The sequence below is a fragment of the Pseudophryne corroboree genome, chromosome 1, assembly GCF_028390025.1.
Source record: "Pseudophryne corroboree isolate aPseCor3 chromosome 1, aPseCor3.hap2, whole genome shotgun sequence".
In the NCBI taxonomy this organism is placed as follows: domain Eukaryota; kingdom Metazoa; phylum Chordata; class Amphibia; order Anura; family Myobatrachidae; genus Pseudophryne; species Pseudophryne corroboree.
In genome coordinates this window covers 231,282,625-231,354,713 of record NC_086444.1, presented here as the reverse complement: position 1 = coordinate 231,354,713, position 72,089 = coordinate 231,282,625, and the positions used below count along the sequence as shown (strand labels likewise).

Here is a 72,089-nt window from a genome sequence, read left to right as displayed (position 1 = left end):
CATGCATCATAAAGATCGTATTCACCTAGTACCTGACGTAGGCCAGCTCTCCCATCCTGAGTATTCCGATTCCCGGATAGGGTACTCCTAGTAGTGTGAGATCTATCTAGTAGAGGGTCCACAACTAAATTGAAATCCCCCAAGATCAGAACTGTCCCCTTAGTGTGCTTTTGTATCAAGGAACACAGCTTCTTACAGAACGTAAGCTGACCAGAATTCGGGGCATAGCAGGAGACTAAAGTCACCATAACGTTTTCCAATAACCCTATTAATATGAGATATCGACACTCGGGATCTACTATTTGGGACTCTAGTGTGCTACCCCAGCCTTCTTTGTAGGACCATTAGCCATATAGCAAGTAGGGAAACAATTATCATGAAGTCTAGGGGGATACAATTTTCGAAAATTGGTTTCTTGAATTTCAACCACATTCGCCTTAATTTTATAGAAGGAGGACAGAGCCAGTTTACGTTTCTGTGGGGAGTTCAATCCTTTAACATTTAACGAGACTATCCTGACCATAGCTGATTAAGCAGGGAGTGAAACAGCCGCTGAAGCCAACAGATGCAGGCAAAAGTAATACTGTATATCGGACATAGCACCACAGTAGGAACAAAACCCTGGGGGGGACAAGACACAAAAGGGGGACAGACAGGGGTAGAAATGGAAGAAGTATGAAAAAAAAGAAAGGAAACAGACCCCGTAGAGATACGGAGCCATAGTAAGACGCAAAAATGTCCAGCGCCTCACACTATGAAATAGAGAGGTTGGTGGCCATCCTCCCCGCAACCAAACAGCCGAGGATTGCGTATCTCAGCGTATATAAACTCACGCGGCATACAGCACATATAACCTATAAGTGCAGAACTACAGAAACATGCAATTCAGAACCTATCATTGAGACCTAGGGCAAATAGGTTAACGTAAAGGCAACAGCAAGAAAAAATAATCAGAATGAGGCATAAGACGAAATCCTGACTCTTAAAACTAGAACTCTGAACTACTCATATATAAGCGAACCTAAGTAAAGGAACAGCAAAAAAATAGTCTCAAAGGTAGTAATCAACATATATAATAACTGTAGCAGTCTCTGCAGTAGACATCCTGGAATCGTATCGTCATCCAAGTGAAGGTCACTCAAGGCAAATAGGCGTAATAGAGGTATAACTCTACTTCTCAACCGTCGACCATTCCTGCTGGAGTCAGCGGTCAGGAGAGCCAGACCCGCGGTCACCCCCAAGATTCCATTTACGGAGAAGCTTCATATCATCGTCCACCGAAGAGATAGCGATAGTGGAGCCGTCTCTGGAAATTAACAGACGAGTGGGGAAGCCCCATCTATAGAGGATGCCAGCCTTCCAAAGAACCGCAGTAACAGGTTGGAAAGAGCGTCTTTTGTTAAGAGTGTACTGCGACAAGTCTCCAAATAATTGAAGCTGGCCTAAGACCTCTGATGAGTCAGAAGAGGGTCTAGCCTCTTTGAGCAAGGAATCTTTAATATGGAGGAAGTGAACTCGCATCAGAACATCTCTAGACGATCCTTCTGGAGCGCCACGGGCCTTCGGAATCCGATGGATGCGGTCTATAAGCAGATCCGAGGAACTGGCGGAAGGCAGCAATTTCTTGAAGATCTCTATAGTGTAATCATGAAGACTGCTATTGGAAACCGAGTCGGGGACCCCTCTGAGTTTAAGATTGTTTCTACGCGAGCGATCCTCCAAATCCGCCACTTTATCGCGCAGAGCAGCCACTTCCCCCTCGAGGGTATCATGGGAGTTAATGAGGGAGTTATGCGAGCCCACCACTTCACCCATCTTCGTTTCCAGCTAGCCGGTCCTCTCGCCCAGGTCGTCAATGGAGCTTTAACAGGATTTCAATATGGCTCTAAACTCAGATGTCACTTTGTCTTTAAACTGATGCAGCAAAAGCTTCATACTGCCCACTGTCAAAGCTTCACCATCCTCAAGCCATGGTGAAGAGGGTGCGTCATCGGAAGGTGAAACAGACGCCAGATGAGAGGACAGCATGTTCTGGGGTGACGAACCAGCCACAGGAGCTCCAGTCTCTGGAGGCTTATTACGGAAAGGAGAAGGCTTAAAAAAGGCGACTTGAGTGACCGGTTTGGAGGCTTTATGCTTCTTCAGAGGCATGACTCCGGACTTCTCAGAGAAGTACTTAATACAGTAGAAAGGGGGTACAGCTGGCTTCAATCCAACAGGATAACGATGGTGCCATGTGTAGGAATGTATCGGCTAGAGTGATTGCAGGGAGGCACTAGGAGGACATAATGTAAGAAGGATCACATCTCAGCACAGCACTGACAGGTTGAATGCTCCAGGTTGATCAGCAATCGCCTCCATCCGAAGGGCCTCAATCACAGAAAGCAGCCCAGCCCCTTATCAAGGGATCCTGGTGCTCAGTGTGAAGCAGATCAATTGCTTAAGTCCCAGCTGCGAGTGGTATATTAGGCAGGGTCTCAGCTATAGCCTGCAGCTGAAGGGCCCCTACTCCATATAGTATTAGCACGGGGGGGGGGGGGGGGGGGGTCCGGTTAAATGACCCAGGAGGGGCGGGTTATATACTACAGTCCCAGGGGAGACTAAGAGCCAGCCCCAGGATAAGCATGCAGGGGGGGACGTGGCTTAACATCGGAGGAGAGCAGTCGCAGCTCTCTGCAGCTCCTGCTTATAATCACCTTATCTCCCTCCTCCTAACCCACCCAAACTTGCTCACTTACCCCTGCCCTCCCTTCTATATTCCCCCCAGCCCCTTCTACTGCTGCAAGTCTGAAGCTGCGGAGTCGGGGAGCATCAGAAAAACTCCCGCGGACTGCGGCCTACATTAAGCTCCAAAGCCGGGGCCTCGATTTTCCAGCCCACCTGCCGGAGCTCCAGCGGTCCTGCCTCTCATCTCCTAGCGGCCCCCGGACCTGTTACCTGCGGGGATCGTCTCCCTCTGACCCGCGACTGCAGCTCCTGCGGGAGGCTCCGGCTGGTGTTGCTGCAGCCTCCTAGTTACGGCGGCGGACCCGGCGGCTCTTTCACCCCTGCTGCTGTGGCTGAGTGGAACGGAGCAGAACACAGGGGAGAGGACACCAACACTGCATAGCCAGCAGCATTACTGGTAAGGTGTCCTCCCCTGTGCGGCTCCTAGACACCATTTCCCACTAGCCCACCACCGGCCTCTTCCACCCACACACCCCGCTGCCCCCCCTCTGATACCCGCGGGGAGAAAGGCTGCAGCCTGCGCCCTCTGCGCACTACATAAGCCGCTGGCCATAACACCTCCCCACCTTCAGGCTGCGCTGGGATACGGTGCTAGTGGGAGACGGGAGCTGCACTGCTGATATTATTCGGTGTTAGCGGTGCGGTGACGAACTCCCCCCCCCTTCAAGACAGGAACACTATATACATACCTGCCTCAGCTCGCTGCCCTCCTCCCTACATATTGTCCACCATTCACTCGGCTCTTCTCAATATGTCCTATATGGGCGGACTGTGATCATACTGTTTTACCCTTCGAGTGGGCTGGCCCCGGACCTGGATGCATGCTTTGAATCCGCGGTGATGTGACACCGTACTGGCCTGGCGCTTTGCGTGTGAAACCCGACACACCTCTGGCATTTCTTACTCTCTGCGCACCCCCGCAGCGGTTACTATTTTACGACTGCATGAAAAAATTCCTGATACCTACATCAATGACTTCTGCGGGGCTTCACTGCCTTCTTGTGACGGAACCCCTGGTGGTAACTCCTCCGACTCTGACCGCTCAACTTCACGCTCTGCGTCCCAACGTACACGTAGATCCAGACCGCCTGTTAAGCAGCCGAAAATGAAACATAACGACCTGGTGGCTGTTCTGGGCCCTCTGCTCGACGAAAAATTAGCGGGCATCAAGGAAGCCATCGAATCCATGCTAACCCAACTCAACCAACATTCCACACGCTTGGACGAAGCGGAAGAGCGAATCTCTACGCTAGAAGATGACTTGTCCTCAGCCCAGAGAACCATACAAGCAAACCAATCGGAGATTGCTGACCTTTCAGAGAAGATTGATGATCTTGAAAATCGCAGCCTGCGTAATAATCTGAGGGTCATTGGCAGTGCCAGATTAAGGTCCTTGTGGGCCTGGAGCTGAAATTTATGAAGGGCCTATTGTGCGCTGTCACAGGGGGTGTAAGCAGCATGGTGGTGGTGTGCCCAGTGCTGATGGGGTGTGGTCTGTGCCATGGTGTGTGGCTAGCACCATGGAGGGTATAGCTACCAGTGGCAAAAGTAGAAAAGTGGTTTAAGTGGGGGTATGGAAATATCAAGAGAGATTTAATTAGGCATGCCCAAGGGCTGTGTCATCCTGATATTTCCATAAACCCCACTGCTCACCGCACATCTCACCTCTCCACACTGCAGTATAGCTCCCCTCTCCTTGCTACACCACAGCTCTGCTCACCGGACTACACCACAGTTCCACTCACTGCGCAGCTCCCCTCACTGCACTGCAGCACAGCTCCCCTCTCTACACTACACCACAGCTCTGCTCACCGGACTACACCACAGTTCCACTCACTGCGCAGCTCCCCTCACTGCACTGCAGCACAGCTGCCCTCTCTACACTACACCACAGCTCTGCTCACCGACTACACCACAGTTCCACTCACTGCGCAGCTCCCCTCACTGCACTGCAGCACAGCTCCCCTCTCTACACTACACCACAGCTCTGCTCACCGGACTACACCACAGTTCCACTCACTGCGCAGCTCCCCTCACTGCACTGCAGCACAGCTCCCCTCTCTACACTACACCACACCACAGTTTCACTCACTGCGCAGCTCCCCTCACTGCACTGCAGCACAGCTCCCCTCTCTACACTACACTACAGCTCTGCTCACCGGACTACACCACAGTTCCACTTACTGCACTGCAGCACAGCTTCCTTCTCCATACTATATCACATCTCCACTCACCGCGCAGCTCTCCTCACCACACTGTAACACAGCTCCCCTCACCGCACTGCAGCACAGCTCCCCTCACCACACTGCAGCACAGCTGCCCTCACCACACTGCAGCACAGCTGCCCTCACCACACTGCAGCACAGCTCTGCTCACTGCACAGCTCCCCTCCCCACACTACACCACAGCTCTGCTCACTGCACAGCTTCCTTCACCACACTGCAGCACAGCTCCCCTCTCTACACTACACCACAGCTCTGCTCACTGCACAGCTACCCTAATCACACTACAGCACAGCTCCCCTCTATACACTACACCACAGCTCCACTCACCATACAACTCCCCTCAATGCAGCACAGCTCTCCACTCCGCACGACACCACAGCTCCTTTCACCGTACTGAAGCACAGCTCCCACACCACACCATTGGCAGCACCCTCCCCAGTGTGGCGGTCGGGCCAGCCCTGCTCCTAGTCATGAGACAAAATACAAACACGACTCGCAGACCAGCCGCTAATTAGGAGCGTCCACCAGGCTGCCAGTGCACGAGCTGTGATTGGATCACAACTTGTGCCAAATTTGAATACCGCATTCGACCGCCATTGGAAACAGTCATACTGTCACTGTCCCAGCGCTGACCGCCCAAGTGAAGCACTGGTTAATACTGGCACACTTCAAGCACTGTATATACAGTATATATATATATATATATATATATATATATATATATATATAAAAAATATTTTTTAGTCAAACTATAATATTCCTAATATATAAATATCCAAGTGTATATAAAAATATGTGTGTGTGTATGTGTGTATATATATATATATATATATATATATATATAAAAACACACATTTATAAATACTTACATATTTATATATTAAAGTTTAATAAAAAAATATATACAGGTATATCTACTGTGATTAGCAGAGGCTGCTGCCCAACATGCCACATTGCTGTATTAGAGGCTACAGCACAGCAGCCCAGGCAGCCAGCAGATGACAGGTCTGACACCTCACCTGTCAGGAGGATCAGTGGACACCCTGCTGCAGAAACCGGGTGCGCTTTCACGAAGCTCCTGCTAGTGCACACTGCACAGTCTGGATGCGGAGGCACCGGGGTGGTAGTTGTGCGACCTCGCGCACCGTCACAGCACAGGAGGCGCCGAGTCACAGTACTGTCTTTGCGGCGCAGGGAGGGCTGGGAAAGCTGTCCACTGCGCCATCATATGGAAGTCGTCAATGCTGGCGGCACCATTTTACTCACCTATGCGCCGGCGGGCGTGCGGGGGGGGGGACGACAACTGGGGGGGAGTGAGGCTTGCCCAGGATGCTGCAGTAGAAGGAGTGTTTATCCTGTCTACTGCAGCAAAAAGATCTGCCAATGCTGTGGGCCTATTTGGGAGTGTGGGCCTGGAGCTGCAGCTCCATCAGCCCCATTGTTAATCCGGCCCTGGTCATTGGCATCCCGGAATCGGTCAAGGGTCATGAGCTCATGGACCTCCTCTCATCTGGCATCCCAGAGCAACTAGCTAAGAATCTTAAAGGAGTCCCACTCATGATTGAGAGAGCTCACCGACTCGGACCGTAACGGAGGAACCCTGCTGGATGTCCCCGTCCCGTCATAATGAGAATCTTGAACTATGCCGACAAGATGAGACTTCTTGACCACTATCGTAAAACGGCCTCCTTATCCTACAACGGAGAACGCCTCCTCATCTTCCAAGATTTCTCAGCACTTGTAGCTACCAAGCGCAGAGAGTTTGCTCCTGTTTGTAAACACCTCTTCGAAACCAAGGTCAAGTTCTCTCTCCTCTACCCAGCCCGCTTCCGGGTTTCTGAAAACGGAAAACCACTGTTCTTCGATGACCCGGGAGAGGCGGATTTACACTTCTCTTTACCCGATACTTGACTTTAACTATTGCCTACTAACTTACTGCTTATCATTATTTTGATCCTTTCTCGCGGGTTTCGCCCGTGAAGTGCCATGTATGTGAAGCATGACTGCTTCTAGCTCACTCCTTGCTTGTATACAGTTCTTACTGTTTATGTTAATATCTCTATGTTTTTTGGTTTGTTTTGTTTGCCCGACTCGGGGACTCAGGCCCCTCCTAGGTTGTCCTCCCCCCGCTCGCTGGGACGGGGTGGGGCCCCATTTTACCTTTCACATATTTACCATGTTGTTCCCAACCGTACGTGTGGGTTGATATGGCTTCTGTGGCCCCCCACCCTCTCATAGTACTGGAGTTTCTCACAATACCCCATTACGCATAATTTCCTGGAATGTAGAAGGGCTTAATCACCCCGTTAAGAGTAAGAAAGTAGTCTCTCATTTGAAACGTATGGCTCCTCAGATAGCATTTCTTCAAGAAACGCACTGGCTAGATGACCCTCGGAACTCCTTACGGGCTCCTTGGATAGTAGAATGCATATCGGCTCCATATCATACTAAATCCCGGGGAGTGGCCATCATTTTCCATGCTAGCTTACAGCACTCGATCAGTAGGAAACACATTGACCCTGAGGGGAGATTAATTTTACTTGATGCATTAATCGATTGTACCATGTATACCCTCCTTAATATATATGCTCCCAATGTCTCTGCTGACTCTTTCTTTGCAGCTCTCCTGTCGACGCTCCTACAGTGGGGTGGCCAAAACTTGGTTGTGGGTGGCGATTTCAACTTGGCATTCGACCCATCCATGGACAGATCTCAGGTAAGTGCCTCGGTCTCTCTTTCCACCTCCCAACTCTTGTCTTCTTTTTGCACACAACTCGACTTACTTGACCCTTGGCGCATTTTCACCCAACCCAGAAAGACTTGTCATTTTACTCTCACCCCCACTCCTCCCACTCCCGCATTGATTACATCTTCACTTCCACATCTCTCTTCCCCAAGGTTAAACATACGTCTATTGCAGACATCATTATCTCCGATCATGCCCCTATATCCATAGATATTCGTATGACTCTGTCTCCTCGTAGCCCCCAATGTTGGCGTTTCCCAGCATATCTCCGCCACTCTACTGACTTTATTCTCCACCTCAAACAATCCTGGCTTAATTACACTCTAGACAATAGTGACCAAACGCTAGACTCCCCTGTATTTTGGGGTGCTGCTAAGGCGGTTCTACGAGGACATGTGATGTCCTATACTCACGCAAAAAAGAAAAAATTCTCTTCACAGCTGCAGACTCTGAGTACGTCACTCACTTCTTTGTATTGGAGATACAAACAACATGATACCCCAGCCTGTAAAGAGGCATATCTCTCAGCAAAACTCATATATGACACTTTCCTCACTGAACAGGCTCAACTCTCCTATGACTATCAAAGGAATAAGTTTCACAGATGGGGCAATAAATCGGGCAGGTTATTAGCCAGTTTGATCAAGGGCCCCAAATCCCGTACTTGGATTAACGCTATTGACATCTCCGGTAAATTAGTTTCAGACCCCGACTCTATTTGCACCAAATTTATGCGCTTCTACCGCTCCTTATACACTAAAGGCCCTGACGACCCCGCTGCTAACCATTCTTTTCTGGAATCCGCTGATCTCCCAATCCTCTCTCAGGAAGAAAGAGACCTACTAGACAGCCAAATTACCACTGAGGAGGTTATAGACACTATTAAAAGCTTGCCTAATAACAAAAGCCCTGGCCCCGACGGCTATAGCGCAGAATTTTACAAAATGATGCGTGATGAATTGGCCCCTACTCTCACGTCCCTTTACAATCACATTCTTTCTTCCAAACTAAACCCTATTAGGTTCAATGAGGCTAAAATCATTGTCATAGCAAAACCTGGCAAAGACACCTCCCTTCCCGGCTCCTACAGACCAATATCCCTCTTGAATCAGGATTTTAAAATCTTACCCAAACTCATGGCCACTCGTTTACAATCTTGTCTGTCCCGCATCATATCACTAGCTCAGTTGGGCCTCCTTAGAAACAGGCAATCTGTGAAAGGCGTTTGGGCAGCTCTGGCTGCTATTACTCACTCTCGCTCCCATAACTTAGCAGACAACATCCTGATTAACCTAGACGCGGAGAAGGCCTTTGACAAGATCGCCTGGCCTCACCTTGATCGGCTCCTACGCCATCAACATTTCGGGGAAAAGTTTTGTAGTCTTGTCAACTCCCTTTATACTGCCCCTACGGCGCAAGTGATTGTCAATAATATCTCTTCCACTCCTTTCACCCTCGAAAGAGGAACTAGACAGGGATGCCCACTCTCTCCCCTCCTTTTCAATTTGGCCTTAGAGCCCTTTATACGCCACATTATTAATTTAATTAGTTTCAGAGGCATCTTGATTGGTACTCAAGAATTGAAAATCATAGCGTTCGCGGATGATATCCTTCTTCTTACTTCGAATCCCAAACAATCAATCCCGGCACTAAAAGAAGCTATAACCCGCTTTTCTTCTTTTGCAGGCTTCTCTATTAACTATGACAAATCAGAGGCCCTAACTATATTTCGACAAGCCACTGTAGGCTGGGACCCTTCCTTTCCGTTCCGATGGGCCCCCACCCATCTCACTTATCTAGGAATTCAACTACCTGCAGACCCTTCCCTTCTTTACTCCTACAATATCCAACCTATTATTACTAAAATTCAATCTGAGCTAGGCCTCTGGCAAAATTTCCCTCTCAACCTCCTAGGACGATGTAAACCTTGTCAAAATGGCTAGCTTTCCCAGATTGCTCTATGTACTGCAGATGGTCCCTGTATTGCTCACAAAATCAGACCTCTCCCTCCTTAACGTACATATATCTAAGTTTATATGGGCCAATAAACGGCCTCGGATACGTTTCCTCAAGTTATCCCAATCAGTACAGAATGGAGGGCTGAATCTGCCTGATATAGAGCAATATAATAGAGCCTGCCTTCTCCGCATAGCCATGGATTGGCTCAGTGCCACAAATGTATTGACGGACTCGATGCTGGACTCTCAACTAGAGATGAGCGCCGGAAATTTTTCGGGTTTTGTGTTTTGGTTTTGGGTTCGGTTCCGCGACCGTGTTTTGGGTTCGACCGCGTTTTGGCAAAACCTAACCGAATTTTTTGTTTTGGATTCGGGTGTTTTTTTCCAAAAAAACTAAAAAACAGCTTAAATCATAGAATTTGGGGGTCATTTTGATCCCAAAGTATTTTTAACCTCAAAAACCATCATTTCCACTCATTTTCAGTCTATTCTGAATACCTCACACCTCACAATATTATTTTTAGTCCTAAAATTTGCACCGAGGTCGCTGGATGACTAAGCTAAGCGACCCTAGTGGCCGACACAAACACCTGGCCCATCTAGGAGTGGCACTGCAGTGTCACGCAGGATGTCCCTTCCAAAAAACCCTCCCCAAACAGCACATGACGCAAAGAAAAAAAGAGGCGCAATGAGGTAGCTGTGTGAGTAAGATAAGCGACCCTAGTGGCCGACACAAACACCGGGCCCATCTAGGAGTGTCACTGCAGTGTCACGCAGGATGTCCCTTCCAAAAAACCCTCCCCAAACAGCACATGACGCAAAGAAAAAAAGAGGCGCAATGAGGTAGCTGTGTGAGTAAGATAAGCGACCCTAGTGGCCGACACAAACACCGGGCCCATCTAGGAGTGTCACTGCAGTGTCACGCAGGATGTCCCTTCCAAAAAACCCTCCCCAAACAGCACATGACGCAAAGAAAAAAAGAGGCGCAATGAGGTAGCTGTGTGAGTAAGATAAGCGACCCTAGTGGCCGACACAAACACCGGGCCCATCTAGGAGTGTCACTGCAGTGTCACGCAGGATGTCCCTTCCAAAAAACCCTCCCCAAACAGCACATGACGCAAAGAAAAAAAGAGGCGCAATGAGGTAGCTGTGTGAGTAAGATAAGCGACCCTAGTGGCCGACACAAACACCGGGCCCATCTAGGAGTGTCACTGCAGTGTCACGCAGGATGTCCCTTCCAAAAAACCCTCCCCAAACAGCACATGACGCAAAGAAAAATTAAAGAAAAAAGAGGTGCAAGATGGAATTGTCCTTGGGCCCTCCCACCCACCCTTATGTTGTATAAACAGGACATGCACACTTTAACCAACCCATCATTTCAGTGACAGGGTCTGCCACACGACTGTGACTGATATGACGGGTTGGTTTGGACCCCCACCAAAAAAGAAGCAATTAATCTCTCCTTGCACAAACTGGCTCTACAGAGGCAAGATGTCCACCTCATCATCATCCTCCGATATATCACCGTGTACATCCCCCTCCTCACAGATTATCAATTCGTCCCCACTGGAATCCACCATCTCAGCTCCCTGTGTACTTTGTGGAGGCAATTGCTGCTGGTCAATGTCTCCGCGGAGGAATTGATTATAATTCATTTTAATGAACATCATCTTCTCCACATTTTCTGGATGTAACCTCGTACGCCGATTGCTGACAAGGTGAGCGGCGGCACTAAACACTCTTTCGGAGTACACACTTGTGGGAGGGCAACTTAGGTAGAATAAAGCCAGTTTGTGCAAGGGCCTCCAAATTGCCTCTTTTTCCTGCCAGTATAAGTACGGACTGTGTGACGTGCCTACTTGGATGCGGTCACTCATATAATCCTCCACCATTCTTTCAATGTTGAGAGAATCATATGCAGTGACAGTAGACGACATGTCCGTAATCGTTGTCAGGTCCTTCAGTCCGGACCAGATGTCAGCATCAGCAGTCGCTCCAGACTGCCCTGCATCACCGCCAGCGGGTGGGCTCGGAATTCTGAGCCTTTTCCTCGCACCCCCCGTTGCGGGAGAATGTGAAGGAGGAGATGTTGACAGGTCGCGTTCCGCTTGACTTGACAATTTTCTCACCAGCAGGTCTTTCAACCCCAGCAGACTTGTGTCTGCCGGAAAGAGAGATCCAAGGTAGGCTTTAAATCTAGGATCGAGCACGGTGGCCAAAATGTAGTGCTCTGATTTCAACAGATTGACCACCCGTGAATCCTTGTTAAGCGAATTAAGGGCTCCATCCACAAGTCCCACATGCCTAGCGGAATCGCTCCGTGATAGCTCCTCCTTCAATGTCTCCAGCTTCTTCTGCAAAAGCCTGATGAGGGGAATGACCTGACTCAGGCTGGCAGTGTCTGAACTGACTTCACGTGTGGCAAGTTCAAAGGGCATCAGAACCTTGCACAACTTTGAAATCATTCTCCACTGCGCTTGAGACAGGTGCATTCCACCTCCTATATCGTGCTCAATTGTATAGGCTTGAATGGCCTTTTGCTGCTCCTCCAACCTCTGAAGCATATAGAGGGTTGAATTCCACCTCGTTACCACTTCTTGCTTCAGATGATGGCAGGGCAGGTTCAGTAGTTTTTGGTGGTGCTCCAGTCTTCTGTACGTGGTGCCTGTACGCCGAAAGTGTCCCGCAATTCTTCTGGCCACCGACAGCATCTCTTGCACGCCCCTGTCGTTTTTTAAAAAATTCTGCACCACCAAATTCAATTTATGTGCAAAACATGGGACGTGCTGGAATTTGCCCATATTTAATGCACACACAATATTGCTGGCGTTGTCCGATGCCACAAATCCACAGGAGAGTCCAATTGGGGTAAGCCATTCCGCGATGATCTTCCTCAGTTGCCGTAAGAGGTTTTCAGCTGTGTGCGTATTCTGGAAACCGGTGATACAAAGCGTAGCCTGCCTAGGAAAGAGTTGGCGTTTGCGAGATGCTGCTACTGGTGCCGCCGCTGCTGTTCTTGCGGCGGGAGTCCATACATCTACCCAGTGGGCTGTCACAGTCATATAGTCCTGACCCTGCCCTGCTCCACTTGTCCACATGTCCGTGGTTAAGTGGACATTGGGTACAACTGCATTTTTTAGGACACTGGTGAGTCTTTTTCTGACGTCCGTGTACATTCTCGGTATCGCCTGCCTAGAGAAGTGGAACCTAGATGGTATTTGGTAACGGGGGCACACTGCCTCAATAAATTGTCTAGTTCCCTGTGATACCGGACGCACGTCTAACACCAACATAGTTGTCAAGGCCTCAGTTATCCGCTTTGCAGCAGGATGACTGCTGTGATATTTCATCTTCCTCGCAAAGGACTGTTGAACAGTCAATTGCTTACTGGAAGTAGTACAAGTGGGCTTACGACTTCCCCTCTGGGATGACCATCGACTCCCAGCAGCAACAACAGCAGCGCCAGCAGCAGTAGGCGTTACACGCAAGGATGCATCGGAGGAATCCCAGGCAGGAGAGGATTCGTCAGAATTGCCAGTGACATGGCCTGCAGGACTATTGGCATTCCTGGGGAAGGAGGAAATTGACACTGAGGGAGTTGGTGGGGTGGTTTGCGTGAGCTTGGTTACAAGAGGAAGGGATTTACTGGTCAGTGGACTGCTTCCGCTGTCGGCCAAAGTTTTTGAACTTGTCACTGACTTATTATGAATGCGCTGCAGGTGACGTATAAGGGAGGATGTTCCGAGGTGGTTAACGTCCTTACCCCTACTTATTACAGCTTGACAAAGGCAACACACGGCTTGACACCTGTTGTCCGCATTTCTGTTGAAATACTTCCACACCGAAGAGCTGATTTTTTTGGTATTTTCACCAGGCATGTCAGTGGCCATATTCCTCCCACGGACAACAGGTGTCTCCCCGGGTGCCTGACTTAAACAAACCACCTCACCATCAGAATCCTCCTGGTCAATTTCCTCCCCAGCGCCAGCAACACCCATATCCTCCTCATCCTGGTGTACTTCAACACTGACATCTTCAATCTGACTATCAGGAACTGGACTGCGGGTGCTCCTTCCAGCACTTGCAGGGGGCGTGCAAATGGTGGAAGGCGCATGCTCTTCACGTCCAGTGTTGGGAAGGTCAGGCATCGCAACCGACACAATTGGACTCTCCTTGTGGATTTGGGATTTCGAAGAACGCACAGTTCTTTGCGGTGCTTTTGCCAGCTTGAGTCTTTTCAGTTTTCTAGCGAGAGGCTGAGTGCTTCCATCCTCATGTGAAGCTGAACCACTAGCCATGAACATAGGCCAGGGCCTCAGCCGTTCCTTGCCACTCCGTGTGGTAAATGGCATATTGGCAAGTTTACGCTTCTCCTCCGACAATTTTATTTTAGGTTTTGGAGTCCTTTTTTTACTGATATTTGGTGTTTTGGATTTGACATGCTCTGTACTATGACATTGGGCATCGGCCTTGGCAGACGACGTTGCTGGCATTTCATCATCTCGGCCATGACTAGTGGCAGCAGCTTCAGCACGAGGTGGAAGTGGATCTTGATCTTTCCCTAATTTTGGAACCTCAACATTTTTGTTCTCCATATTTTAATAGGCACAACTAAAAGGCACCTCAGGTAAACAATGGAGATGGATGGATACTAGTATACAATTATGGATGGACTGCCGAGTGCCGACACAGAGGTAGCTACAGCCGTGGACTACCGTACTGTACTGTGTCTGCTGCTAATATAGACTGGTTGATAATGAGATGTAGTATGTATAAAGAAGAAAGAAAAAAAAAACCACGGGTAGGTGGTATACAATTATGGATGGACTGCCGAGTGCCGACACAGAGGTAGCTACAGCCGTGGACTACCGTACTGTACTGTGTCTGCTGCTAATATAGACTGGATGATAATGAGATGTAGTATGTATAAAGAAGAAAGAAAAAAAAAACCACGGGTAGGACTAGGTGGTATACAATTATGGATGGACTGCCGAGTGCCGACACAGAGGTAGCTACAGCCGTGGACTACCGTACTGTACTGTGTCTGCTGCTAATATAGACTGGTTGATAATGAGATGTAGTATGTATAAAGAAGAAAGAAAAAAAAAACCACGGGTAGGTGGTATACAATTATGGATGGACTGCCGAGTGCCGACACAGAGGTAGCTACAGCCGTGGACTACCGTACTGTACTGTGTCTGCTGCTAATATAGACTGGATGATAATGAGATGTAGTATGTATAAAGAAGAAAGAAAAAAAAACCACGGGTAGGTGGTATACAATTATGGATGGACTGCCGAGTGCCGACACAGAGGTAGCTACAGCCGTGGACTACCGTACTGTACTGTGTCTGCTGCTAATATAGACTGGATGATAATGAGATGTAGTATGTATAAAGAAGAAAGAAAAAAAAACCACGGGTAGGTGGTATACAATTATGGATGGACTGCCGAGTGCCGACACAGAGGTAGCTACAGCCGTGAACTACCGTACTGTGTCTGCTGCTAATATAGACTGGTTGATAATGAGATGTAGTATGTATAAAGAAGAAAGAAAAAAAAAACCACGGGTAGGTGGTATACAATTATGGATGGACTGCCGAGTGCCGACACAGAGGTAGCTACAGCCGTGGACTACCGTACTGTACTGTGTCTGCTGCTAATATAGACTGGATGATAATGAGATGTAGTATGTATAAAGAAGAAAGAAAAAAAAAACCACGGGTAGGTGGTATACAATTATGGATGGACTGCCGAGTGCCGACACAGAGGTAGCTACAGCCGTGGACTACCGTACTGTACTGTGTCTGCTGCTAATATAGACTGGATGATAATGAGATGTAGTATGTATAAAGAAGAAAGAAAAAAAAACCACGGGTAGGTGGTATACAATTATGGATGGACTGCCGAGTGCCGACACAGAGGTAGCTACAGCCGTGAACTACCGTACTGTGTCTGCTGCTAATATAGACTGGTTGATAATGAGATGTAGTATGTATAAAGAAGAAAGAAAAAAAAAACCACGGGTAGGTGGTATACAATTATGGATGGACTGCCGAGTGCCGACACAGAGGTAGCTACAGCCATGGACTACCATACTGTACTGTGTCTGCTGCTAATATAGACTGGTTGATAATGAGATGTAGTATGTATAAAGAAGAAAGAAAAAAAAAACCACGGGTAGGTGGTATACAATTATGGATGGACTGCCGAGTGCCGACACAGAGATAGCTACAGCCGTGGACTACCGTACTGTACTGTGTCTGCTGCTAATATAGACTGGATGATAATGAGATGTAGTATGTATAAAGAAGAAAGAAAAAAAAACCACGGGTAGGTGGTATACAATTATGGATGGACTGCCGAGTGCCGACACAGAGGTAGCTACAGCCGTGGACTACCGTACTGTACTGTGTCTGCTGCTAATATAGACTGGATGATAATGAGATGTAGTATGTATAAAGAAGAAAAAAAAACAAAACCACGGGTAGGTGGTATACAATTATGGATGGACTGCCGAGTGCCGACACAGAGGTAGCTACAGCCGTGGACTACCGTACTGTACTGTGTCTGCTGCTAATATAGACTGGATGATAATGAGATGTAGTATGTATAAAGAAGAAAGAAAAAAAAAACCACGGGTAGGTGGTATACAATTATGGATGGACTGCCGAGTGCCGACACAGAGGTAGCTACAGCCGTGAACTACCGTACTGTGTCTGCTGCTAGTATAGACTGGATGATAAATAATGATATAAAAAATATATATATATCACTACTGCAGCCGGACAGGTATATATTATATAATGACGGACCTGCTGGACACTGTCTGTCAGCAGAATGAGTTTTTTAATTTTTATAGAATAAAAAAACACCACACAAGTCACACGACGAGTGTACTTTTTCAGGCAGACATTCAATCACAATATACTATACTGGTGGTCAGTGTGGTCAGGTCACTGGTCACAGTGGTCAGTGGTCAGTCACACTGGCAGTGGCACTCTGGCAGCAAAAGTGTGCACTGTTTAATATGTACTCCTGGCTCCTGCTATAACCTATAACTGCTCCCCAGTCTCCCCCACAATTAAGCTGTGTGAGCACAGTCAGATATTATACATAGATGATGCAGCACACTGGGCTGAGCACAGATATGGTATGTGAGTGTGACTGAGTCACTGTGTATCGTTTTTTTCAGGCAGAGAACAAGAACAGAACGGATTATTAAATAATAATAAATTATAAAACTGCACTGGTGGTCAGGTCACTGGTCATCAGTCACTAGTATAACTCCTCCTAAGCTCCAGTAAGTAAATGAAGTGTCTCACTCTCACTCTCCTATCTATTTTAATTTCTAAACGGAGAGGACGCCAGCCACGTCCTCTCCCTATCAATCTCAATGCACGTGTGAAAATGGCCGCGACGCGCGGCTCCTTATATAGAATCCGAGTCTCGCGATAGAATCCGAGCCTCGCGAGAATCCGACAGCGTGATGATGACGTTCGGGCGCGCTCGGGTTAACCGAGCAAGGCGGGAAGATCCGAGTCGCTCGGACCCGTGTAAAAAAACATGAAGTTCGGGCGGGTTCGGATTCAGAGAAACCGAACCTGCTCATCTCTACTCTCAACTCTGCGCCCCCCTGTCCCTTAGTTACATCCTACATGCCAGTAATGCTACTTTGTAGGCGCCTCACCTTGACAATACCCTTTTAACCTCTACTATCTTAGCATGGAAAAGGTCTAGGAAATCACTAGACATACATTGTCTTCATTCTCCATTTCTCCTTTTTCTGGGGAACTTAGACTTCCACAACAGACGGGCCTCTTTTCCTTTCAACAGCTGTCATACGGCAGGAATTACACATATTCGAAATCTCTTCGACTCCTCACATGAACCACTCACCTTCACCGAAGCTATAGATAAATATAACATTAACCCCAACCATGAATTTTATTATTTTCAGGCCTCTCATTATATACGTTCAGTTCTGGCATGACTTGATGTTAGGGATTTCCTTAACCCCCTTGATACGCTCCTACACTCTGGTGTATACTCCATATCAACTATATACGCTCGAATACGCATGGATATTATCCCCTCTTCCGATCTTATACAACTTACAAAATGGTCTTCCCAAATTCCTTCTTTGTCCCCGGAAGCGGTGTTGGACTGCTTTAACACATCTTTGAGGCTTATTCCAGCGAGTGTCTATCAGGAAATGTCATATAAAATCTTACATAGGGCTTACATTTCTCCAAAGCGGGGTCACTTGATGGGCCTCTCGGAGTCTGCAGCATGCGTTAAATGCTCCGCACCAGTAGCCGACATTATGCACTGCTTTTGGCACTGCCCCCACATACAAACGTTTTGGGGCGAACTGCAAGCAAATAGCTCCTCCTCCTTAGATATTAATTTTTCGATGTACAGCCTCTTGGGCTCTTTTTGGTCACCTCCTCGACCAGCCAACCATTCCCTCTACCGACAAAAAATTAGTGACTCATTTATCAGCCGTGGGGAGAAAACACCCCCCCCCCCCTCCCTGCCCATGGCCACCTCCAGACTGCTCTTTCTCTTTACCATGGACTGGTTAGAGGCATCTCTTGATAAAGAGACTCTTACCCCTGCATTATTTCTCTGCTGGGGTAAATACATTCATACACTGCCCACATCCACTAACAGAGCTATCCAACAAAGCTTTCACTACACCACTTGGTACTGTCACCAACTTTTAGACCACAGACACCCTATCTCTCTGCCATAACTCAATACGATGGGAATCCTCCCTCTGCTCTTTGAGACAACTCTTTCTTCTTCCTTCTTACTCCCCCCCCGCACCTCACTCCACTCCTTTCTTCTTCCTTCTTACTCTCCCCCCACCTCACTCCACTCCTTTCTTCTTCCTTCTTACTCTCCCCCCCACCTCACTCCACTCTTTTCTTCTTCCTTCTTACTCTCCCCCCCACCTCACTCCACTCCTTTCTTCTTACTCCCCCCCATCTCACTCCACTCCTTTCTTCTTCCTTCTTACTCCCCCCCCCCACCTCACTCCACTCCTTTCTCAATCTCTCTTTGACCTCCAGTACTCATGTCCTCTTTTTCTTTTATTTCCCTGCCCTGATATTCTCTCTATGGATGGGTTGAGGGCCCCCTGGCCTTGGTGGACAATGTTTTAGTTAAGTTTACTTTTGTTATATGTTTTTATTTTTATTTTTATTTCTTTTGGATATGTGTCCTCCATGTTGAAGGACACCTGGATATAAGCACAGTTTAGTATAATATTAGACCTGTTGTGATTTTATGGAGGTGTATCTTCACTTCTACGTCTATTCGTATCACCCTATCGCACAATGTTTTGGTCACCCCTTTCTAGTCCATATGTTATATACTTGAAAATGGAAAATATGAGGTACAGATGTGTCCACGTACATCTTTGCTTTTTTACAAATTTGGCACAACATGCAAAACACGGCTAAGCTGTTTTTCACGAGAAGCGAGTGGATGAATTTTAAATTTTTTGTTTGCCATAATAGATTATGTATAAAGTAACATATTAAAGAAGCAAATTAAGAAAAATCACAAGGCATGGCTAAATCTCTGAGTCTATTGCATGCAAAACGGTGCCATACATGATGGGCTATAGCAAAGATGTATGTGGACACATCTGTATAACTGGGATTATACAGATGCCGCTCTATGTTTCCTCGTTCATGTACTCTTAGTACTGTATATTAGGCTTTGTACCCCACTACTTGTACTGCTTATTTTGGTTTATACTTATACCTCAATAAAATATATTTGGAAAAAAAAAGCATGCAGGAGGGATGGGGCTGCGTTCTGCCTGGCGTCTCAATCAGGGCCCTTGGCAGCGGCTGGCCGCAGGCAGTAAGTACAAGACTGCAGTGGGGGGGGGGGGGGGCGTTGGGGGATCACCTCCGGTAGACTGGACCAGGGGAGCAGCTCACCTCGGCAGGAGGAGGGATTACCTGGGCCGAGCGTCTTCTATGTCCCTCTCTGGCTCCCAAGGCTTAAGATGGCCGCCGCCGCCGGGACTCCGGACCTCCCGCGGCCGGCTGCGCTGGTCCCAAATCGAGGCCCCGTCTTCTAGGTAGTGGACAGGCCGCAACCCGCAGGAGCCAGTAGACCGGCTCCCCGATTCCGCAGCACTAGTCCACCACGGTGAGGGGTCCTCACAGCTGCAGGGGCTGAAGTCAGGAGGGTTATATTATAAGGCACAGGGGGAGGAAAACAAGGGTATTTTCCCCTCAGCTATAGTGGAGCTCCCTGCTCGTGCTGCCACTCAGTTCAGCCTCCAGGCCACGCCCCAATCAGGTTCTTCTTAACCACCGCTTATGGTAAATAAATGTGGACAAGTAATTTTTCTTATCTCATGTTGGTAACTATGTACTAGGAGAACTGAAATTACTGAGTTAGAAATGAGTGTGAGTATTGGTAGTGTGCCCTGTGTTTTTCCACTGTGAAAAAAAGAGTTACTTTTCTTAGGATTTAGATTCTGAGTTTTCTCAGTACGTTTCCATCCATTAGCTGAGTACTGCATTTATACACTGCAGAGGTGCAAATCCTGATACACCCTAAAATCCTACAAAAACATCAATCTTATACAAGTGTCTGTATATTAATTATAAATCCTCTAAAAGAGCCAACGCTGATTCAAATCTTGCTGCTCTGTCTGTTTAGGACATCTACTTATATTTGCTGTAATTGTAATGTTTATGTTTCTTCATGGGTAACAGTTTTGCAAAGTAGGTCATAACATTTTTTTCTGTTTGGCTAAGGGATGTTCAGCTGCTTTGTATACCTCTCTCAGAACAGATGAACTATTGCCTTTCACAGCAGTCAGCATGAAATATTTGCTTATCTTATATACATTCCCCATGTCAGCATTTCGCAGTGTATAGCTTTTACATTATCTGTCCAGTATTCTCTGCTTTCTAATTATGCAGCGTTTGATGCATCATTCCATTACCTTGTTTATGTGTACCAGTATGCAGTGGCAAACGCAGGATTTCTAGAGAGGGGTTTCCAAATGCAATCTGCAAATATCCCGCTCTGCGGAACATGGAACACAATATAGTTGATCTATAGTGTAGGCTGTATCAAACATATTTAAATAATATAAATAAGATATGTGGTCAGGAAAAGGTTAAACATACTATAATAAGTAAATGCACAAACATTATAGAGCCAGTACTGCACTTTCTAAGCACACATTCTCCCACCTCATGGTAAGGTTCCTGTCTCTTCTTTCTGGCAGCTACTCTTTGGTTCACTGCACTGAATGAGGGCTCAGAACACACACACACACACACACACACACACACACACACACACACACACACACACACACACACACACACACACACACACACACACACACACACACACACACCAAACTTGGTAGAAATAGCTGCTAGCACTGGGCATGTGCAGCAGCTCTGCATGATGCGGCGGCAGCTCTAGTATTCGTATTATATACCATTGGTATTGTTGTCATCATTTGCCACTTGCCAAGAGGAGGAAGGTTTCTGGGCAACCAGAAACCCCCCCCTGCGTTTGCCTATGGTATGGCAGGTTATCAGTTATGAGTCACTCAAAAGTTCTGAGATTCTGTGATTTGGTAAGCCCAAGGCTGCAGATTGAGGATGGGATATAGGGCCCAATCCAGACCTGATCGCTGCTGTGCGTTTTCGCACCGAAGAGATTATTGGACTACTGGGCATGCGTATGCACTGCAATACGCAGGTGTGTCGCAAAACAGCGTCAGGATGGTGCGAGCATTTCAATCGCACGGGCGTTCGCAAGGTGATTGACAGGAAGCGGACGATTGTGTGTGGTAAATGGCCGTTTCTGGGAGTGTCAGGAAATATACTGGCGTTACCAAGCGTTTTCAGGGAGGGTGTGTGACTGTGACGTCAGCTCCGGCCTCAATCAGCCTGATTCCTTTGCACTGGAGGAATCAGGTTTTAATCAAGCCAATAGAACGGTGATGGGACAAGGGGCCCGATTCAGACCTGATCGCTGTGCTGCAAATTACACTGTCCTGTGATCAGATAGTCGCCGCCCAGGGGGAGTGAAAATTCGCCCCATGCAAGTGTGCGATTGCTTGTGTACGCTGTGCGAAAATTCCCCTCAGTCAGCAGACAGTTGCAAAACTGTTCACATCACACTCACCATCGAATGTTTTTCCCATTCTGTTCAGTGTGTGCAGTCTGTGCGTAGCTCTACCCTACATAGCGACCACTAAATTTTGTGATATTGGGTTGGGTATAATGGAGTGAAAAATAAATGTTTGCCTAAAAAATAAGCGATCAAATATAACTATCTCTTTAGCAAAATAAGTTAATGGATCCAGCAAATCAGGCGCAGAGGGATATTCAATTAGCTATGGTAATTTACCACAGCTAATTGACCTGACTGGGACTATCCAATTGTCTCAGATGCAGGGAAAAAAAACTCTGATAAAATGCCCCATTTTTGTGACTGCGACCGCGAAAACATTATAGGCCCAGGAACTTATCCTGGATACTCTGTGTTTTAGCCCCAAAAACGGGTAATTTATAGGGAGACGAAAAACGGGCTATAATTGAAAAAAATTACATTGGGAAAAATTGTGGTAAAAACATTTTAGGACCACAACAGGGGTAAGCTCTAAGGTATTTGCAAACCCTTCCTTACTCATTGGCAGGTACAGAAATCCTACATATGTTTATCGACAGATAGATATATATATATATATATATATAGGTAAGTAAGAGACGGTCCGGCACTCCAAAAACTAATACACTGTGCCCTGGTGCCCTCACTTTTCCAAAGGATAAATAGATTCTCAGCAGTGTGCGGCACTCAGGTTTACAGGAATGAATCAGCAACCACGGTCTGTCAACGTTTCAATTTTAATGCAAAATTGTCATCAGGATAAATAACATACTGAAAAACTCACCTTATATCCCAGAGACCCAAGTGCAGTGAAGTGTGAAGCGCTCGCCCGGCGGGGACCCGTTCGGCTGCTGTAGCGCTGGAAGATGACGTCATCGCGTATTACGCGGTGTGCGTCAGTGAGGCCGTCACCATGGAAACCCAGTGTGCAGTCCCTGGGAGGAGAGGAGCAGCATAGAGGCATAGTTGCTATGTGATCTGAAGCAGACAAGTGTATATTGCCATAAGCGATATGTATCTAAGTAGATCGTCAGCAATAAAAGAAATGTTATTGAATCCAAATGTAGTCTGTGTGTATATAAATTGCAATGCTACAGACAGGGGGATCCCCACAGATGGGCATAAGAGATAATGCATACCTGAGCACTCCATGATATGGACTTTGTTCTAAAATGTGTTATTTGTTGATCCATAAAAAATGGAACAATTAGAGTGCTAATGTGTCTGCAGATCTATTTATGAAGGTCTATTGCTAAGTTGATGTGTTGCTAAGGCAATGTATTGAAAAAAGGTGTGTGCGGAAATGACAAACACTGAGATGGTGAAGGGGAGGCTGTGCAAGAATAAAGGCAGAACACTGCAGAAGAATTAAAGGTAGCAATAGATATTGAAAAGGTTAAAAGAAACAGGATAATGGTAAAGCTTCATTAAGTCCCTTCGGTATGATTACATCCAGTTTAAATATCCACCGTGATTCACATTGTAGTAGGGCTTTGTGCCTGTCTCCGCCTCTGATGGTAGCAGGTATGTGGTCAATCATGCGGTATCGTAAACTCGCCAAAGAATGTTTGAGGGTCATGAAGTGGCGTGCAACTGGCTGATCGCTCTTCCCTTTAGTCAGGGCCAGTCTGATGGCTGATCTGTGGACAGTCATTCTTTCTTTAAACTTCCTCATTGTTTTGCCAATGTAAGTCAGACCACAGGGGCAAATAATTTGGTAGACCACAAAGGATGTTTCACAGGTTAGATGGTATTTGATGGGTATTTTATAGCCCAAATGTGGGTGATGGAAGGTGTCTCCGGCAATGGATATTTAAACTGGATGTAATCATACCGAAGGGACTTAATGAAGCTTTACCATTATCCTGTTTCTTTTAACCTTTTCAATATCTATTGCTACCTTTAATTCTTCTGCAGTGTTCTGCCTTTATTCTTGCACAGCCTCCCCTTCACCATCTCAGTGTTTGTCATTTCCGCACACACCTTTTTTCAATACATTGCCTTAGCAACACATCAACTTAGCAATAGACCTTCATAAATAGATCTGCAGACACATTAGCACTCTAATTGTTCCATTTTTTATGGATCAACAAATAACACATTTTAGAACAAAGTCCATATCATGGAGTGCTCAGGTATGCATTATCTCTTATGCCCATCTGTGGGGATCCCCCTGTCTGTAGCATTGCAATTTATATACACACAGACTACATTTGGATTCAATAACATTTCTTTTATTGCTGACGATCTACTTAGATACATATCGCTTATGGCAATATACACTTGTCTGCTTCAGATCACATAGCAACTATGCCTCTATGCTGCTCCTCTCCTCCCAGGGACTGCACACTGGGTTTCCATGGTGACGGCCTCACTGACGCACACCGCGTAATACGCGATGACGTCATCTTCCAGCGCTACAGCAGCCGAACGGGTCCCCGCCGGGCGAGCGCTTCACACTTCACTGCACTTGGGTCTCTGGGACATAAGGTGAGTTTTTCAGTATGTTATTTATCCTGATGACAATTTTGCATTAAAATTGAAACGTTGACAGACCGTGGTTGCTGATTCATTCCTGTAAACCTGAGTGCCGCACACTGCTGAGAATCTATATATATATATATATATATATTCATACTTGTTTGCTCTGCAGATCACTGGTATACAGAGATATAAAACTCTGGAAAACTCACCCTGCTTATGTTCTTTACAGCAGTGGTTTTCAACCTCGGTCCTCCAGTACCCCCAACAGGTCATGTTTTCCAGGTCACCTAGCAGTTGAACCAGGTGATGGCGCAGGAGCACAATCATTTCCGCCATTACCTTGGTGAAAATTCTCGGGGCCGTGGAAAGCCCAAACGTCAACGTCTGAAATTGGTAATGACAATCCTGTACCGCAAATCTCAGGTATGCCTGATGAGGTGGATATATGGGAACATGAAGGTACGCATCCTTTATGTCCAGAGATACATAAAATCCCCCCCTTCCAGGCTGGCGATGACCGCCCTGAGCGATTCCATCTTGAACTTGAACCTTTTCAACTATAGGTTCAGGGATTTTAAATTTAATATGGGTCTGACCAAACCGTCCGGTTTCGGGACTACAAACAGGGTCGAATAATATCCCCTCCCTTGTTGAAGTATGGGAACCTTGACCACCACCTGTTGAAGATACAATTTGTGAATTGCATTTAACACTACCTCCCTTTCTGGGGGAGAAGTCGGCAGGGCCGATTTGAAATACCGGCAAGGAGGCAGCTCTTCGAATTCCAGCTTGTAACCCGGAGAAATAATTTCTATTGCCCAGGGATACACCTGTGAGTGAACCCAGATGTGGCTGAAAAGACGAAGACGTGCCCCCACTGGGGCGGACTCCCTCAGTGGAGTCCCAACGTCATGCGGTGGATTTTGTAGAGGCCGGGGAGGACTTCTGTTCCTGAGAACTAGCTGTGTTGTGCAGCTTCTTTCCTCTTCCCTTACCTCTGGCAAGAAAGGACGCACCTCTTACTTTCTTGTTTCTCTGTGACCGAAAGGACTGCATCTGATAATGTGGCGCTTTCTTAGGCTGTGAGGGAATATAAGGCAAAAAATTGGATTTACCAGCTGTAGCTGTGGAGACCAGGTCTGAGAGACCTTCTCCAAACAATTCCTCACCCTTGTAAGGTAAAACCTCAATATGCCTTTTTGAGTCGGCATCACCTGTCCATTGCCGGGTCCACAGGACTCGTCTAGCAGAAATAGACTTAGCGTTGATTCTAAAACCCAATAGACCAATGTCTCTTTGAGCATCTCTCATATATAAGACAGCATCCTTTATATGTCCTAGGGTCAATAAGATGGTATCCTTATCTAGGGTTTCAATTTCCGCTGATAAGGTATCCGTCCATGCCGCTACAGCGCTACACACCCAGGCCGACGCAATAGCCGGTCTGAGTAAGGTACCCGAATGCGTGTAAATGGACTTCAAGGTAACCTCCTGCTTGCGATCAGCAGGATCCCTGAGGGTAGCCGTATCGTGGGATGGCAGCGCTATCTTCTTAGATAAGCGTGTCAACGCTTTGTCCACCCTAGGGGAGGATTTCCACCATATCCTGTCCGTTGGCGGGAAAGGATACGCCATAAGAATCCTTTTGGGAATCTGCAGTTTTTTGTCTGGAGATTCCCAAGCTTTTTCACATAACTCGTTCGTTCAGCTCATGTGAGGGAGGAAAGGTTACCTCAGGTTTCTTTTCCTTATACATGTGTACCCTCGTGTCAGGGACAGTGGGTTCCTCTGTGATATGCAAAACATCTTTGATTGCAATAATCATATATCGAATACATTTAGCCAATTTTGGCTGTAACTTTGCATCATCGTAGTCGACACTGGAGTCAGAATCCGTGTCGGTATCTGTGTCTACTATTTGGGATAGTGGGCGCTTTTGAGACCCCGAAGGTCCTTGCGACATAGGGACAGACATGGGTTGATTCCCTGGCTGTTCCCTAGCTTCAGCTTTGTCTAATCTTTTGTGCAATAAATTTACATTAGCACTTAAAACATTCCACATGTCCATCCAGTCAGGTGTCGGCGTTGTCGACGGAGACACCACATTAATTTTCTCCTCCTCCCCCTGAAAGCCTTCTACCTCAGACATGTCGACACACGCGTACCGACACACCACACACTGAGGGGATCCTCTTATCTGAAGATAGTTCCCCCACAAGGCCCTTTGGAGAGACAGAGAGAGAGTATGCCAGCACACACCCAGCGCTATATGACCCAGGAAAAACACTATAAATATATGTTTACCCAGTAGCGCTGTTTGTACATATATATATTAGTGATGTGCACCGGACATTTTTCGGGTTTTGTGTTTTGGTTTTGGATTCGGTTCCGCGGCTGTGTTTTGGATTCGGACGCGTTTTGGCAAAACCTCCCTGAAATTTTTTTGTCGGATTCGGGTGTGTTTTGGATTCGGGTGTTTTTTTTACAAAAACCCCTCAAAAACAGCTTAAATCATAGAATTTTGGGGTAATTTTGATCCCATAGTATTATTAACCTCAATAACCATAATTTCCACTCATTTCCAGTCTATACTGAACACCTCACACCTCACAATATTATTTTTAGTCCTAAAATTTGCACCGAGGTCGCTGGATGACTAAGCTAAGCGACCCAAGTGGGCACCACAAACACCTGGCCCATCTAGGAGTGGCACTGCAGTGTCAGACAGGATGGCAGATTAAAAAAATTGTCCCCAAACAGCACATGATGCAAAGAAAAAAAGAGGCGCAATGAGGTAGCTGTGTGACTAAGCTAAGCGACCCAAGTGGCCGACACAAACACCTGGCCCATCTAGGAGTGGCACTGCAGTGTCAGACAGGATGGCACTTCAAAAAAATAGTCCCCAAACAGCACATGATGCAAAGAAAAAAAGAGGCGCACCAAGGTCGCTGTGTGACTAAGCTAAGCGACACAAGTGGCCGACACAAACACCTGGCCCATCTAGGAGTGGCACTGCAGTGTCAGGCAGGATGGCACTTCAAAAAAATAGTCCCCAAACAGCACATGATGCAAAGAAAAAAAAAAAGGCGCACCAAGGTCGCTGTGTGACTAAGCTAAGTGACACAAGCGGCCGACACAAACACCTGGCCCATCTAGGAGTGGCACTGCAGTGTCAGACAGGATGGCACTTCAAAAAATAGTCCCCAAACAGCACATGATGCAAAGAAAAATGAAAGAAAAAAGAGGTGCAAGATGGAATTGTCCTTGGGCCCTCCCACCCACCCTTATGTTGTATAAACAGGACATGCACACTTTAACAAACCCATCATTTCAGCCACAGGGTCTGCCACACGACTGTGACTGAAATGACTGGTTGGTTTGGGCCCCCACCAAATAAGAAGCAATCAATCTCTCCTTGCACAAACTGGTTCTACAGAGGCAAGATGTCCACCTCCTCCTCATCGTCCGATTCCTCACCCCTTTCACTGTGTACATCCCCCTCCTCACAGATTATTAATTCGTCCCCACTGGAATTCACCATCTCAGGTCCCTGTGTACTTTCTGGAGGCAATTGCTGGTGAATGTCTCCACGGAGGACTTGATTATAATTCATTTTGATGAACATCATCTTCTCCACATTTTCTGGAAGTAACCTCGTACGCCGATTGCTGACAAGGTGAGCGGCTGCACTAAACACTCTTTCGGAGTACACACTGGAGGGAGGGCAACGTATGTAAAATAAAGCCAGTTTCTGCAAGGGCCTCCAAATTGCCTCTTTTTCCTGCCAGTATACGTACGGACTGTCTGACGTGCCTACTTGGATGCGGTCACTCATATAGTCCTCCACCATTCTTTCAATGGTGACAGAATCATATGCAGTGACAGTAGATGACATGTCAGTAATCGTTGGCAGGTCCTTCAGTCCGGACCAGATGTCAGCACTCGCTCCAGACTGCCCTGCATCACCGCCAGTGGGTGGGCTCGGAATTCTTAGCCTTTTCCTCGCACCCCCAGTTGCGGGAGAATGTGAAGGAGGAGATGTTGACGGGTCACGTTCCGCTTGACTTGACAATTTTCTCACCAGCAGGTCTTTGAACCTCTGCAGACTTGTGTCTGCCGGAAAGAGAGATACAACGTAGGTTTTAAATCTAGGATTGAGCACGGTGGCCAAAATGTAGTGCTCTGATTTTAACAGATTGACCACCCATGAATCCTGGTTAAGCGAATGAAGGGCTCCATCCACAAGTCCCACATGCCTAGCGGAATCGCTCTGTTTTAGCTCCTCCTTCAATGTCTCCAGCTTCTTCTGCAAAAGCCTGATGAGGGGAATGACCTGACTCAGGCTGGCAGTGTCTGAACTGACTTCACGTGTGGCAAGTTCAAAGGGTTGCAGAACCTTGCACAACGTTGAAATCATTCTCCACTGCGTTTGAGTCAGGTGCATTCCCCCTCCTTTGCCTATATCGTAGGCAGATGTATAGGCTTGAATGGCCTTTTGCTGCTCCTTCATCCTCTGAAGCACATAGAGGGTTGAATTCCACCTCGTTGCCACCTTTTGCTTCAGATGATGGCAGGGCAGGTTCAGGAGTGTTTGCTGATGCTCCAGTCTTCGGCACGCGGTGGCTGAATGCCGAAAGTGGCCCGCAATTCTTCGGGCCACCGACAGCATCTCTTGCACGCCCCTGTCGTTTTTTAAATAATTCTGCACCACCAAATTCAATGTATGTGCAAAACATGGGACGTGCTGGAATTTGCCCAGATGTAATGCACGCACAATATTGGTGGCGTTGTCCGATGTCACAAATCCCCAGGAGAGTCCAAATTGGGTAAGCCATTCTGCGATGATGTTCCTCAGTTTCCGTAAGAGGTTGTCAGCTGTGTGCCTCTTATGGAAAGCGGTGATACAAAGCGTAGCCTGCCTAGGAACGAGCTGGCGTTTGCGAGATGCTGCTACTGGTGCCGCCGCTGCTGTTCTTGCTGCAGGAGGCAATACATCTACCCAGTGAGCTGTCACAGTCATATAGTCCTGAGTCTGCCCTGCTCCACTTGTCCACATGTCCGTGGCTAAGTGGACATTGGGTACAACTGCATTTTTTAGGACACTGGTAACTCTTTTTCTGACGTCTGTGTACATTTTCGGTATCGCCTGCCTAGAGAAATGGAACCTAGATGGTATTTGGTACCGGGGACACAGTACCTCAATCAAGTCTCTCTAGTTGCCTGTGAATTAACGGTGGATACCGGACACACGTTTCTCACCGCCCAGGCTGCCAAGGCCTGAGTTATCCGCTTTGCAGCAGGATGACTGCTGTGATATTTCATCTTCCTCGCAAAGGACTGTTGGACAGTCAATTGCTTACTGGAAGTAGTACAAGTGGTCTTTCGACTTCCCCTCTGGGATGACGATTGACTCCCAGCAGCAACAACAGCAGCGCCAGCAGCAGTAGGCGTTACACTCAAGGATGCATCGGAGGAATCCCAGGCAGGAGAGGACTCGTCAGACTTGACAGTGACATTGCCTGCAGGACTATTGGCTTTCCTGTCTAAGGAGGAAATTGACACTGAGGGAGTTGGTGGTGTGGTTTGCAGGAGCTTGGTTACAAGAGGAAGGGATTTAGTGGTCAGTGGACTGCTTCCGCTGTCATCCAAAGTTTTTGAACTTGTCACTGACTTCTGATGAATGCGGTCCAGGTTACGTATAAGGGAGGATGTTCCAAGGTGGTTAACGTCCTTACCCCTACTTATTACAGCTTGACAAAGGCAACACACGGCTTGACACCAGTTGTCCGCATTTCTGTTGAAATAATTCCACACCGAAGAGGTGATTTTTTTTGTATTTTGACCAGGCATGTCAATGGCCATATTCGTCCCACGGACAACAGGTGTCTCCCCGGGTGCCTGACTTAAACAAACCACCTCACCATCAGAATCCTCCTTCTCAATTTCCTCCCCAGCGCCAGCAACACCCATATCCTCATCCTGGTGTACTTCAACAGTGACATCTTCAATTTGACTATCAGGAACTGGACTGCGGGTGCTCCTTCCAGCATTTGCAGGGGGCGTGCAAATGGTGGAAGGCGCAACCTCTTCCCGTCCAGTGTTGGGAAGGTCAGGCATCGCAACCGACATAATTGGACTCTCCTTGGGGATTTGTGATTTAGAAGAACGCACAGTTCTTTGCTGTGCTTTTGCCATCTTAACTCTTTTAAGTTTTCTAGCAGGAGGATGAGTGCTTCCATCCTCAGGTGAAGCTGAACCACTAGCCTTGAACATAGGCCAGGGCCTCAGCCGTTCCTTGCCACTCCGTGTCGTAAATGGCACATTGGCAAGTTTACGCTTCTCCTCAGACGATTTTGATTTAGATTTTTGGGTCATTTTACTGAGCTTTATTTTTTTGGATTTTACATGCTCTCTACTATGACATTGTGCATCGGCCTTGGCAGATGACGTTGATGACATTTCATCGTCTCGGCTATGACTAGTGGCAGCAGCTTCAGCACGAGGTGAAAGTGGATATTGATCTTTCCCTATTTTACCCTCCACATTTTTGTTCTCCATTTTTTAATGTGTGGAATTATATGCCAGTATCAATAGCAATGGCCTACTACTATATATACTGCGCACAACTGAAATGCACCACAGGTATGGATGGATAGTATACTTGACGACACAGAGGTAGGTAGAGCAGTGACCTACTGTACCGTACTGCTATATATTATATACTGGTGGTCAGCAAACTGTGCAAAACTGAAATGCACCACAGGTATGGATGGATAGTATACTTGACGACACAGAGGTAGGTAGAGCAGTGGCCTATTGTACCATACTGCTATATATTATATACTGGTGGTCAGCAAACTGTGCAAAACTGAAATGCACCACAGGTATGGATGGATAGTATACTTGACGACACAGAGGTAGGTAGAGCAGTGGCCTACTGTACCGTACTGCTATATATTATATACTGGTGGTCAGAAAACTGTGCAAAACTGAAATGCACCACAGGTATGGATGGATAGTATAATTGATGACACAGAGGTAGGCGAGCAGTGGCCTTCTGTACCGTACTGCTATATATTATATACTGGTGGTCAGCAAAATTATGCACTGTACTCCTACAATATACTACAATGCAGCACAGATATGGAGCGTTTTTCAGGCAGAGAACGTATAATACTGGTGGTCACTGGTCACTGGTCAGCAAAACTCTGCACTGTACTCCTCCTATATAATACTGGTGGTCCGCAGTCCCCACAATAAAGCAGTGTGAGCACAGATATATGCAGCACACTGAACACAGATATGGAGCGTTTTTCAGGCAGTGAACGTATAATACTGGTGGTCACTGGTCAGCAAAACTCTGCACTGTACTCCTCCTATATAATACTGGTGGTCCCCAGTCCCCACAATAAAGCAGTGTGAGCACAGATATATGCAGCACACTGAGCACAGATATGGAGCGTTTTTCAGGCAGAGAACGTATAATACTGGTGGTCACTGGTCAGCAAAACTCTGCACTGTACTCCTCCTATATAATACTGGTGGTCCCCAGTCCCCACAATAAAGCAGTGTGAGCACAGACATACCTCCCAACTTTCTTCTTCGGGGAAGCGGGACACTTGCGTGGCCAAGCCGCGCGCGTTCCCGAAAAGGGGGCGTGTCCTACGAAAAGGGGCGTGGTTTCGCGGAGGACCCGCGATCGCGAGTCACGCCCCCGTTTTCGTCACTGAGGGGGCATGCCCAGCGCTCTGTGAGCCGCTGGCATGCCTCCTCTCCCTCTGTCTGCACTGAATAGACGCTGTGCGCATGCGCACAGCGTCTATTCACCGCTGCTCTGCTAAGCAGGGCAGCGGGTGACAGAGACTCCCAACTGCCCCCCCCCCCACCGCGGGACACTGCGGCCCGCGGGTGGGACAGCGGGACAGTCCCCAAAAAACGGGACTGTCCCGCGAAAATCGGGACAGTTGGGAGGTATGAGCACAGATATATGCAGCACACTGAGCACAGATATGGAGCGTTTTTCAGGCAGAGAACGTATAATACTGGTGGTCACTGGTCAGCAAAACTCTGCACTGTACTCCTCCTATATAATACTGGTGGTCCCCAGTCCCCACAATAAAGCAGTGTGAGCACAGACATATGCAGCACACTGAGCACAGATACGGAGCGTTTTCAGGCAGAGAACGTATAATACTGGTGGTCACTGGTCAGCAAAACTCTGCCCTGTACTCCTCCTATATAATACTGCTGGTCCCCAGTCCCCACAATAAAGCAGTAAGCACAGATATTTGCAGCCACCTGAATAAAACTGAGAGGACGCCAGCCACGTCCTCTCACTATCATTTCCAATGCAGGAGTGAAAAATGGCGGCGAATCGCGGCTCCTTATATAGAATCCGAATCTCGCGAGAATCCGACAGCGGGATGATGACGTTCGGGCGCGCTCGGGTTAACCGAGCAAGGCGGGAAGATTCGAATCTGCCTTGGAACCGTGTAAAATGGGTGAAGTTCTGGGGGGGTTCGGATTCCGAGGAACTGAACCCGCTCATCACTAATATATATGCGCCAAAATATGTGCCCCCCCATTCTTTAAAACCCTCTTCCACCGTGAAATAAGCAGGGGTGAGTCCGGGGAGCTTCCTCTCAACGCTGTGGCGAAAATGGCGCTGGTGAGTGCTGAGGGAGAAGCCCCGCCCCCTCAGCGGCGGGCTTCTGTCCCGCTCAAATATACTAAAAACTGGCGGGGGCTCTTTATATATACAGTGCCCAGCTGTATATATATATTTTTTTGCCAAAGAGAGGTTCATATGCTGCCCAGGGCGCCCCCCCTGCACCCTTACAGTGACTGCCGTGTGTGAGGTGTATGGGAGCAATGGCGCACAGCTTTACCGCTGTGCGTTACCTCAGTGAAGATCATGAAGTCTTCTGCCACCTCTGAAGTCTTCTTTTCTTCTCATACTCACCCGGCTTCTACCTTCCGGCTCTGCGAGGAGGACGGCGGCGCGGCTCTGGGACGGACGGCGAGGGTGAGACCTGCGTACTGATCCCTCTGGAGCTAATGGTGTCCAGTAGCCTAAGAAGCAGAGCCTTGAAACTCACAGAAGTAGGTCTGCTTCTCTCTCCTCAGTCCCTCGATGCAGGGAGTCTGTTGCCAGCAGGCTCCCTGAAAATAAAAAACCTAACAAATATACTTTCTGACAGGAAACTCAGGAGAGCTCCCTGTAATGCACCCAGTCTCCTCTGGGCACAGTAGTAAACTGAGGTCTGGAGGAGGGGCATAGAGGGAGGAGCCAGTGCACACCCATACCTAAAGTCTTTCTTAAAGTGCCCATGTCTCCTGCGGAGCCCGTCTATTCCCATGGTCCTTACGGAGTCCCCAGCATCCTCTAGGACGTAAGAGGAAAAAAAAAAAAAATATATATATATATATATATATATATATATATATATACACACAGGGATACAGGGCTGTCATCAGAAAATGTGGGGCCCGGGACTGACAAAAGAGGCAGGGCCCCCCTACCACACAATTTATATATATATAAATATATATATATATATATATATATATATATATATTGTCGAAAAATGGAGAGCGCACTCTTGATTATATGGAAAACAACAATTTTTACTTGTAGCATTTGATTACATACATTAAAGTTAAAATTCAACAGCAAGGTTTTTCCACCGTGACTTAGCCGAGAGCGTCTTCTGATCCACGGCTTATGCCACTACCGGCTCTGATTCCGGAGGATGACGTCATAGCGTCTACGTCACTCAGCCACGCTCTCCATTTTTCGACAGTCTTTACCATTACTCCAGTGGCTTGGAGGGGATTTGAAGCTGCACTCAATTTGGAATTAAAACTCTGAATAATAACAGATCCTGTTGCGCTATACTGAACATTCTGGAGGATATATATATATATATATAGTCCTCCAAATACTCCCCTGGCAGAGAGAGCAAGACACGGCACTGCAGGATTTTCAAGTGACTGAAATTTAATTCAACGTTTCGGGACCCAAAGTCCCGTCGTCAGGAAAATATTATACAAACATTAACATGTGGAGAGCTTACCTTATATCCCTGAATCGTCCATGTCTCCCCCTCGTCGTTTTCCTGATGCACGCCGGAGCCGGGGCGCCGTCAGCGGGACGGAAGGGGCGTGTCGCGTTTACGTGACGTCAGCTCCACATGTCCCTGCGGTTACTAGGCAACCCCCGTACACATCCTATGGTTGCTAGGCGCCGCTCTGATGCGTGTCCCTGTGCTCGGCGCGTGCTGAAAAAGACGATAGTGGGGAGAATAGACATAAAAATCAACACCCAGTGACAAAAAAACACAATTGAACTAAATGAAACACAATATAATAAAAAGTGATATGAGTAGCAAAGGCCCGTGGCTGTTATGACCGACAGTGATTGTAAGGGAGACTCCAGGACAGAAAAGTGATTTTGTATTCATGCATAGCAGAAAAAGCTCACTTCTATTTAAGACCCACAGGTATATCCAACAAGTCTGCATGACATGTATTCAATTTAAATTTAAATTGGGGAGCGCCCCCTGTGCTGGAACATATCCTGTGGGTAACAAACTGTGTGTGCAACCTGTGGTGATATACTGATATCAATGCATTTATGTTAAAGAGTTCCACATGATTCTTTCATTTAGGCCCTTGGGGGCTGTCGTGTTAAGACGGAAAATCCACGAGGCTTCACGACGTAAAAGTGTCTTAGTACGATCCCCTCCCCTGTTGGGTGGAGGGATTTGATCGATGATCATATATTTTAGGCTTGACAAAGGATGCTGATGATCTCTGAAGTGAGTAGCAACAGGCTGATCGTTAGGCTTGCCATTAATAGCGGCTTTAATGGCAGAACGGTGTAAAGCCATTCGCTCCTTGAATTTACGTGTAGTCATATCTACGTAGTATAGCTTACACGGACAGATAAGCACATACACTACAAACCGAGAGTCACAGGACAAATGGTGTCTGATTTTGTATTCTGTAGCATTGTGCGGATGTTTAAAGATGGAACCTGTAAGGAGAAATTTACATGTTTCACACTTTGGACATCTAAAGCAGCCCATTTTGCCGTAACTGGAATGTTTGGGAGAACTGGTTATGTCGGTATGAACCAAAAGATCCCGTAAGTTGCGACCCCTGCGATAGCAGGTCATCGGTCGGACTTCTTTGAAGGTTCTTAATGTTTGGTCCGTGGATACAATAGGCCAGAGCGCCTTGCAGGCTTTTGGAATGAGAGCACTTGCTGTGTCGAATGTGGTAATCCATGGGAAAACGTCTGTTCTTGGTTCTTTCATGGTGGTTTGTAATAAATCAGATCTATTGAGAGCCATCACTCGGTTCTTGGTTTGTTGGAGTTTGTTCAAGTTGTATCCTCTATCCCGGAACTTGTAGAGGACTTGATCTAATTGCTGTGACAGTTCCTGGGTATCGCTGCAAATTTGTGCAATTCGCAACATCTGCGAGTATGGAAGACCATTTTTTAGAGGAGGCGGATGGTGGCTGCTAGCAAGAAGAAGGGTGTTGCGGTCAGTATCTTTGCTATGAACTGTGGTAGATAACTGTTTATTAATAATCTTAACTGTCACATCCAGGAAGGAGATGGTCTGATTGTTCCATTTGTATGTAAATTTGATCGGGTTAGCCATCTCATTGATCTCTTGCATCATGGAGATGAACAATTCAGGGCCCCCATCCCACAGCATGAACAGATCATCTATGTATCGGCAAAATAGCCGAATATTGTTTGCATACTGCCCGGAGAAAAACATACGATTTTCTTGTTTAAACATGTGAATGTTGGCATATGACGGAGAGACCGCTGATCCCATGGCACAGCCGGCTTGTTGTAAATAGAAGTAACCGTCAAACATAAAATAATTCCGATTTAAAATAAGTTCCAATAGTCTCAGAAATAAATCTACATCCATTTCTAGTTCTGAAATATGTTGTGCCAGGAATTCTCTCATTGCCAATAGGCCGTCATCGTGGGGTATGGAGGTATACAAACTCTCCACATCCATCACACACATGATGGTGTCTTCCGAAATGTCTTTGAAGTTTAGAAGTAAATTGAGAAAATTCGTGGTGTCTTTCAAGTATGTAGGTTGATTGACAATGAGTGGTTGGAGTAACATATCCAAATATTGAGAGACCGGTTGGTATAGGCTGCCCCGTGCTGATATTATTGGGCGCCCAGGCGGGTCCACCAAACGTTTGTGGATCTTTGGAACTGTGTATAATATTGGGATGATGGGGTCCGCTTGTGTTAAGGCTGCCTGTAGGGGTTGATCAATCAATTTTGAATTGACAGCTTCTTGTAACACGCCTCCAAGTTCCTTTTGGAATTTAGTGGTGGGGTCAAAAGTCAACTTTTTGTATGTGTTTTGATCAGTAAGTTGCCGCTGTACTTCTTTCCGGTAATCGTCTATGTTCTGCACGACGATTCCCCCTCCCTTATCAGCAGGTCTAATAGTGATACTTTTGTCTGTTTTTAATTGATTGAGAGCCCGCCACTGTGCTTTGTTCAAATTTGAGTGTCTTTGAGGTGGAGTGGCCGTGTAACGGGTCATGGAATCGTCCAGAAGTCTGGTGAAGGTTTTTATACTTGAATTCATAGATACTGGATCAAAGTTGGAATTGGAGCGAGATTGAATGAATTTAGCCGACGGATGGGTCGCTGGTGCAGATGTCTTATCCTGGAAGAATTCTTTTAATCTTAGTTTTCTATTCAGACGGTGAACGTCCATTTGCCAGTTGAATTCATTATGGGACACTGTTGGCACAAAGGAGAGTCCGTGATTTAATAGGTCCTCCTCATTTTTCGTTAGTGGACGGTCTGAGAGGTTAAAGACAAGATTCACTTTTTTGTTTTTGGCTTTGTGGTTCCTTTCGTTTTGGCCTCCACGGCGGGTTCTGGAGTTTTTGGTGTTGCGGCCCGTCGTGTGGCAACCCCTAAAGGGGGTCTACGACTGTTGCCTGGACCGTCCGAGTCAACTCCTGTGAAATCACTATCGCTCTGGGATGATTGGGGTCCCGATAGATCACGTTGTTTCCGCGACCGCCAGTGTGGTTTGGAATGTTTGTTATATTGTCTTGCCGGTTCGGTTCCTGTTAGCCAGCGGTACACACTATTGGTGTCGTAATCTTGCTGGACCACCTGCAGTTTATTTTTCTTAAATTTCTGTAATTCTCTTTTATAAGCGTCCACTTGTGTTTGTAGCTTTTCCCACCAGTGATCGTGTTCATGATCATTCAATACTGAAGAATTAGTTATGCGAAGCTCTGCAATCTTAGTTTTTGTGGATTTAAGCTCTTTACCAGATTCTTCAATTACAAGTAACATCAGGTCTAAACTGCACTTGTTCAGTATGGCAATCCATCTTCTGCAAAAGTCTGGATTTTTTCTGCCGATGGTTGGAACGTTACGCACTCGGAATCCTCGCGGAATAAGTTTGCGGCGAAAATAGTCAGACAAAGATTGTCCGTGTAAGGTGTAGTCGACCTCTTTTTTCTTGAAACGTAATAACGTATGGTATACGTCTTCTGCTGAAGTGTCCTCCGGATCTTCCTCATCAAATAGGATGTTAGCAGCCTCTTCATCTGTAAAGCAGAGGGTTTCTCCGATGGGTGTTTGTAATGATGCAAATCCGGTACCGTCGTTTGTAGTGGAAGAGGTTGTTGCCACGGGTGATTGCTTGCTCATGGTGCTTCAAAATAGAGGATCACTCAGATACCTCACCAAAGTGGTGCAGAGAAAAAGAGAAAAAAAGAAAAAACGTGGTGTGTAGAAACTGGAATGCACCAGTTACTGCCGGATACGTAGATAATATCTCCTTAGCAAAATTGTGGAGGTGCCTTAACCCTGGGGTGTCCTTAGCTCGGACAGTCCAATTCATAGGGATGCTGCTGGATCGGCACTCTGCATGCTGATGGTAACAAGTACCTGCGTGCCCTTGTATAAATAAATAGTCCTCCAAATACTCCCCTGGCAGAGAGAGCAAGACACGGCACTGCAGGATTTTCAAGTGACTGAAATTTAATTCAACGTTTCGGGACCCAAAGTCCCGTCGTCAGGAAAATATTATACAAACATTAACATGTGGAGAGCTTACCTTATATCCCTGAATCGTCCATGTCTCCCCCTCGTCGTTTTCCTGATGCACGCCGGATATATATATATATAATGGTTGTATAGCCTGCCGCACACAGTATCGTCCATACTAGGAGTGCTGGGTACATAATATGTTGCAATAGTCCCAAAGAGATAGAAACCAGCACCTCCAAATTACTGCATAATAAAGTCTTTATCAAGATATAAAAATCTTAAAACACCAGAGGCAAGAAACATTGAATAAAGCACATGGGGTGTCAAAAAACGACATAATATCATATCACCATATCCAAAGTGGTAAATAATGCAAGCCTCCAGCGACAGACAGGTAGTAGGTCAACAGCTGTTTCGGTGCTCACAAAGGCACCTTCCTATATATATATATATATATATATATATATAATAAAAATAAATATATATTTCAAAATGTAAAAAAAAATACTAGGCACATATGGAGTCTGTAGCTATTAGCTATATCAGATGTGTTATATTTGCTTCATATTTAAAAGCACAGATTATCTGAACCCCCTGTCTGTGTCCTTTCATATGCATTAATTCAGTGGAATACGCAGCCAGGCAGCCCTCTGACCCCCTATGGACGAGCCCTGCAATGTACATTAAGGCCCTGTGTCCTAGAATTTTATTCACAGCCAGCCCTGGGCCCCCTTCTGCCTCTCTCACAAATAATTACATCACATACTTATCCTTCTTGCTGTGAAATACGTCCTCCACTTCTGTCCGTCTCTCCATAACACACACCCCTTGATGTCTGCTCCCCTGAGTCCGTACTCCGGCGCGGTGGCTCCTCTCTTCTGTTCACTGGCGCGGTGTGACATCATGCCGCACAATAAACTTTATTGTACATCATGCTGGAGTTGCTAATGCTAACGCACGCCCCGCGGGCCAGCGCCAATGGGAGAAGGGAATACGAACAGCAGCGGCTGCGGTCAATACTGTCGGTGCTGGGCCGGGAATAGGAGCAGCGGCAGCCGCAGGCAGTACCACCACGCTTGTCGAGAATAGCAACAGTGGCGGCCGCAGGCAGTATCACTTGCACCGGGAATAGAGTCGGCGTCCGCGGGCACAGAGCCGGCCTTAGCTATAGGCAGGCTAGGCATTTGCCTAGGGCATTCAAGCATGTCTAGGGGCATCCAAGCATGTCCCTGCAGCATCTCATGCTGAGAGGGACAGTCCGCAAACTAACTGTTACTTTCCAAATGTATTCAATCAGTACTTGTATACACTGCTGTTTACATTTGTCAAAAAAAAAATGCACACTGTGCCTTAAACTTCCTCTGACATGCTTGAATGCCCCTGACTTGTGAAACCTCAGACAGACAGCAGAAGCCCAGTAAATGCAATTCCTGGACCTGTGACATTTTTACTGACTATATAAGGTTATTACTGGATGGCTTCTTATGATAACACATGTGTATTTTGGAAGACTGCTTCACAGAAACCTGACATCACCTATACTGCTTGTGCACATGGGGGAGGGGGACCCTGCCATCCTGTGTGTGTCCCTTATCCCTGTGCAAACCCCAGGTGTCTGCAGGGACATAACATGGGCAATTCTCCCCACACTTTATTTCCTAGTCAGTCCATACCGTAAAATTCCCCTGCCATCTAGCACTGTAACGTGGTCAGTAAGTTGCGTTGTGCTATTTCTATATGAAACATCAGTGCAGCGTGACTTTTGGACACATCAGACTGGAGGGCAGAGCATTTAGCTTCCACAGTATAAAGTAGAGATGAGCGGGTTCGGTTTCTCTGAATCCGAACCCGCACGAACTTCATGTTTTTTTTCACGGGTCCGAGCGACTCGGATCTTCCCGCCTTGCTCGGTTAACCCGAGCGCGCCCGAACGTCATCATGACGCTGTCGGATTCTCGCGAGACTCGGATTCTATATAAGGAGCCGCGCGTCGCCGCCATTTTCACACGTGCATTGAGATTGATAGGGAGAGGACGTGGCTGGCGTCCTCTCCATTTAGATTAGGAGAGAGAGAGAGAGATTGACCTGAGGCTGATACTGTAGAAGAGAGTGCAGAGTTTAGTGACTGACCACAGTGACCACCAGCAGTGCAGTTGTTTTATTTAATATATCCGTTCTCTGCCTGAAAAAAACGGTACACACAGTGACTCAGTCACATACCATATCTGTGTGCACTGCTCAGCCCAGTGTGCTGCATGCCTGCATCATCTATGTATATATTATATATCTGACTGTGCTCAGCTCACACAGCTTATAATTGTGGGGGAGACTGGGGAGCACTGCAGTGCCAGTTATAGGTTATAGCAGGAGCCAGGAGTACAAGACAGTCACATACCATATCTGTGTGCACTGCTCAGCCCAGTGTGCTGCATCATCTATGTATATATTATATATCTGACTGTGCTCAGCTCACACAGCTTATAATTGTGGGGGAGACTGGGGAGCACTGCAGTGCCAGTTATAGGTTATAGCAGGAGCCAGGAGTACATATTATATTAAAATTAAACAGTGCACACTTTTGCTGCAGGAGTGCCACTGCCAGTGTGACTGACCAGTGACCTGACCACACTGACCACCAGTATAGTTAGTAGTATACTATATTGTGATTGCCTGAAAAAGTTAAACACTCGTCGTGTGACTTCACTTGTGTGGTGTTTTTTTTTTTATTCTATAAAAAACTCATTCTGCTGACAGACAGTGTCCAGCAGGTCCGTCATTATATAATATATATACCTGTCCGGCTGCAGTAGTGATATATATATATTTTTTATATCATTATTTATCATCCAGTCGCAGCAGACACAGTACGGTAGTTCACGGCTGTAGCTACCTCTGTGTCGGCACTCGGCAGTCCATCCATAATTGTATACCACCTACCCGTGTTTTTTTTTTCTTTCTTCTTTATACATACATACTACTACATCTCTTTATCAACCAGTCTATATTAGCAGCAGACACAGTACAGTACGGTAGTTCACGGCTGTGGCTACCTCTGTGTCGGCACTCGGCAGTCCGTCCATAATTGTATACCACCTAACCGTGTTTTTTTTTCTTTCTTCTTTATACATACATACTACGACATCTCTTTATCAACCAGTCTATATTAGCAGCAGACACAGTACAGTACGGTAGTTCACGGCTGTGGCTACCTCTGTGTCGGCACTCGGCAGTCCGTCCATAATTGTATACCACCTAACCGTGGTTTTTTTTTCTTTCTTCTTCATACATACATACTACGACATCTCTTTATCAACCAGTCTATATTAGCAGCAGACACAGTACAGTACGGTAGTTCACGGCTGTGGCTACCTCTGTGTCGGCACTCGGCAGTCCGTCCATAATTGTATACCACCTAACCGTGGTTTTTTTTTCTTTCTTCTTTATACATACATACTACGACATCTCTTTATCAACCAGTCTATATTAGCAGCAGACACAGTACAGTACGGTAGTTCACGGCTGTGGCTACCTCTGTGTCGGCACTCGGCAGTCCGTCCATAATTGTATACCACCTAACCGTGGTTTTTTTTTCTTTCTTCTTCATACATACATACTACGACATCTCTTTATCAACCAGTCTGTATTAGCAGCAGACACAGTACAGTACGGTAGTTCACGGCTGTGGCTACCTCTGTGTCGGCACTCGGCAGTCCGTCCATAATTGTATACCACCTACCCGTGGTTTTTTTTTCTTTCTTCTTTATACATACATACTACTACATCTCTTTATCAACCAGTCTATATTAGCAGCAGACACAGTACAGTACGGTAGTTCACGGCTGTGGCTACCTCTGTGTCGGCACTCGGCAGTCCGTCCATAATTGTATACCACCTACCCGTGGTTTTTTTTTCTTCTTCATACATACATACTACGACATCTCTTTATCAACCAGTCTATATTAGCAGCAGACACAGTACAGTACGGTAGTTCACGGCTGTGGCTACCTCTGTGTCGGCACTCGGCAGTCCGTCCATAATTGTATACCACCTAACCGTGGTTTTTTTTTCTTTCTTCTTCATACATACATACTACGACATCTCTTTATCAACCAGTCTATATTAGCAGCAGACACAGTACGGTAGTTCACGGCTGTAGCTACCTCTGTGTCGGCACTCGGCAGTCCGTCCATAATTGTATACTAGTATCCATCCATCTCCATTGTTTACCTGAGGTGCCTTTTAGTTGTGCCTATTAAAATATGGAGAACAAAAATGTTGAGGTTCCAAAATTAGGGAAAGATCAAGATCCACTTCCACCTCGTGCTGAAGCTGCTGCCACTAGTCATGGCCGAGACGATGAAATGCCAGCAACGTCGTCTGCCAAGGCCGATGCCCAATGTCATAGTACAGAGCATGTCAAATCCAAAACACCAAATATCAGTAAAAAAAGGACTCCAAAACCTAAAATAAAATTGTCGGAGGAGAAGCGTAAACTTGCCAATATGCCATTTACGACACGGAGTGGCAAGGAACGGCTGAGGCCCTGGCCTATGTTCATGGCTAGTGGTTCAGCTTCACATGAGGATGGAGGCACTCAGCCTCTCGCTAGAAAAATGAAAAGACTCAAGCTGGCAAAAGCAGTAGCACCGCAAAGAACTGTGCGTTCTTCGAAATCCCAAATCCACAAGGAGAGTCCAATTGTGTCGGTTGCGATGCCTGACCTTCCCAACACTGGACGTGAAGAGCATGCGCCTTCCACCATTTGCACGCCCCCTGCAAGTGCTGGAAGGAGCACCCGCAGTCCAGTTCCTGATAGTCAGATTGAAGATGTCAGTGTTGAAGTACACCAGGATGAGGAGGATATGGGTGTTGCTGGCGCTGGGGAGGAAATTGACCAGGAGGATTCTGATGGTGAGGTGGTTTGTTTAAGTCAGGCACCCGGGGAGACACCTGTTGTCCGTGGGAGGAATATGGCCGTTGACATGCCTGGTGAAAATACCAAAAAAATCAGCTCTTCGGTGTGGAACTATTTCAACAGAAATGCGGACAACAGGTGTCAAGCCGTGTGTTCCCTTTGTCAAGCTGTAATAAGTAGGGGTAAGGACGTTAACCACCTCGGAACATCCTCCCTTATACGTCACCTGCAGCGCATTCATAATAAGTCAGTGACAAGTTCAAAAACTTTGGGTGACAGCGGAAGCAGTCCACTGACCAGTAAATCCCTTCCTCTTGTAACCAAGCTCACGCAAACCACCCCACCAACTCCCTCAGTGTCAATTTCCTCCTTCCCCAGGAATGCCAATAGTCCTGCAGGCAATGTCACTGGCAATTCTGACGAGTCCTCTCCTGCCTGGCATTCCTCCGATGCATCCTTGCGTGTAACGCCTACTGCTGCTGGCGCTGCTGTTGTTGCTGCTGGGAGTCGATGGTCATCCCAGAGGGGAAGTCGTAAGCCCACTTGTACTACTTCCAGTAAGCAATTGACTGTTCAACAGTCCTTTGCGAGGAAGATGAAATATCACAGCAGTCATCCTGCTGCAAAGCGGATAACTGAGGCCTTGACAACTATGTTGGTGTTAGACGTGCGTCCGGTATCCGCCGTTAGTTCACAGGGAACTAGACAATTTATTGAGGCAGTGTGCCCCCGTTACCAAATACCATCTAGGTTCCACTTCTCTAGGCAGGCGATACCGAGAATGTTCACGGACGTCAGAAAAAGACTCACCAGTGTCCTAAAAAATGCAGTTATACCCAATGTCCACTTAACCACGGACATGTGGACAAGTGGAGCAGGGCAGGGTCAGGACTATATGACTGTGACAGCCCACTGGGTAGATGTATGGACTCCCGCCGCAAGAACAGCAGCGGCGGCACCAGTAGCAGCATCTCGCAAACGCCAACTCTTTCCTAGGCAGGCTACGCTTTGTATCACCGGTTTCCAGAATACGCACACAGCTGAAAACCTCTTACGGCAACTGAGGAAGATCATCGCGGAATGGCTTACCCCAATTGGACTCTCCTGTGGATTTGTGGCATCGGACAACGCCAGCAATATTGTGTGTGCATTAAATATGGGCAAATTCCAGCACGTCCCATGTTTTGCACATACCTTGAATTTGGTGGTGCAGAATTATTTAAAAAACGACAGGGGCGTGCAAGAGATGCTGTCGGTGGCCAGAAAAATTGCGGGACACTTTCGGCGTACAGGCACCACGTACAGAAGACTGGAGCACCACCAAAAACTACTGAACCTGCCCTGCCATCATCTGAAGCAAGAAGTGGTAACGAGGTGGAATTCAACCCTCTATATGCTTCAGAGGTTGGAGGAGCAGCAAAAGGCCATTCAAGCCTATACAATTGAGCACGATATAGGAGGTGGAATGCACCTGTCTCAAGCGCAGTGGAGAATGATTTCAACGTTGTGCAAGGTTCTGATGCCCTTTGAACTTGCCACACGTGAAGTCAGTTCAGACACTGCCAGCCTGAGTCAGGTCATTCCCCTCATCAGGCTTTTGCAGAAGAAGCTGGAGACATTGAAGGAGGAGCTAACACGGAGCGATTCTGCTAGGCATGTGGGACTTGTGGATGGAGCCCTTAATTCGCTTAACAAGGATTCACGGGTGGTCAATCTGTTGAAATCAGAGCACTACATTTTGGCCACCGTGCTCGATCCTAGATTTAAAGCCTACCTTGGATCTCTCTTTCCGGCAGACACAAGTCTGCTGGGGTTGAAAGACCTGCTGGTGAGAAAATTGTCAAGTCAAGCGGAACGCGACCTGTCAACATCTCCTCCTTCACATTCTCCCGCAACTGGGGGTGCGAGGAAAAGGCTCAGAATTCCGAGCCCACCCGCTGGCGGTGATGCAGGGCAGTCTGGAGCGACTGCTGATGCTGACATCTGGTCCGGACTGAAGGACCTGACAACGATTACGGACATGTCGTCTACTGTCACTGCATATGATTCTCTCACCATTGAAAGAATGGTGGAGGATTATATGAGTGACCGCATCCAAGTAGGCACGTCACACAGTCCATACTTATACTGGCAGGAAAAAGAGGCAATTTGGAGGCCATTGCACAAACTGGCTTTATTCTACCTAAATTGCCCTCCCACAAGTGTGTACTCCGAAAGAGTGTTTAGTGCCGCCGCTCACCTTGTCAGCAATCGGCGTACGAGGTTACATCCAGAAAATGTGGAGAAGATGATGTTCATTAAAATGAATTATAATCAATTCCTCCGCTGAGACATTGACCAGCAGCAATTGCCTCCACAAAGTACACAGGGAGCTGAGATGGTGGATTCCAGTGGGGACGAATTGATAATCTGTGAGGAGGGGGATGTACACGGTGATATATCGGAGGGTGATGATGAGGTGGACATCTTGCCTCTGTAGAGCCAGTTTGTGCAAGGAGAGATTAATTGCTTCTTTTTTGGGGGGGGTCCAAACCAACCCGTCATATCAGTCACAGTCGTGTGGCAGACCCTGTCACTGAAATGATGGGTTGGTTAAAGTGTGCATGTCCTGTTTTGTTTATACAACATAAGGGTGGGTGGGAGGGCCCAAGGACAATTCCATCTTGCACCTCTTTTTTCTTTTATTTTTCTTTGCGTCATGTGCTGTTTGGGGAGGGTTTTTTGGAAGGGACATCCTGCGTGACACTGCAGTGCCACTCCTAAATGGGCCCGGTGTTTGTGTCGGCCACTAGGGTCGCTAATCTTACTCACACAGTCAGCTACCTCATTGCGCCTCTTTTTTTCTTTGCGTCATGTGCTGATTGGGGAGGGTTTTTTGGAAGGGACATCCTGCGTGACACTGCAGTGCCACTCCTAAATGGGCCCGGTGTTTGTGTCGGCCACTAGGGTCGCTAATCTTACTCACACAGTCAGCTACCTCATTGCGCCTCTTTTTTTCTTTGCGTCATGTGCTGATTGGGGAGGGTTTTTTGGAAGGGACATCCTGCGTGACACTGCAGTGCCACTCCTAAATGGGCCCGGTGTTTGTGTCGGCCACTAGGGTCGCTAATCTTACTCACACAGTCAGCTACCTCATTGCGCCTCTTTTTTTCTTTGCGTCATGTGCTGATTGGGGAGGGTTTTTTGGAAGGGACATCCTGCGTGACACTGCAGTGCCACTCCTAAATGGGCCCGGTGTTTGTGTCGGCCACTAGGGTCGCTTATCTTACTCACACAGTCAGCTACCTCATTGCGCCTCTTTTTTTCTTTGCGTCATGTGCTGATTGGGGAGGGTTTTTTGGAAGGGACATCCTGCGTGACACTGCAGTGCCACTCCTAGATGGGCCAGGTGTTTGTGTCGGCCACTAGTGTCGCTTAGCTTAGTCATCCAGCGACCTTGGTGCAAATTTTAGGACTAAAAATAATATTGTGAGGTGTGAGGTATTCAGAATAGACTGAAAATGAGTGGAAATTATGGTTTTTGAGGTTAATAATAATATGGGATCAAAATGACCCCCAAATTCTATGATTTAAGCTGTTTTTTAGTGTTTTTTTAAAAAAACACCCGAATCCAAAACACACCCGAATCCGACAAAAAAAATTCGGTGAGGTTTTGCCAAAACGCGGTCGAACCCAAAACACGGCCGCGGAACCGAACCCAAAACCAAAACACAAAACCCGAAAAATTTCAGGCGCTCATCTCTAGTATAAAGTAAAGTGCATGCAGTTAACGGGAGTAACAGACACCAGCAAACACACTGAATAGTGAAGAGAATGGACAGTTTCTACATGTTTGATACTGATCTTTTTGTATAACCAGCAAGTGTGGCAGTATCTGTGGCAGTATATGTGTATTATGGGCATTACTAATGTGGGGCATATGTGTAAGGTGCATTACTGTGTGGCATTATGTGTATTATGGGCATTACTAATGTGGGGCATATGTGTAAGGTTCCTTTACTGTGTGGAATTATATGTATTATGGTCATTACTGTGTGGCATTGTGCAGAGTTGAACTGGCCCACAGGGTAACCCCCTGGTGGGCCCCACTACCTGAGCGTTGCAGGTACAGATGCAGAACTAGCGGTGGAGCTAGGGGGCACCAGACAAAATTTTGCCTAGGGCATCAAATTGGCTAGGGCCGGCTCTGCGCGGGCAGTTAAACCGGGGAATAGCAGCAATGGCGGCCAGTATGAGCGGGCCGGACCCTCAACTCACTGTCAGAGTGTCCAGGCCCGGGACAAGTGCACCCATAGTACCCCCTTGATGGCGGCCCTGTATATATATATATATATATATATATACTTACATAGAGCACACACATTCATTTATGCATACATAAACACACACACACACACACACACACACACACACACACACACACACACACACACACATACATACATGCACATACATGCACACATACACATAAATAAGAATTTACTCACCGGTAATTCTATTTCTCGTAGTCCGTAGTGGATGCTGGGTACTCCGTAAGGACCATGGGGAATAGACGGGCTCCGCAGGAGACTGGGCACTCTTAAAAGAAACAATATGCAATGGGGTACCAGCGCTAGGAGTTGTATCGCCAATTATTCAATAAATCAATTACCACTGGATCAGTTGTAAATTTTAATAAACATAATTATCACATGAATTAAAAACGTGAAGATGAAGGTATTAGGAATTAACCATACAATTAAAATATAAAATAAAATATAAGATAAAATCAAAAATAAGAATTGGCTCTGAGGTGATATTGATTCAAATTGCTGGAAAGGACCCAACCATTATTTTAGTGATCCCGGACTTATTAAAGTGCAGATTTCCTCCTCCTTAGAATTATTTGTGCAGTCAGCTGGTAATACCCTTAATAGTAGTGTACCTCTCACACAGTTCCATGTAAAGATGGTGATGATTGCTCGTCTGTGCAGATATTCAAGGGGTTTCCTTACTCTTGCTGGTTGTGCTGAAAAGGAGTGGTTTGCAGGTATAGTCCTTGGAAATCCAAGTGTGCAAAATAGTCCTTATCTGGATCAAACTGGACAAAGGTTGGGATTCCACAGCAGTGCCTTAACGCGTTTCCCTGAGCCAGGTCGCTCAGCTTCTTCAGAAGTAAAAGAAAGATTAGGTACTATATCTGGTGTGCACTGGCTCCTCCCTCTATGCCCCTCCTCCAGACCTCAGTTAGGGAAGCTGCCCGGTAGAGCTGACATTACTAGGAAAGGATTTGGAATCCAGGGTAAGACTCATACCAGCCACACCAATCACACCGTACAACTTGTGATAACTATACCCAGTTAACAGTTTGAACAACAACTGAGCCTCATTCAACAGATGGCTCATAACAATAACCCTATAGTTAAGTAATAACTATATACATGTATTGCAGAAAGTCCGCACTTGGGACGGGCTCCCAGCATCCACTACGGACTACGAGAAATAGAATTACCGGTGAGTAAATTCTTATTTTCTCTGACGTCCTAGTGGATGCTGGGTACTCCGTAAGGACCATGGGGATTATACCAAAGCTCCCAAATGGGCGGGAGAGTGCGGATGACTCTGCAGCACCGAATGAGCAAACTCAAGGTCCTCCTCAGCCAGGGTATCAAACTTGTAGAATTTTGCAAAAGTGTTTGATCCCGACCAAGTAGCAGCTCGGCAAAGCTGTAAAGCCGAGACCCCTCGGGCAGCCACCCAAGAAGAGCCCACCTTCCTCGTGGAATGGGCTTTTACTGATTTAGGATGCGGCAGTCCAGCCGCAGAATGTGCAAGTTGAAACGTGCTACAGATCCAGCCAGCAATAGTCTGCTTTGAAGCAGGAGCACCCAGCTTGTTGGGTGCATGCAGGATAAACAGCGAGTCAGTTTTTCTGACTCCAGCCGTCCTGGAAACATAGATTTTCAGGGCCCGGACTACGTCCAGCAACTTGGAATCCTCCAAGTCCCGAATAGCCGCAGGCACCACAATAGGTTGGTTCAAATGAAACGCTGATACCACCTTTGGGAGAAATTGGGGACGAGTCCTCAATTCTGCCCTGTCCATATGGAAAATCAGATATGGGCTTTTACAGGACAAAGCCGCCAATTCTGACACACGCCTAGCTGAGGCCAAGGCCAACAGCATGACTACCTTCCACGTGAGATACTTCAACTCCATGGTCTGAAGTGGCTCAAACCAATGTGATTTTAGGAAATCCAACACTACGTTGAGATCCCAAGGTGCCACTGGAGGCACAAAAGGGGGCTGAATATGCAGCACTCCCTTAATAAACGTCTTAACTTCAGGCAGTGAAGCCAGTTCTTTTTGAAAGAAAATAGACAGGGCCGAAATCTGGACTTTAATGGATCCCAATTTTAGGCCCATAGTCACTCCTGACTGTAGGAAGTGCAGAAATCGACCCAGCTGAAATTCCTCTGTTGGGGCCTTCCTGGCCTCACACCAAGCAACATATTTTCGCCATATGCGGTGATGATGTTTTGCTGTCACATCCTTCCTAGCTTTTATCAGCGTAGGAATGACTTCAACTGGAATGCCCTTTTCCATTAGGATCCGGCGTTCAACCGCCATGCCGTCAAACGCAGCCGCGGTAAGTCTTGGAACAGACAGGGCCCCTGCTGTAGCAGGTCCTGTCTGAGCGGCAGAGGCCAAGGGTCCTCTGATATCATTTCTTGTAGTTCCGGGTACCAAGTTCTTCTTGGCCAATCCGGAACGATGAGTATAGTTCTTACTCCTCTCTTTCTTATTATCCTCAGTAACTTTGGTATGAGAGGAAGAGGAGGGAACACATAAACCGACTGGTACACCCACGGTGTCACTAGAGCGTCCACAGCTATCGCCTGAGGTTCCCTTGACCTGGCGCAATATCTTTTTAGCTTTTTGTTGAGGCGGGACGCCATCATGTCCACCTGTGGCCTTTCCCAACGATTTACAATCAGCTGGAAGACTTCTGGATGAAGTTCCCACTCTCCCGGGTGGAGGTCGTGCCTGCTGAGGAAGTCTGCTTCCTAGTTGTCCACTCCCGGAATGAACACCGCTGACAGTGCTAGCACATGATTCTCCGCCCATCGGAGAATTCTTGTGGCTTCTGCCATCGCCACCCTGCTTCTTGTGCCGCCCTGTCGGTTTACATTGGCGACCACCGTGATGTTGTCTGACTGAATCAGCACCGGTTGGTTTTGAAGCAGGGGTTCTGCTTGACTTAGGGCATTGTAAATGGCCCTTAGTTCCAGAATATTTATGTGTAGGGAAGTCTCCTGACTCGACCACTGTCCTTGGAAGTTTCTTCCCTGAGTGACTGCCCCCCAACCTCGGAGGCTTGCATCCGTGGTCACCAGGACCCAGTCCTGAATGCCGAATCTGCGGCCCTCGAGAAGATGAGCACTCTGCAGCCACCACAGCAGAGACACCCTGGCCCTCGGGGACAGGGTGATCAACCGATGCATCTGAAGGAGATCGTCCAAGTACGGGATAATTATAACTCCCTTCTTTCGAAGGAGTATCATCATTTCGGCCATTACCTTGGTAAATACCCTCGGTTCCGTGGACAGACCAAACAGCAACGTCTGGAATTGGTAATGACAGTCCTGTACCACAAACCTGAGGTACTCCTGGTGAGGTGGGTAAATGGGGACATGTAGGTAAGCATCCTTGATGTCCAGTGACACCATAAAATCCCCCTCTTCCAGGCTTGCAATAACCGCCCTGAGCGATTCCATTTTGAACTTGAACTTCCTTATATAAGTGTTCAAGGATTTCAAATTTAGAATGGGTCTCACCGAACCGTCTGGTTTCGGTACCACAAACATTGTGGAATAGTAACCCCGTCCCTGTTGAAGGAGGGGAACTTTGATTATCACCTGCTGAAGGTACAGCTTGTGAATTGCTGCCAGTACTACCTCCCTTTCCTTGGGAGCAGCTGGCAAGGCTGATTTGAGGTAACGGCGAGGGGGAGACGCCTCGAACTCCAGCTTGTATCCCTGAGATACCACTTGTAGAACCCAGAGATCCACCTGTGAGCGAACCCACTGGTCGCTGAAGGTCCGGAGACGCGCCCCCACCGCACCTGGCTCCACCTGTGGAGCCCCAGCGTCATGCGGTGGACTTAGTGGAAGCAGGGGAGGATTTTTGTTCCTGGGAACTGGCTGTCTGGTGCAGCTTTTTCCCTCTACCCCTGCCTCTGGGCAGAAAGGACGCGCCTCTGACCCGCTTGCCTTTCTGAGGCCGAAAGGACTGTACTTGATAATACGGTGCTTTCTTAGGCTGTGAGGGAATCTGAGGTAAAAAAGTCGACTTCCCAGCTGTTGCTGTGGATACGAGGTCCGAGAGACCGTCCCCAAACCATTCCTCACCTTTATAAGGCAAAACCTCCATGTGCCTTTTAGAATCAGCATCACCTGTCCACTGCCGAGTCCATAATACTCTCCTGGCAGAAATGGACATTGCATTAATTCTAGATGCCAGCCGGCAAATGTCCCTCTGTGCATCCCTCATATATAAGACTACGTCTTTAATATGCTCTATGGTTAGCAAAATAGTATCCCTGTCAAGGGAATCAATGTTATCTGACAGGGTATCAGACCAAGCAGCTGCAGCACTACACATCCATGCTGAAGCAATTGCAGGTCTCAGTATAGTACCTGAGTGTGTATACACAGACTTCAGGATAGCCTCCTGCTTTCTATCTGCAGGCTCCTTTAAGGCGGCCGTATCCTGAGACGGCAGTGCCACCTTTTTTGATAAGCGTGTGAGCGCCTTGTCCACCCTAGGGGATGTTTCCCAACGCAACCTGTCCGTTGGCGGGAAAGGGTACGCCATTAGTAACCTCTTAGAAATCACTAATTTCTTATCTGGGGAACACCACGCTTCTTCACACAATTCATTTAACTCATCAGATGGGGGAAAAGTCACTGGCTGCTTTTTCTCCCCAAACATAATACCCTTTTTAGTGGTAACCGGGTTAATGTCAGAAATGTGCAACACATTTTTCATTGCCGTAATCATGCATCGGATGGCCCTTGTGGACTGTACATTTGTCTCATCCTCGTCTACACTGGAGTCAGACTCCGTGTCGACATCTGTGTCTGCCATCTGAGGTAGCGGGCGTTTTTGATCCCCTGATGGCCTCTGAGACGCCTGGGCAGGCGCGGGCTGAGATGCCGGCTGTCCCAAAGCTGTTACGTCATCGAACCTTTTATGCAAGGAGTTGACACTGTCGGTTAATACCTTCCACATATCCATCCACTCTGGTGTCGGCCCCGCAGGGGGCGACATCACACTTATCGGCTCCTGCTCCGCCTCCACGTAAGCGTCTTCATCAAACATGTCGACACTGCCGTACCGACACACCGCACACACACACAGGGAATGCTCTGACTGAGGACAGGACCCCACAAAGTCCTTTGGGGAGACAGAGAGTATGCCAGCACACACCAGAGCGCTATATAACAGAGGGATTTACACTAACACAAAGTGAATTTCCCCCTGTAGCTGCTTATATCACCTTTTTGCGCCTAAATTTATGTGCCCCCCCTCTCTTTTTTACCCTTCTCGTAGTGTATACTGCAGGGGAGAGCCTGGGGAGCGTCCTTCCAGCGGAGCTGTGAAGAGAAAATGGCGCCGGTGTGCTGAGGGAGATAGCCCCGCCCCCTCCGCGGCGGGCTTCTCCCGCTTTTTTAATAATATTAATGGCGGGGGATTAGGCACATATACAGTTTATAACTGTATTATGTGCACATTTGCCAAAAAGGTATACATATAGCAGCCCAGGGCGCCCCTCCCCCCAGCGCCCTGCACCCACCAGTGACCGGAGCGTGTGGTGTGCTGTGGGAGCAATGGCGCACAGCTGCAGTGCTGTGCGCTACCTTATTGTAGACCGGAGTCTTCAGCCGCTGATTTTCTCCTGGTTCTTCCGTCTTCTGGCTCTGCAAGGGGGACGGCGGCGCGGCTCCGGGAACGGACGATCGAGGTCGGGCCCTGTGTTCGATCCCTCTGGAGCTAATGGTGTCCAGTAGCCTTAGAAGCACAAGCTAGCTGCAAGCAGGTAGGTTTGCTTCTCTCCCCTCAGTCCCTCGTAGCAGTGAGTCTGTTGCCAGCAGATCTCACTGAAAATAAAAAACCTAACAAATACTTTCTTTTCTAGTGAGCTCAGGAGAGCCCACTAGGTGCATCCAGCTCTGGCCGGGCACAGATTCTAACTGAGGTCTGGAGGAGGGGCATAGAGGGAGGAGCCAGTGCACACCAGATATAGTACCTAATCTTTCTTTTAAGAGTGCCCAGTCTCCTGCGGAGCCCGTCTATTCCCCATGGTCCTTATGGAGTACCCAGCATCCACTAGGACGTCAGAGAAAACTTCATATACAGTACAAACTGTATATTATATACATACCAGGGGCAGGGACTGGGAGGCGGGAGCAGATGGATGGCACTGTGAGTGAGGACAGAGTGAGCTGCTGTGGCTAAGCATACACAGTCAGCAGCTCCCCCCGGATATTCATAGCTCTCTGCTGCTGCAGCAACTACAGGACGCGGTCGCGATCACAGCTTTCACTGAGACAGAGACACTGATGTCTCCGTCTCAAAAATAAAAAAATGTATCATGTGGGGGGGGAGGGTTTCCAGGTACTCGGAAATCCCCCTGCGTGCGCCACTGCTCCTTCCTGCAGCAGCTGGCAAGCATCAATGGAAACTCTAAATGGGGAGATCTGTTATTAGGCATTCTAAACGCTTATGTAATTACACTTGTGTTTAAGATCATTGGGTTAAGAGGTGGGATGTATTTAAGTGGTGATTTGCAGCCGACGGATTTAATCAATTTCACATTTAACAGTACAGGTTGAGTATCCCTTATCCAAAATGCTTGGGACCAGAGGTATTTTGGATATCGGATTTTTCCGTATTTTGGAATAATTGCATGCCATAATGAGATATCATGGTGATGGGACCTAAATCTAAGCACAGAATACATTTATGTATCATATACACCTTTATACACACAGCCTGAAGGTAATTTTAGCCAATATTTTTTATAACATTGTACATTAAACAAAGTGTGTGTACATTCACACAATTCATTTATGATTCATATACACCTTATACACACAGGCTGAAGGTCATTTAATACAATATTTTTAATAACTTTGTGTATTAAACAAAGTTTGTGTACATTGGTGGTCATTCCGAGTTGTTCGCTCTGTAAATTTTTTCGCATTGCAGCGATTTTCCGCTTAGTGCGCATGCGCAATGTCCGCAGTGCGACTGCGCCAAGTAAATTTGCTATGCAGTTAGGAATTTTACTCACGGCTTTTTCATCGTTCTGGTGATCGTAGTGTGATTGACAGGAAGTGGGTGTTACTGGGCGGAAACTGGCCGTTTTATGGGTGTGTGCGGAAAAACGCTACCGTTTCTGGGAAAAACGCGTGGCTGGAGAAACGGGGGAGTGTCTGGGCGAACGCTGGGTGTGTTTGTGACGTCAAACCAGGAACGACAAGCACTGAACTGATCGCAGATGCCGAGTAAGTCTGGAGCTACTCAGAAACTGCTAAGAGAGGTGTAATCGCAATATTGCGAATACGTCGTTAGCAATTTTAAGAAGCTAAGATTCACTCCCAGTAGGCGGCGGCTTAGCGTGAGTAAATCTGCTAATTGCAGCTTGCGAGCGAACAACTCGGAATGAGGGCCATTGAGGCATCAGAAAACAAAGGTTTCACTATCTCACTCTCACTCAAAAAAGTCTGTATTTCGGAATATTCCGTATTTCGGAATATTTGGATATGGGATACTCAACCTGTAGTTATACAAAATGGCCTATAAAATTATCTTTTAAACTGACTGTATTCTTTTTTTTTTTTGGGGGGGGGATCTGCTTTTATTTGTATTATGGATCAATAATACCATTATGGAAAACGATCTGTCGGAATCAACTACCGAGGCAGAGCACTACTCTTATAGAACACCTGGGCCAGTATTTACTAAAAATCCGCGTTTGGCCGATTTGTGTTTTTTTTTCTAAGTCCCAATCCGGGAATTCACTAAGCACCAATCTCGGCAGTGTCTGGTCTATTCGTAATGGTTTGAATGACAACGTCCCGAAATACGAATGAATAGACCATCGGTCAAATGCGGCTGTTAATTCATAGAATACGGGCATTCACTATTCATTCGTATTTGGGTGTTAGTTTCTGAGTGCTCAAGTGCGGGTCTGTTTTTTTTTCGATTCGTTAAAAAAAGCAACAAAAAAATAGACCTGCTTTTACCAGTCGAGTTTGGATAACCATGCACGGATCAGTGAGATCTGTGCATGGTTATCTATGGGAAAGGGTCTGTTTAGCGTAAAATCAGAAAAAAAATTGCGTGGGGTCCCCCCTCCTAAGCATAACCAGCCTCGGGCTCTTTGAGCCGGTCCTGGTTGAAAAAATATGGGGGGAAAAATGATAGGGGTCCACCCATATTTAATCAACCAGCACCGGGCTCTGCGCCTGGTCCTGGTTCCAAAAATACGGGGGACAAAAAGCGTAGGGGTCCCCCGTATTTCTGAAACCAGCACCGGGCTCCACTAGCTGGGGAGATAATGCCACAGCCGGGGGACACTTTGATATCGGTCCCTGCGGCCGTGCCATTAAAACCCCAACTAGTCACCCCTGGCCGGGGTACCCTGGAGGAGTGAGGACCCCTTCAATCAAGGGGTCTCCCCCCTCCAGCCACCCAAGGGCCAGGGGTGAAGCCCGAGGCTGTCCCCCCCATCCAAGGGCGGCGGATGGGGGGCTGATAGCCTTGTGAAAAATGGTGAATATTGTTTTTAGTAGCAGTACTACAAGCCCCAGCAAGCCTCCCCCGCAAGCGGGTACTTGGAGAACCACAAGTACCAGCATGCGGTGGAAAACCGGGCCCGCTGGTACCTGTAGTACTACTACTAAAGAAATACCCCAATAAAAACAGGACACACACACCGTGACAGTACAACTTTATTACATACATGCACACCAACATACACACATACTTACCTATGTTCCAACGAGGCTCGGTACTCTTCTCCATGTAGAATCCTAGGGGTACCTGTGAAAAAAATTATACTCACATAATCCAGTGAAGAATCCGGCCTTTGAATAATCCACGTACTTGGCAAAAAAAAAAAACACAAACCCGACCACGCACTGAAAGGGGCCCCATGTTTGCGCATGGGACCCCTTTCTCCGACTGCCAGGACCCCCCCTGACTCCTGTCAAAGAGGGTCCCTTCAGCCAATCAGGGAGCGCCACGTTGTGGCGCCCTCCTGATTGGCTGTGTGCTCCTGTAGTGTCTGTCAGGCAGCACACGGCAGTGATACAATGTAGCGCCTTGTTATGCACACCAGTGCCAGCAGGAATGTACTGGTTGCTGAACGGAGAGGGATGCAAAACAAATGAACTCACAGACAGACTGGGGAATATGACATTACATACACAGAAGGTGATAGGGTAACAAAATAAACACAAAGTGAACAGAGAAGCCCAAAGGCTAAGAAACTGGGTGTCTCCCTAGTATTAGGAATGCTCAGATGGAAAGAAGCGAGATGTTGTGATTTAATACGTAGAGAACCCGAAATGCTGTTGCTAAGGGCAACAGCAAAACCCTAAAGGGTTACCAACGGGTGTGGCAGTAAACTCCTTGGTCAGAGATGGAATAATAGACACAAGGAGAGTCTACACAATCCTAGTCCTCACTTGCAGTGCACTGGTTCAGCTTACTGCCACTAAACTGACACCTGAACACCTTGCACAGTGAGAAAGGATTTTGGCAGGCAAGTCTGAGAATACAGCCGCAAACTTGCTAGGTTCACAGAGTAGCAAAAGAACCCCAGCAGGTTAAACGACTGACTCCAGTCTTACTGCTAGGTCTGGATTGGCAGAGTGTAATACCAAATCCCAAGGCCTATTTGCAGTAAGCAACAAACAAATACAAAGTTTACACAGTACTAGCTAGCTTTCAGGAACTGACTAACCAACAAAGATTCAGCAGCATCTGCCTAACCTGAGAAGAGGGTTTATATAGCAGGTGCTGTCCACGCCCCACTCAGACCTCACAGACTGTGAGCACAAAAACCAGCACCGGATCCCCTGCCGTGCACAGAGCCTGTAACCACTGCACAGCAAAAGACCCGAACCGGAGTATCAGCTACGCTCAGGTTACTCCGCTAGCACTTGTCTCCCGGTTGCCATGACGACGTGGCAGCACAGAGCAGGAGACTCTAACAGTACCCCCCCTCTGACGAGGGGTCAAAGAACCCCTACCACCGGGTTTATCGGGGAACTGCGAGAAGAAAGAGCGTAACAGTCTGGGGGCATGAAGATCACAACTGTGCACCCACGACCGCTCCTCCGGGCCATACCAGTGCACCAAAAATGACAGCCGACCCCGAACCATCTTGGAGTCAAGAATCCTTTCAACAACAAACTCCCTCTGGCCACGTATCAGAAGAGGGGAAGGTCTTCCACTGGAAGAAGGATTACTAATCGCCCGTTTTAAAAGGGAACAATTAAATGTTTTATTGATACCCAAAGAACGGGGTAGATCTAACTGAAATGCCACCGGATTGATAACCCTAGTGATCTTATAAGGACCGATGAACCGGGGGCCTAACTTATGAGATGGCTGTCTCAACTTCAAATTCTTGGTAGACAACCAGACGAAGTCTCCTAATTTGAAGCTGCAGGGTCTTTTCCGCTTATCAAAAACCCTTTTGGTCACTAATGACACAGACACAAGGGCTTTCTTCACTTTCCTCCAAATACCTCTAAGGACCGAAACCACAGAGGAACCACCAGGCGTGGAGTCCTGGGGGTCAAAAGAATTGGCCTTAGGATGATGCCCATACACACAAAGGAAGGGAAAGATCCCTGTAGCAGAGTGAGCCGCGTTGTTATAGGCAAACTCCGCCATGGACAGATGAGCAACCCAGTCAGTCTGACACTTGGAGACATAACACCTGAGGAACTGCTCCAAGGACTGGTTCACCCTTTCAGTCTGCCCATTAGACTGCGGATGGTAGCCTGACGACAAGCTGACAGAAATCTGGAGATCGGAACAAAATGCCCACCAGAATTTGGCCACAAACTGGGATCCGCGGTCAGAGACTACATCAAGTGGCAACCCGTGGAGGCGCACAACATGCAGCATAAATAATTCAGACAGGCGTCTGGCCGATGGCAGCCCAACCAATGGAACGAAGTGCGCCATCTTCGAAAACCTGTCAACGACAACCCAGATGGCTGTCATCCCCGAGGATTTGGGCAAGTCCACCACAAAATCCATTGAAATGTGGGTCCATGGCTTAGATGGAATAGAGAGTGGATGTAATGGGCCAACAGGAACCCCTCTAGGAGTCTTATTTCGGGCACAGATGTCACATGTCCAAACCCACTGATCCACATCCCTAGCCACCGAGGGCCACCACACCGCCCTAGATAGCAACTCCCGAGTTCTGGCAATACCCGGGTGACCTGCCGACTTCTTGGCATGGAATTCCAGGAACACTCACTGTCTTAACCTAGGAGGCACAAACAAAAGACCTACCGGAAGGTCTGGAGGAGCCTGCTCCTGTGCTCTAAGGACTAATGACAAGAGGTCCTGGGTAATGCCCACTTTAATACATGATGGGGACACAATGGGCAATGGCTCCTCGGTGGTCTCCTGGATTGGAGCAAAACTCCGCGAGAGCGCATCAGCCTTGATGTTTTTTGACCCAGGGCGATATGTTATCAAAAAATTAAAGCGAGCAAAAAACAAAGCCCATCGTGCCTGCCTGGCATTGAGGCGCTTCGCTGACTCTAAATATGCCAAATTCTTATGGTCGGTGAGAATTGAGACCACAAACTTAGCCCCCTCAAGCCAGTGTCTCCACTCCTCGAGTGCATCCTTAATAGCCAACAATTCCCGGTTACCCACGTCATAATTCATCTCGGCAGGCGAAAATTTACGGGAAAAGTAAGCACAGGGATGAAGGCGATTATCAGACACCCCCATCTGAGAGAGCACTGCCCCAATACCCATCTCAGAGGCATCCACCGCCACCACAAAAGGACGCTCTGGATCTGGGTGTCGCAGCACCTTGGCCGAGACAAATGCCCTTTTGAGACGGGCAAAATCCGCTTTGGCCTCACAAGACCAGTGAGCAACATCCGCCCCTTTCTTAGTGAGTGCCACCAAGGGCGCCACTATAGACGAAAATCCAGCGATAAATCGTCTATAAAAATTCGCAAAGCCCAGAAAACGCTGAAGCGCCTTCAAACTAGTGGGCTGCACCCAATCCAGGACTGCCTGTACCTTGGAACCCTCCATTTGGAAACCTTCTGGGGAGATAATATATCCTAGAAATGCGATTTGCTGAACTTCAAATTCGCACTTCTCCAGCTTCGCCCCAAGCCGGTGGTCTCTGAGTTTCTGGAGGACTAAGCGTACATGCTTCCGATGTTCCTCCAGGGAATGGGAGAAGATTAGGATGTCATCTAAGTATACAACCAAGAATCTATCCAAATATTCCCTGAGCACATCGTTCATGAAGTCCTGGAAGACTGCCGGGGCATTACAGAGCCCAAAAGGCATCACCAAATATTCATAATGCCCTGAGTGGGTATTAAAGGCAGTCTTCCATTCATCCCCCTCTCTTATTCGGATTAGATTGTACGCCCCGCGTAGGTCAATCTTAGAAAAAATGGTGGCAGTACGAAGCTGGTCAAACAAGACCGAAATGAGAGGCAGTGGGTATGAGTTTTTAATCGTGATACGGTTCAATTCCCTGAAGTCGATGCAGGGTCGCAACGAACCGTCCTTTTTACCCACAAAGAAGAACCCCGACCCAACTGGAGACTGTGAAGGTCTGATAAATCCCTTAGCCAAGTTCTCCTGAATGTACTCTGCCATAGCCTGAGTCTCAGGACGTGACAGGGAGTACAACCTGCTCTTGGGAAGCTTAGCATTCGGCAACAAATCAATGGCACAGTCATAGGGGCGATGGGGAGGTAGTACCTCTGCAACTCTTTTGGAGAACACGTCCGCAAAATCTGCATAACATCCTGGCAATCCTGGCAAACTTAGCTGCGAAAGCCTGACTGGAAGGCTCAAGCAACTCCTGAAACAATCAGTCCCCAACTAAGAATCTCCCCAGAGACCCAGTCAAATTGAGGATTGTGGGCCCTTAACCAGGGTAACCCCAACACCAATGGGGCAAAAGTACAGACAGTCACATAAAAGGACAATTTTTCAGAGTGTGTGGCTCCAATAAACAAAGAAATCTGGCTAGTGCAAGAGGTAATTTTACCCTGGGATAATGGTTCCCCGTTTAACCCACAAATCTCAATTTCTGATGCCAAGGGTACTAAGGGAACAGAGTGTTTCAGGGCGAATTGGCGGTCCATAAAAACCCCGTCGGCCCCACTGTCCACAAAGGCCTCAGTCTTGACAGTTTGACCGAGGATCTTCAAGGTCACCGGAATGATAAAAGTCTTCTTGGGAAATTCTGACTTCTGGCCTGACAGGATATTTCCCATCACCCTCAGGCCCTGAAGTTTTCCGGCTTTTCTGGGCATGATACTACCACATGACCTTTATTCCCACAGTACAAACATAACCCCTGCTGTCTCCTCCGCGTCTTCTCACACGAGGAGAGGCGGGTAGCCCCAATCTGCATAGGCTCCTCGGAAAATTCCTCAGAGTCTGAGGCTCCCTTGGGAAAGAAGGAAACCTCGGTCTCCCTTTCAAGCCTGCGCTCTCTCAGCCGTCTATCCACCCGAATGGATAACTGCATGAGCTGATCCAAGCTATCAGGCAAGGGATATTGTACCAGTTGGTCTTTTAACTGGTTAGAAAGACCTCTTCGGTACTGGTGTCTCAGGGCTGGGTCATTCCACTGGGTATCATGGGCCAACCTCCGAAACTCCGTACAATAAACCTCAACTGGCCTTCGCCCTTGCTTAAGGATCGAAATCTGAGCCTCGGCTGAGGCCGTCTTGTCAGGGTCATCATACAACATGCCCAGTGCCGTAAAAAAAGAATCAACACTTTTAAGCGACGGACAGTCAGGCTGCAACCCATATGCCCAGACCTGTGGGTCTCCTTGTAGCAAGGAAATCACTATGCCCACCCGCTGAATCTCCGACCCAGAAGACTGAGGCCTAAGCTGGAAATATAGCTTGCAGCTCTCCTTGAAACAAAAGAACTGCGAGTGATCTCCAGAAAAACGATCCGGGAGATTTACTTTTGGCTCCTTAACCCCTGAAGGCACTGCTGCTGCAGGAGCTCCGCCAGCGGCCTGCGAGGTGTGCATTTTAATGGACAAATCATTAAATTGTCGAGTCAGGACCTGCACCTGATCGACCACCTGTTGCAAAGTATTTTGAGGGGTATGCTCCATATTCCCACAAAATTTCAACAGGAGTATTGGGCTGCTGAATATGTTATGCACACCAGTGCCAGCAGGAATGTACTGGTGTCTGAACGGAGAGGGATGCAAAACAAATGAACTCACAGACAGACTGGGGAATATGACATTACATACACAGAAGGTGATAGGGTAACAAAATAAACACAAAGTGAACAGAGAAGCCCAAAGGCTAAGAAACTGGGTGTCTCCCTAGTATTAGGAATGCTCAGATGGAAAGAAGCGAGATGTTGTGATTTAATACGTAGAGAACCCGAAATGCTGTTGCTAAGGGCAACAGCAAAACCCTAAAGGGTTACCAACGGGTGTGGCAGTAAACTCCTTGGTCAGAGATGGAATAATAGACACAAGGAGAGTCTACACAATCCTAGTCCTCACTTGCAGTGCACTGGTTCAGCTTACTGCCACTAAACTGACACCTGAACACCTTGCACAGTGAGAAAGGATTTTGGCAGGCAAGTCTGAGAATACAGCCGCAAACTTGCTAGGTTCACAGAGTAGCAAAAGAACCCCAGCAGGTTAAATGACTGACTCCAGTCTTACTGCTAGGTCTGGATTGGCAGAGTGTAATACCAAATCCCAAGGCCTATTTGCAGTAAGCAACAAACAAATACAAAGTTTACACAGTACTAGCTAGCTTTCAGGAACTGACTAACCAACAAAGATTCAGCAGCATCTGCCTAACCTGAGAAGAGGGTTTATATAGCAGGTGCTGTCCATGCCCCACTCAGACCTCACAGACTGTGAGCACAAAAACCAGCACCGGATCCCCTGCCGTGCACAGAGCCTGTAAGCACTGCACAGCAAAAGACCCGAACCAGAGTATCAGCTACGCTCAGGTTACTCCGCTAGCACTTGTCTCCCGGTTGCCATGACGACGTGGCAGCAAAGAGCAGGAGACCCTAACACGCCTATGCGCTCCATTGTAGCCAATGGTGGGAACTTTGCGGTCAGTGGTGAGGTTACTTTCGGTCAAACGCTGACCGCAAAGTTCCCACCATTGGCTATAATGGAGCGCATAGGCGCTACATTGTATCACTGCCGTGTGCTGCCTGACAGACACTACAGGAGCACACAGCCAATTAGGAGGGCGCCACGACGTGGCGCTCCCTGATTGGCTGAAGGGACCCTCTTTGACAGGAGTCGGGGGGGTCCTGGCAGTCGGGGAAAGGGGTCCCATGTGTAAACATGGGGCCCCTTTCAGTGCGTGGTCGGGTTTGCGTTTTTTTTTTTTTGCCAAGTACGTGGATTATTCAAAGGCCGGATTCTTCACTGGATTATGTGAGTATAATTTTTTTCACAGGTACCCCTAGGATTCTACATGGAGAAGAGGACCGAGCCTCGTGGGAACATAGGTAAGTATGTGTGTATGTTGGTGTGCATGTATGTAATAAAGTTGTACTGTCATGGTGTGTGTGTCCTGTTTTTATTGAGGTATTTTTTTAGTAGTAGTACTACAGGTACCAGCGGGCCCGGTTTTCCACCGCATGCTGGTACTTGTGGTTCTCCAAGTACCAGCTTGCGGGGAGGCTTGCTGGAACTTGTAGCACTGCTAATAAAAACAATATTCACCATTTTTCACAAGGCTATCAGCCCCCCATCCGCCGCCCTTGGATGGGGGGGACAGCCTCGGGCTTCACCCCTGGCCCTTGGGTGGCTGGAGGGGGGGACCCCTTGATTGAAGGGGTCCCCACTCCTCCAGGGTACCCCGGCCAGGGGTGACTAGTTGGGGTTTTAATGGCACGGCCGCAGGGACCGATATCAAAGTGTCCCCCGGCTGTGGCATTATCTCCCCAGCTAGTGGAGCCCGGTGCTGGTTTCAGAAATACGGGGGACCCCTACGCTTTTTGTCCCCCGTATTTTTGGAACGAACTGGAGACCCAAACGTTAAAAAGCCAGTGTTGGAAAAAAGAGCACCTCGATTTACCTACCTTGAAAATGTTGCACTCATAGACGGTGTTCTTGCAAACTACAAAATATTATTTGGCAGGCTTGGTGGCCAAAATTGCAACTTTGAGCAAAGGAGAGTGTGTGGAAATGAATTGCTAAAACGGACTCTTGCATTGGCAAAATTCCCAGTACATCGCTTGTATGTATAAAACGTTATTCGGACAGTAAAATAACTGTGAAAAAGAAAATGTCAATGCAGAAACTACACAGTCAGAAAACCGGTGGTGGAGGACCAATTCTCATTGAGATATCCGAATGGGAGAGAAAACTTAGTACCAAAATTTCCCAAACCGCTGTAATGGGAATCAAAGAGGGAATTGACACTATGGGGTATATGCAATTGCGGTCGAATTGCAGCAAATATCGAAAAACGGGGTATTTTTGACACAAAAAAATGATTCGACAATGCAATACAGTACTTTTCGACAACAAAACGTCCGTTTCAAATTCGACTTTTTGCAATTCGACAGTAGTCAAATTCGACATGTCTGCAATAGTAAAAATGCGGCTTTTCGACAAAAGTATATTCAATTGAAGAATGTCGATTCGACAACAGTGCTTTTCGACAGTCATTTCGTCAATTTCAGTCCGCCTCATTTTGCTGGCGGGATCTAATAAAAAATTTTAAAAACATGTTTTTTTGTGTTTTTTTATTGCTAATAGCATATCTATTTATATTAGAAGGGATTATGTACTTGGTTTGTCTATTAGGAGCCACAAGTATTATTTATATATTTTTTAAAAGAATATATATATTTTTTACTGACTAAAATAATATGGAGAGATCAGAGCATGTTTTTCAGTGGGAAGGGGTGGGAATGGGTTAAAAATCCTGAAAAAAAATGCGTGGGGTCCCCCCTCCTATGCATAACCAGCCTCGGGCTCTTTGAGCGGTCCTGGTTGTAAAAATACAGGGGGAAAATGACAGGGGATCCCCCGTATTTTCACAACCAGCACCGGGCTCTGCATCCGGTCCTGGTGCCAAAAATACAGGGGACAAATAACGTAGGGGTCCCCCGTATTTTTAACACCAGCACCGGGCTCCACTAGTCAGAGAGATAATGCCACAGCCAGGGGACACTTTTATATCGGTCCCTGCGGCCGTGGCATTAAATCACTAACTAGTCACCCCTGGCCGGGGTGAAGCCAGAGGCTGTCCCCCCCATCCAAGGGCTGCGGATGGGAGGCTGATAGCCAAGTGACAAAAATAAAGAATATTGTTTTTTTGCAGCAGAACTACAAGTCCCAGCAAGCCTCCCCCGCAAGCTGGTACTTGGAGAACCACAAGTACCAGCATGCGGGGGGGGGAATGGGCCCGCTGGTACCTGTAGTTCTACTGCAAAAAAATACCCAAATAAAAACAGTACATGCAAACCGTGAAAGTAAAACTTTATTACATACATGCACGCCGACACACATACTTACCTATGTTGACACGCCGACTCGGTCCCCTTCTCCACGTAGAATCCATGGGGTACCTGAAAATAAAATTATACTTACCAAAATCCTGTGTAGATCTGTCGTCTTCTCCTTGTAATCCACGTACTTGGCAAAATAATAAAACGCAAAACCCGGACCACGCACTGAAACTGTGGCAAGGCATGCTGGGATGTGTAGTTTCACAACATCTGGAGAGCCACAGGTTGGCCAGGCCTGTTCTAGGTTATATAACTGTTGTAGTAAGTTGACCTCAGTCTTTTTTTTTTTTTTTTCCTACTATATTATTTCTAACTTGGAAATATCCTTACAGGTTCATCGGAAATCCATAAAAAAAAGAGGAAGGAAAGAATCTGCATGTGTCACCAGATTCTACAGGTTCAAAGGAAATCCATAAAAAAAGAGGAATGAAAAAGATCTGCAAGTGTCACCAGATTTAGAGTCTACAGCTTCAATGGAAATCCATAAAAAAAAGAGGAAGGAAAGAATCTGCATGTGTCACCAGATTCTACAGGTTCAAAGGAAATCGATAAAAAAAAGAGGAAGGAAAAAAAATCTGCAACTGTCACCAGATTTAGTGTCTCCAGGTATAAACTAAACTAGTAATGGCTAAGGGCTTTAAAAAGTTGATTTGGCCGTGTGAGCTTCTAGAGAGTGCACAAAGGCAGCATATTTGTTGTTCAGCGGTATATTCTCCAGTACGGCTACGGTGGACACACAATTCACCGTAGACTCCTTTGGCTTATGTAAAATTTTTGAATAGAACTGATTAGTCCGAATGTGCCGCTGTACGTCCTATGCAGAACACAAGACGGATTTTGCCTTTTTTAAGTAGCAATTCCTTCTCTTTTTGAATAATAAATTTGCAAAATGGATGTACAGGGATTCAACATTAGTTTTTGAGATCTTTGATAAATGCTCAAATTACTTTCTTTGAGATTGGCAATTTTGTGCATCCTTAATCAATGATCTTCACCCATAAATAAAAAAAAAAAAAATATATATATATATATATGTGTGTGTATACATATATTAATACAACTGAAACTAATACAGGTCTTTTTGTTAAAGTTGTAGGTGCACATGCAAACCTGAGGAACCCAAAAAGAAAATTCATTCCTGCTCAATTCAGAAAAAACATCCACCAGGGATCCTCTAATTTGGATGATGATAATGGCTTTTGCACCGATACGCCATGTTTATTTGAAAAAGGTAAGGTTAAAGATTATTATTTTAAGTAGATTTACTTAGAAAGTTTCGACAAATGAGAGACCCTTAAGTAAAAACTGTGTCTGCAGGCATTGGGTTACTACTGCAAGAGAGGGCCAAGGAGAAACATATTTCAAGTGTTCATGCATGGGCATGGATATGTGTTATGCAATTAAAAGAGACACTTCTCCTTTTACACTTTCAACTTCAACGTGATTTTTAAGGTTTTAGACTAAGGTGTCTTTCCAAGCCTGGCCGAGAGAAGCTGCATCCAATGTGCACGCTTCCACCCCTCCGGAAGTACAATTTCCCATTGTGCAATTTATGCCTAAATTCCTGCCCAGCGTAAGCATAGTTGTAGAAACAAGTCGATGGGATGTATTTAAAAAAATTGCCAGCCCTCGTCGTCCACCGCAGTGATGCTAATCTCATATGTTAGAATGTATAGTGTGGCGAACAACTTTTGAAAATGTGGAAAATCCGCGTTAAGAGCATTTTCCATACGTATTTGACCCCAGCCGCACCGTCGGCGCTCCGGAGGGGTTAGCAAGTTTTTACCAAGGCCGTTCCCATCATTCTGCACCTATGCATAATGAATACGGTAGCCGAAAGCCAGAAGTAAGATAGTTGCAGGTATGTGCAAAGGACATCTCTTATCAGTAGAGCTGTCCTTTGCAATGCTATTCACATATTTAGGAACATATGCGAATAGCATCGTGGTGATAGGCAAATATGTCTATTACAAGGTCGACAATCCAAGACTGAGGTGGCACAGCGGAGTGGACTGTGGGCCTCACCTAGGTTGTATTATTTTACAAATTTGAACAATGGCAATTTTCATCCACAGCATTCGGGCATACTTTAAATAACTATGTGAAGGTTTAAGCCATCATTCTAGTCTTTGAAATTCGCTGCTCCGGATTGGATTTTCTGCATAACTATTATGAAGGGCAGATGAGGCAATGAGGTGTAGGATATAAGTAGATTATTTGATTCTTCATTATCTTTACAGACGTTATTCCTCCAACTACTAAACCACTCATATATACAATACGAGATGATTCAGAAGACTCCAACGCATCAGTCCCTGGAAAACAGACCTCTCCTAACCTGTTTGAAGTCTATGGAACACCCAAAATTTTGGCACCTGATTTGGAGAAAGATAAGATAATTTCAGATGATGAATGTACGCAATCTCCTGCTGTGGCATCCAGTCCTATGCCCGAAATTTCTGGTCCAAGGGCAAGAAAAACAACTGAGGAACCTGTGCTGTCTTCTGCAGATCTAATGAATATAATTACAACAGCATTGGATAACAGTCACAATTATATGCATGAAGATGTCCAAGTTTTGGAACGAGAATTGAGTTCAATTCACAATTCACAAATATGGAACAGAAAGTAATGAAATCCAGAAAAAGATACTGGACAATTTTTCTGAAATTAAATTAGTATTTCAAGAGATAAGCAGTACGCTTTCCTTAATGCAGAAAAGTGAAAAAAAAAAACCCATAAAAAAGACAGAAGCACCAGCTCATCCAAAACAGAGGCAAAAGCACACCAAACCAATTTGTCACAATTCCAAATGCAACTCCTGTTTGTGCTGCTACTGTTGCTTTTGAAAATGTCATTAAGCCAACCATGGAGCAACCACTTGGAGTAAGTAATGCGCCTGGACCAGAACCAGCCGAGGAAGTGGAAAATGAGGAGTTATGCTCAGAAACCCGACCAAAAAGATTCTTCAAAAAGCTACATCAATTTTTAACAGAAAAATATTAAGGTAAATTATTTAAATATTCCAAAGCAACAAAATATATTTAAAAAAAAAAACCTCTTTGCGGTCAAAACAACATGGTAGTTTTTTTCTGTTCTAAGGGTCAAGGACTTGACATTTTTAGATTATAAAATACAATTTTAAGGCCTTCCCCCTGTTTTGTAAAATTTTGTTGGCGGATACTGTAAAAAGAAATTGATCCAATACAACTGAACTCAACAGAACCTTTGTGAAGGATGAAAAACATTTTAGGCAGAGATCATAAAAACTTGAAAATAGACAAATTCATATTCCGGATTTAAGGTGCCAGTAACAAATATCGTTTGCAAAGACTGTGTCACTTTGTTAACTCTTAATCGCCTCCTACACCGGGTGGGTTCAAGCAAACATAAAAGGGGTTTCAGTTAGAGGGAAGCAGGGGTAAGGGATGCCGTCCTAGGCACAAACTTTGTACATTACAATAATATTGCTTTCTTTTTTTTTCCCCACAGGTTATCAACAACTCCAAGATACAGTCACAGGGGCTAATTCAGACCTGATCGCTGCTGTGCTATCAGCATCTCAGCCCAGCGATCGCCTCTGCCTGATTGACAGACAGAGGCGTTCGCTGGGCGGGAGAGGGCGGGCCAGTGGCATTGCGCTGCTGTTTTTGGGGTGCGGTGCGGGCAACGCAGGCATGCCCGGACCATGTGCGTGGCAGACTGCGGTGGCTGCGTGACGTCACACACAGCCGCTGCGACCCAGAGAGCGACGGGTAGCTCCCGGCCAGCACGCAGGAGCTGCGCTGGCAGGGAGCTACTCCTAAGGTGCGATGCTTTTGTACATGTGCGTTGGAGGGAGGGACAGACATGTGGGGCGGACTAGCCGTGTGCTGGGCGTCCCCCCGCATGTCAGGGTGGCTGATCCGCACGGCTTCGATCAGGTCTGAATTAGCCCCACAGATCCTTTCCAACAGAAAGCAACAGTTAGACTTTTGGTTATATTTTTACGCATTATAGGGCCTTGACTCAAAGTATCCATTTTTTATTTATCAAAATTCTGCATTGTCATTAAAGGGATTTTGTTACGTTAAGTCATGAAAAACATTTTACGTTGAGGCAGAAGGACTGATTTGGAAACAACCTGCTTGTACTTGAATTTGATGTGCTTAGTTTACAAGAGCACATTTTCAAAGAAGTATGCCTCATAATCCATTGAAGGTCTATACGTTCTCCAAATAGAATGATATAATACTCAAAGCTAGTAAGGCCAGGGTTTATAAAAATTTAAAAACTTCTTGGTAAAAACAGACTATGTATAATGTTTACTTAGTTGTGTAATAATTTTCCCACTCAAAGCAGTTTCAAAAGCTTCAGTTATTAAAGACTGCAGTAATATGACATGCATAACAAAGCATATTACTTTGTCACTGATTTTTCTGGGTAAGTATTAAACATTTTTACCTGTACAACGGGGGTCATTTCGAGTTGATCACATGAAGCAACTTTTTGCTGCTCGTGCAATCAACTAGATGCCGCCTATGGGGGAGTGTATTTTAGCATAGCACGGCTGTGATCGCTTGTGCAGCCCTGCTATGATAAAAAAGTTTTGTGCAGAAGAAGACTAGCCCTGCAGTTACTTACCCTGTGCGATGGATCCAGCAATGAAGGTCCCGGAATTGACGTCAGAAAACCGCCCTCCAAAAGACTGCATTCGGATCTCCATGGCCGGAAAACGGGGAGTATACACCCCGGAACGCCTCCCCGCTGTCAATCTTCTTGTGATTGTGCTAGCAATCACTTTCTTCTCTCTTCTGGTCGTTGCCCGGCGACGACTGTCGCTGGGCAACAATGAACCGCTGCGTGCGAATGGGTCGGAATGACCCCCAATATGTTTTCCAGATCTCCTTTATTAGCAATCTTCTGGACTATTTCTATGTTTGTGAACTTATAAGCCTTCTTCTAGGATTACGGAAATAAAGTGTATACTTGATTAACAAAGTACACCAGATTGTCTATATTGATCCAGGACAAATCAACATTGTAATATTTATGCCTGAACTTCAGTCAGTACAGAAAGTTTATTATGCAAGTTTTGCAAAAGGAAAAAGATGACAAAAGATACCTTTAATATGCAATACAGTGTATTGTATTTAGATTCAGTAGTTGCTGTATTTAAAAACACCCTCAAAATCTAAATCATGAGTCTTCTACCTACAGTAGGTCACTCTTGCTGTTGTAGAACTGCACATCCAAGCATCCCCTGGCTCAGTTTTGCTAATTATGCATGCTAACACTGTGCAGGGCATGTATGGTTGTGTTGTTCCACAACAGATGGAGGGCAACAGGTTGAACACCCATGGTCTAAATCATATAGACTTGATTCAATTGTCATTTAATCTTTGCCCCTATACAGTAGCGTATATTCCACAGATACTGCCAGGACAACCAGTTAATCGAAAATCAGTTGTTGAATGGTATGACTGTCCTCTACATGAACAGCAGTCTAAAAAAACCCTTCCAATATTGTCAGCACCACAAACTAAAAACTGTATTCAAAGTGGCATGCGTAAAACAAATAAAGATTTCTAAACATAGTACAAAGGAGATTTTTTTTTTACAATGCTTTGAAAATAATCCAAAACCTCTCAGTTCTAGTGTGGATTCATGACCTGATTTACCTGACCTGATTTATGACCTGATATGTTAACTTAAATATATGTACAAACTAAGGTTTTAAGCAAACTGTTTATTATTTATGTTTTTTGAAAACAATAAAACATGTTTGACTGATCAAAAAAACACAAACTAGTTTTTAATTTTCTTTCTATACCCTGGAATGCATGGCTCAGATTCACTAGGGTAACCGTAAGTATACAGTCTTAGGAAATGTGCTGTTTGAAATAGCTATAACCTATAGCTGCATTGGCTCGCCAAGGAACAGGGCTGCCAAGAGAAATCATGGGCGGTGGGACCACAGCATGCTGCGGGCATGGCCACACCTCTTTGGGGGCGTGTCTAGCACATGAGAAGCACCCACTCCCAGGACCATACCCCTGGCTGGGCCCAGGTACTTTTCAGGGGGCATGACCTAATCACAGGAGTCGTGGCCATGCACTCTTAGAAAATATACAGAAAAAAATAAGATTTTAAACCTACCGGTAAATCTTTTTCTCGTAGTCCGTAGAGGATGCTGGGACTCCGTAAGGACCATGGGGATAGACGGGCTCCGCAGGAGACATGGGCACTTTAAGAAAGACTTTGGATCTGGGTGTGCACTGGCTCCTCCCTCTATGCCCCTCCTCCAGACCTCAGTTAGAGAAACTGTGCCCAGAGGAGACAGACAGTACGAGGAAAGGATTTTAGTTAACCTAAGGGCAAGATTCATACCAGCCACACCAAACACACTGTATAACCTGTGATATACAATCTAGTTAACAGTATGAACAACAACATATCATCGGTCCATAACCGACGAAACTATAACAGAACCCTTATGAAAGCAACAACTATATACAAGTCTTGCAGAAATAGTCCGCATTTGGGACGGGCGCCCAGCATCCTCTACGGACTACGAGAAAAAGATTTACCGGTAGGTTTAAAATCTTATTTTCTCTAACGTCCTAGAGGATGCTGGGACTCCGTAAGGACCATGGGGATTATACCAAAGCTCCCAAACAGGCGGGAGAGTGCGGATGACTCTGCAGCACCGATTGAGCAAACAGGAGGTCCTCCTCAGCCAGGGTATCAAACTTATAGAACTTTGCAAAGGTGTTTGACCCCGACCAAGTAGCAGCACGGCACAGCTGTAGTGCCGAGACCCCTCGGGCAGCCGCCCAAGACGAGCCCACCTTCCTAGTGGAATGGGCCTTAACCGATTTTGGTAACGGCAATCCTGCCATAGAATGCACCTGCTGAATCGTGTTACAGATCCAGCGAGCAATAGTCTGCTTTGAAGCAGGAGCACCAACCTTGTTGGCTGCATATAGGACAA

The 72,089-nt window shown here is 46.8% G+C and overlaps 1 long non-coding RNA gene across 1 annotated transcript; it reads left to right on the top strand.

Moving 5' to 3' along the window:
• The first annotated feature begins 65,460 nt into the window (after nt 1-65,460).
• LOC135053818 (uncharacterized) lies at nt 65,461-67,717 on the top strand. Its single transcript, XR_010243167.1, has 3 exons — nt 65,461-65,722; nt 66,207-66,347; nt 67,357-67,717. It is a non-coding gene; the product is annotated as an uncharacterized LOC135053818 (long non-coding RNA).
• The last annotated feature ends 4,372 nt before the right edge of the window (nt 67,718-72,089 follow it).